At 40.2% G+C, this 72089-nt stretch overlaps 1 protein-coding gene across 1 annotated transcript; it reads right to left on the minus strand.

Moving 5' to 3' along the window:
• Positions 1 to 4857: 4857 nt before the first annotated feature.
• On the minus strand, positions 4858 to 56692 carry LOC126161569 (glutathione S-transferase-like). The gene is made up of 5 exons (XM_049917511.1): positions 56535 to 56692; positions 38904 to 39055; positions 17497 to 17664; positions 8367 to 8509; positions 4858 to 5264 (listed from the first exon to the last, which is right to left on the minus strand). Exons 2-5 carry the CDS (start codon positions 39037 to 39039, stop codon positions 5097 to 5099), a joined length of 615 nt encoding a protein of 204 aa, XP_049773468.1. The 5' UTR covers positions 39040 to 39055; positions 56535 to 56692; the 3' UTR covers positions 4858 to 5096.
• Positions 56693 to 72089: the final 15397 nt, after the last annotated feature.

Consider the following 72089-nt stretch of genomic DNA (forward strand, 5'->3'; position numbering starts at 1 on the left):
GCCTGTATTCCTTGGGAAACAGCTCTGAATCTATTAGCATTTTTAAATTACAGAAGCATGCAGTGAGAATACCATCTTTTAAAAAGAAGTATGAATACTGTAGGCCACTTTTCACACTATTTAAAATCTTGCACTTAGCATTCCTACAGACAATTAATCTGACTTGTTTCACATTGCAGCACTTAGAATTCCTAAACAAAAATCTCGATCATTACTTCAATTACATAACTTATGCATAAATATTACAGAACTGTGCTTGATCAAGATGAATCTATAGGTTTCATTTTTCAGTCATTGTAATTTCCCTGTGTTTGTTCATCTTGTAAATAGCAATATCACCTTGTAATTGATGTATGAGTTCACTTTTAGTGGAGTAAATTTAAGTGATATATTGTGTTGCATATGTAAAAGTGTGTGCATGTAGGAATCTACAAAATTGTGTATATTCATCACATACATATGTATCCAAAAATGTGCATTTGGTTGACTAAAACCAAATTATGTACATGATTACTTGTTGATTAATAAATAAATAAACCAATAAACATTGTGTGCTGCCAATTAAGCATATTTATTTTTGATAATAATATAGACAAGAAAGTACTTTTACATATTTTCAATAAAAATTATGATCATTTACATGTATTTGTACATGGGATCAATTTATACAATTCAGTTGAAGCTTATCCATTTTTGATAAATAATACAGACACAGAAATACTGTAAGTTACACCAGTATTGTCAATATGCTTAAGATTTTGAACGTGGTACAAATTTACACAATATTCAAGTGGTCCGACTGTTTTTAACATGGCTCCATTGTATGCAAAATTCAGATTTCTCGAACTGTCCACAGGTGTACTGCTGGTCCATAGTGTCCAACGGACACAATAGTTCGGCAATCAGACATGTTGCCATCGTTAGGTGTGCTGACAAACTGAACTACTGAGGGCAGGCGTCCGTCTTAAATCCCCTCCCTTCGCGAGGCGTTCCGTTCTTTCCGCACCTGCATGTCAGCGGTCGTTGAGATGCTGGCGTTGGCGTCTGTGGTAGTGTCGGTGTAATTGCCTCATCTGCCCTAGTTCCCTGTTCATTTCCTTTGCTGAGCGTCTTTTTAATTAGACTCAATGCTGGTTCTCATGACCTGTTGAGGTTGTAGCCGCAATCTCAGTTGATGAGTCCGTCCCTGGTGCGAATTTCGATAGCCTCTCTAATGACGCTGTCCCAGTATTTAGATGTCTGTGCCAACCCCCTGATATGTTGGTAGTCCATTTCATGAGTTTTGGACAAACAGTGCTCTGTGACCACTGACTTGTTGGGGTTGCCCAGTCGAATGTGCCTCTGATGTTCTTGGCAACAATCTTTGATGGGTGCACTGTCTATCCAATATAAGTCTTCCCACATTGACACAGAATCTGGCATATGCCAGCCTTCTGCAAACTGAGATTGTCTTTGACACTTCCTAATAATGCTTGTGTTTTATTTGGTGGGCAAAAGACAGTTCCTACTTGGTGTTTCCTCAATATTCGTCCTATTTACCCTGATAGTGCACCAGTATACAGTATATAGGCAGTGGCTATCTCTGGGACTCATTTTTGTGGGCAGCACTCATGTTTCTAATGATTATCTTCTGAAGAATTAGTAGCCTTGTACTGCTTCTAGAGTTTCCCCAGGCAATTATCCCATACCAAATAACAGATCCAAAATAACTGTGGTAGACTGTCTTTCTTGTGTCCATATGAGTGGCACCAGATAAAATAAAAATTGCAAAAGCTAGGGAATTTAATTTATTTGCCAGGAAGTCTTTATGTGTCCTCCAATTTAAACTTTTATCAAGGTTTAGGCCAAAAAATTTCATATGGGTCATTTCTGTCATCAGCTGATTATTGTGGCATTTGTACAGGACATATTGCTTGCAATTTAGAGAAAAATTGCTTTATCTGGGTCTTAGTGACATTGAGCTTTAGTCCATTTTTATGAAACCAGGATTCCAGTTTCCCCAGAACATTTTCTATACTATCTCAAATCTTTTCTATTCTATCATTTTCTGTCAGGACTGAGGTGTCATCTGTGAACAAGACTGAATAAGCATCAATATTTAATGATAAATCATTTATGTGCAACAAGAACAGGTAAGGTCCCAGTATTGAAGCCTGTAGAACTCCTGGGGAAATTGTTTTCCATTCAAAGTGGTAGTTGATGTTAAAATAACTCTTTGTTTCCTTTCTGTCAGATAAAAGTTGAACCACTGTAATGCAGTATCTTTGATCCCATAGCTCTTCAGTTTGTGAAGTAACAATGTGTGGTTCATTGAGTCAAAGGTTTTTGTAAGATCACAGAATATTCTTGAGGCTTTTGTACCCTGGCTTATTTTTTCTGTAAATTCTCTGATGGCATTTATGGTGCTTTTTCCTCTTTAAAAATCAAACTGATTTTTTACAAATAATGTCATTTACTGCAAGGAAATTTTCTAGTTGTTTTGCCACAAGTTTTTCAAATATTTTAGAAAAAACAGGAAGGAACAACCATTCTTAACACACTCCATTCACAAATGAAACTGAAACAGAATGTAGTGTATGATTCAATTAAAATATTCTCTCCCAAGTGGTTTACCGTGATTTTCAGAATAAAGATGGAGATGTAGGAGTATAAATTTATGTAGAAAATTAGAGAGTAAGAAATACTGATTTTTTGAAAACAGTTTGTAATTTTGTACATCCAAAAACGAGGAAAAAGTTATTTAATTAATTATTCTTTTATGGGCATCAGGTTTTAGTCCATGGCATGTGTTTGTGCCTAATGTTTCGTCTTTTAATGATGGATACATCATCTGAGGCTATAAAGACTTGAATGACAGTTTCAAACAAACAAGATTAGCAAACCAAGTTGTGCTCGAGCCATCAACAGAGTTGCACTGATTGATCACTCAAGTAAAACAAAAAGTTTGGGTCACTAAGCACAAACACTTCATTGGCAGTTTACTGTCTCACAAGGTTATTCAAACCAATGAACTTCTTCAAATTATCTGTTTGTTCCTGTTTTATCATACAGCACAGTTCATGGCATTATTTCACTTTTTGTGGCATTGTTGATTGTGTTAATTAATTTTTAACATTTTTTGTTCTGAATGTAATAAGATGTCTTATTAGTTAAAGACAGAAACTCATAAGAAACAGTATGTTTTTATGTTTAATGAAAATGTACCTTGAAATGGTGTGCAGTATGTTACATGGGCAGTGATGCAGGGAAGATCAGCTCTTTTATTTATGGAGAGAACAGGGAAAACTTCTTGACATTCTATTTCACTTCAACAAAGTATTTAAAATGAAGTAGACTATTTTTCTTATCTAACTTTATTTCACTTTTTGCCTCAAGTAGACAGGGAATGGTATAGTGCAGTGTGTGAGTATATGAGGGGAGATTGGAGGAGAGAGGGAGGGGGTGGTGGGGAGGAGCTGGTTGTGAGAGATGACATGTGGATGACATTATGTTGAGTTGTGAAGAGGGTGGGCAGGAGGGAGGGAGTGTCAGGCACCACATTATGTGTTTGCTATGGGATTCCCACAGCTGTAATTACACCCCTGCCTCAAACTACTATCTTTTTCTGCAACAGTCTGCTCAAAATCTTACACAGTTTCTATAAAGCATTGTGGAGATGTTTTGCAGTTAACCTGACTATGTGTGGGTAATATTAGCTATTCAGGCGCCATAAATGGTAAAATTCATGTAACAAAAAACAAAAGTAACCTCTGTCTCTGACTCATTATTTCAAAAATTAAAACACTCTTCTTAAAAAGAACACATAATTGAGGCAGCTAGGAAATACCAACAAAAGTTTGTGATGATTTGATCTCTATTGGCATTTATCTATCCAGAAATGGTAAATCCAATCACATGTGACATCATGTGAATGTCTTCTACCTTCTTCCAGTGACAATGTAAAACATGTCACATGAAATAAATACATTATTATTAAAAGGATAGTTTACTACTCACTATATAGAGGACACTTTGAGTCACAGACAGGCACAGCAAAAAGACTGCTACACATCTGAATTTTCAGCCTAAAAGCCTTCTTCTAAATTAATTAAGACACACACAGGGACAGGGGTCATGTGTGTGTGTGTGTGTGTGTGTGTGTGTGTGACAGAGAGAGAGAGAGAGAGAGAGAGAGAGAGAGAGAGAGTTGTGCTTAAGTGAATGTGTGTGTGTTCCCCACTTTAGAAGAAGGCCTTTTAGCTGAAAGCTCAAATGTATAGCAGTCGTTTTGCTGTGACTGTCTATGTCTCAGACTCAGTCACACTGTATGGTGAGTAGCAATCTATCATTTTCATAATGTCATCATCATTCCCTCCTGGTTTTCTGTTACGTGAAATAAATACTTTGACATTACACTTTCTGCAGAATAGGCCTACTTACAGGGCCTTCTTCTGTCTCTTGGTTGCTACAGTGTCACATTCCATTGCTTCTCATTTTATGACAATCTTTTCATGTCTGGCAATTCTCCATTTCACACATTATCTATTCACTTCATTATTAACATTTTTTGCATATTACTGCAAATGTAAAAATTTTGTGAAGCGTCTTTCAGTGCCAGTAGACTTTTTTATTTGAGAAGATATTTATGTAGGCAGTCAATGTGTCTGCCATTCACTGAACCCATAGGTTTCCAGTGCAGACTGGTTATGTGGACTGAGAGGTTAGTATAACACATGAACTGCATAGACCAAATGCACAATAACACTGTGAGGCTTAATCCATTGTGAAACAGTTAACTACTTGAGTCAGGTTGATTTATATCTCTATTCTTAAGACAGGGTCAACATCAAATCTATGAGAAAAAAATTTAGTTCACAGTTGAGACTTAGTGTGCAGTTTATTGAATTACTTTGACTACATGACATAATAACAAAATTTTATATGTCTCTTTCATTACAAAGCCATTACCATATGTTTTGTGGTATAAAACATAGGAATAGTAAAACTTCTTGTGGTTTAAGCCTCATAAAGTTATAATTAATATCTGTCAGTAAGTTTTCACACATAAGTACAAATATTCCTGTATCACATGAAAGTATACATCATCAAAATATGCCTCATCGATCTGTTTTTGGTCGTTTCTCAATCCATGATTTAATTGATGGTATGTTCACAACTTTGTTCCTTAGTGTTGCAAGGTGTGGATAGTCTCTGGTTATTTCAAATTCAAGATCATGATCGAAAAGTTCTTGCATAGTTGTGAAGTACAGATCACCCCAAGTCAACTGAAAATGTAAAATAGTTATTTGAAAACAAAATTTAACTGTTATTCTAATGAAGCACAAATTCTAGTTACTTATGTTATAATGTGTTATTTTCCTTTAATTAATGTGTGATAATAAGAACGGTAAGAAAAGAGTAATCACAAAGTGAAATCTTGATTCACATTGTGTATCTTTTACTTCCACTATTTTTGCATGTGTGCTGACATTGTACCACATGTTTTTACTTGCCATTGATTGCAAAATAAACTTAATGGCATGAATAAGACTGTAAGAAACTTACTTTAAAGAAGTAGTACTGATACTAACTTAAATGTGAGTAATGTGTTGTTAGGAAACCACCAATCTCAGGCTACTCAAATGAGGACACTTATGACTAATTGCACAATGTTTATTGAGAACTGTGATTCAATAGATAGTAAAAAATATAGAGTGCACATGCTCTTAAGTCATTGGCGAATAGGACAATCTTCTGCAGCCAAGAAAACTTGGTATTTTTAGTTTTTTTCACAATGAGTGGTTTCAGCAGAATTTTGCTGTCATCATCAGATCTTCAGAAAATTCTTCTTAATACATATACATGCCACAAATACAACAAGAACACTTTCCGCAGCCGTGCGGTTCTAGGCGCTGCAGTCTGGAACCGCTACGGTCGCAGGTTCGAATCCTGCCTCGGGCATGGATGTGTGTGATGTCCTTAGGTTAGTTAGGTTTAATTAGGTCTAAGCTCTAGGGGACTAATGACCTCAGAAGTTGAGTCCCATAGTGCTCAGAGCTGTTTGAACCAACACTTTCCGCTCATGGGAACTGACACCATGCTGGCTTGTCAAACACATAAAAAGAATATATAAAATATCCATTGCACCAACTGTGTGCTCAGGAGTGGGCGTGATCAAACAGAGAGTGCAGCCGTGGCCTGAGCATATCACAGTATTTCCTGTCTGTCAGAATTTTGTTTTATAAGTGAGGAACTTTCTCCTTCCAAAAATGTTCACACTTCTCTCTCTCTCTCTCTCTCTCTCTCTCTCTCTCTCTCTTTCTTACACACACACACACACACACACACACACACACACACACACACACAAACACATAGTTGTAAGGCGCACCATGGAAGTCAGCAGATGAAGCCATAAGTTCAATAACCATCAGAGACAGCCACTCATTGATAGGCACACAGCCTCTTGCCCACACCCTCTGCTGGCTGGCTGACAGCTTTTAGACATGGGTCCAGCAAGTTCTAACTCAATTACTTGTTTACATATGGATTATTGTCGAGTTATCGTGAGCCACTAAATGGCTAGTGTACCTTTTATAATAAGCTGCTTTCTAGGCTTAATGAAGTCTGTCATGTTAGCCATTTTGTGATATTCTTTTGTGGGATTCTCTCTCTCTCTCTCTCTCTCCCCCCCCCTTATCCCCCCTCTGTCCCCCCCCCCCTCTCTCTCTCTCTCTCTCTCTCTCTCTCTCTCTCTCCCCCTTATCCCCCCCCCCTCTCTCTCTCTCTCTCTCTCTCTCTCTTTCTTCTCAATTCCAGGAGAAAGTCCTCTGACTTGAAAACACCAGATATCTGAACCTCATGCCCAAGTCAATGAGTCATTGTAATTTTAAAGTATGCTAGAAGAATGAATTTACTAAACATTCTATTTCCTCCACTGTGTAATCCTACATCACAGAACAACATGTTGACAAGTCTTTGATTATAATAAACACTGATCAGCCAGAACATTATGACCACCTACACAGTAGCTGGTGTGTCCACCTTTGGCACAGATAAAAGCAACAGTGTGTTGTGGCATGGAAGCAATGATGCCTTGGTAGGTCGCTGGAGGGAGCTGGCACCACATCTGCATACACAAGTCACCTAATACACGTAAGTTCTGGGGAGGGGGGCAATGAACTCTGATGCCACATTCAATCATATCCCAGATGTGTTCAATCCGGTTCAGATCTGGCATGTTGGATGGCCAGTAAATCAATTGTAACTTGCCACTGTGTTCCTCAGACCACTTCATCACACTCTTGGTCCTGTTACATGGCACATTATCTTGTTGAAAAATGCCACTGCCATCAGGAAACATGATTGTCATGAAGGGGTGTACATGGTCTGCAACCAGTGTACAATGCTTCTTGGCCATCATAGTGCCTTGCACAAGCTCCAGTGGACCTGTAGATGCCCTTTTGAATGTCCCCCGGAGCATAATGGAGCCACCACCAGCTTGCCCGTCCCCCAGTACAGGTATCAAGGAGCTGTTCCCCTAGAAGACAATGGATTCACACCCTCCCATCAGCATGATGAAGAAGGTATCAGGATTCATCAGACCATGCAATGCTCAGCCACTGTGGCAACATCCAGTGCTGATGGTCATAAGCCCATTTCACTCATAGTTGCTGATGTTGTGTTAACACTGGCACATGCATGTTTTGTTGGCTGTGGAGGCCCACCATTAGGAGTGTTTGGTGCACTGTGTGTTCAGGCACACGTGTACTCTCCCCAGCATTAAAGTCTGATGTTAGTTCTGCAACTGTTCACTGCCTGTCCTGTTTTATCAGTCTGTCCAGCCTACAGCGTCTGACATCTGTAATTGGCCACCCAACTGCATGACGCCTGGATGTGGTTTCAACTTGGTTTTGGCGTGTGTTGAAGACGGTTATCATCGCACTCCTCAGACACCCTACAAGTCGTGCTGTTTCCAAAATGTTCATGCCAAGCCACCAGACCATCACAATCTGCCCTCAATCAAACAAAGATAGATTGCATACCTACCCCATTCTACACACTGACTGCATGGTCACTGATACCACCATGCTCTGTGCATGTGTCTGATTAGTAGTAATGCCTCACCAGGTGACCCTGCTATACCCTGAATGCATTTATTTTGAGAGTTGGTGTGTAGTCATAATGTTCTGGCTGTTCATTGTATATGGATTTCTTTCTAGATGCGTTAATCAAAGGGGAGAAATATCACGTCTGCTTGTGTGCCCACTTTTGTGAACCAAGTAAAGGTTTCAGTGAAATGAATCTGAGATATAACTACCTTAAAATAATGTCAAAGCTGGCTTTTGTAACATAATACTAACTGATAATCCATTACTTTCACATACCTTACCACCTGCAAGATAACCACCATTATTTTTCACCATTGCCTCTAATTTTGCATAGTGAAATGGTACTGTTTCCTTAATTAGTTTTTCTTTCAGATTCTTTTTTCTTGATTCATTTGTTTCAAAGAAGAAATCTTTTATAGCTGTGTAAGATAAAATGAAAGAGGGGTGAGATAAACATTCGATTTAATTTTTACAGCACATTGAACATTACTTCATTTAAATGTAACACATAATATATATATATATAATAAAGGGAAACATTCCACATGGGAAAAATATATCTAAAAAGAAAGATGATGTGACTTACCAAACAAAAGTGCTGGCAGGTCGATAGACACACAAACAAACACAAACATACACACAAAATTCAAGCTTTTGCAACAAACGGTTGCTTCGTCAGGAAAGAGGGAAGGAGAGGGAAAGACGAAAGGATGTGGGTTTTAAGGAGTCATTCCAATCCCGGGAACGGAAAGACTTACCTTAGGGGAAAAAAAGGACAGGTATACACTCGCACACACACACATATCCATCCACATATACACAGACACACACACACACACACACACACACACACACACACACTCATATATATATATATATATATATATATATATATATATATATATATATATATATATATATATATATATATATAAAAGGAAAAATATATCTAAAAACAAAGATGATGTGACTTACCAAATGAAAGTGCTGGCAGGTCGACAGACAGACAAACGAACACAAACATACACACAAAATTCAAGCTTTCGCAACAAACTGTTGCCTCATCAGGAAAGAGGGAAGGAGAGGGAAAGACGAAAGGATGTGGGTTTTAAGGGAGAGGGAAAGGAGTCATTCCAGTCCCGGGAGTGGAAAGACTTACCTTAGGGGGAAAAAGGGACGGGTATACACTCGCACACACACACATATCCATCCACACATATACAGACACAAGCAGACATTTGTAAAGGCAAAGAGTTTGGGCAGAGATGTCAGTCGGGGCGGAAGTACAGAGGCAAAGATGAAAGACAGGTGAGGTATGAGCAGCGGCAAATTGAAATTAGAAATTAGCGGAGATTGAGGCCTGGCGGTTAGCGAGAAGAGAGGATATGCTGAAGGGCAAGTTCCCATCTCCGGAGTTCTGACAGGTTGGTGTTAGTGGGAAGTATCCAGATAACCCGGACGGTGTAACACTGTGCCAAGATGTGCTGGCCGTGCACCAAGGCATGTTTAGCCACAGGGTGATCCTCATTACCAACAAACACTGTCTGCCTGTGACCATTCATGCGAATGGACAGTTTGACACATATGTCTGATATGTCTGCTTGTGTCTGTATATGTGTGGATGGATATGTGTGTGTGTGCGAGTGTATACCCGTCCTTTTTTCCCCCTAAGGTCTTTCTGCTCCCGGGACTGGAATGACTCCTTACCCTCTCCCTTAAAACCCACATCCTTTCGTCTTTCCCTCTCCTTCCCTCTTTCCTGATGAGGCAACAGTTTGTTGCGAAAGCTTGAATTTTGTGTGTATGTTTGTGTTCGTTTGTGTGTCTGTCGACCGCCAGCACTTTCATTTGGTAAGTCACATCATCTTTGTTTTTAGGTATATTTTTCCTTCGTGGAACGTTTCCTTCTGTTATAACTATATATATATATATATATATATATATATATATATATATATATATATATATATTTAAAAAGAAAGATGATGAGACTTACCCAACAAAAGCGCTGGCAGGTCGATAGACACACAAATAAACACAAACATACACACAAAACTCTAGCTTTCGCAACCAACGGTTGCCTCATCAGGAAAGAGGGAAGGAGAAGGAAAGACAAAAGTATTGGGTTTTAAGGGAGAGGGTAAGGAGTCATTCCAATCCCGGGAGCGGAAAGACTTACCTTAGGGGGAAAAAAGGACAGGTTTACACTCGCACACACACACATATCCATCCACACATACACAGACACAAGCAGACATTTGTAATACACAGACACAAGCAGACATTTGTAATTACAAATGTCTGCTTGTGTCTGTGTATGTGTGGATGGATATGTGTGTGTGTGCGAGTGTAAACCTGTCCTTTTTTCCCCCTAAGGTAAGTCTTTCCGCTCCCGGGATTGGAATGACTCCTTACCCTCTCCCTTAAAACCCAATCCTTTTGTCTTTCCTTCTCCTTCCCTCTTTCCTGATGAGGCAACCGTTGGTTGCGAAAGCTAGAGTTTTGTGTGTATGTTTGTGTTTATTTGTGTATCTATCGACCTGCCAGCGCTTTTGTTGGGTAAGTCTCATCATCTTTCTTTTTAAATATATTTTTCCCACGTGGAATGTTTCCCTCTATTATATATATATATATATATATATATATATATATATATATATATATATATATATATATATATATATATATATATATATATATATATATATATATATAGTCAGAGATTATTTAAAGAACACAGATTAGGTATTGAAAAACATGCAACAAAAATAAACATTAAAACAGCTCCATCATTCTGCAAAGTATAACTAATCTTCATAGGAGATGTCAGACTCTGTGACCCATTAAGTTTGATGAGGTGCAGCATACTAGTTAGAGGTCCATAGAAGTGATGCCTGTAAAAAGGCTAAGGCCACTCTGCTCCACCATTGAAAAAAAACTGACATCAAAGATACACATCAGGCATGCAGCTTAATATTTTCCAAGAGTAATAGCATTTGGTTGTTAATCTTCATTTTCAACATCTCTGCTACTAATGGGACATCCTCGTCAAGCATTACTTTTCCTCAACAGTAGTTGTCAATACCAGTATTATTTTTCAAATTTTGTACAGTTAAATATTATCTCACCTACTTTTCTGAAAACTTTTATATAATTTTGTGCACAATATATTATATTTGAAGCTAAAATTTATGGAAAGGAATTATTGCGTTTTGAATATTATAATCGATAAATACTAGTTCTGAATGTGCAGTTAAATTTGTTTTCTTCATTAACATTTGAAATTATGAATTATTTGGCACTGTTAACATTTCTATTCTTAATTAAGAAATCTAGCACTGTTTATTAGTTTTATTTTTGGATTCATTTATGAAATAATAATCAAAACTAATATAAAGTCATTTGTCGAGAAAAATGTTAAACTGTTTGGAATACTGTTATTACTGCAGAGTGAGGTAGTAGTAAGCATGCTTTTAATGTGATCAGACATATTTTTGTATTTTGAGTGAACAATGTAATTTCAGCTTTGTTAATGTGAAAATTCATAAGACTGTATGACATACTGAAATGTGACAAAATATAGCAACGAAATAACAAAAATTCTGCAACAACACTCTTCAAGTTTATTTAGGTCAATTCAACCATGAGGACCTAAAATGTTAGAATTTCAGCTTCAAGAATCAGACCTCTAAACAAGAAGAACTGGAGGCAACTCTACACAAAAAGCTATGTAAACTAGAAAATTTTTTGTAATCTTCACTTCTCTCAAATTTTTCGTAAAAGAGTTTGCTTATTGTGGACAATAACTGGAAATAGGTGGGAGGTTACATGCTGTAGCAACAGTTTTGTAATCACGATGTGTTATTCTCATTTCCTAATTTAACACTGTTTTCATAACTTATTTCACATCTCCTCGTCAGCAGATAAATCAAGACATGTAATATAAATGTAATTGAACTCTTTGGGCAAAGTTTGCAAAAATCAGGCACAGAGGTCGTCATCATCATCAGTTGGCTGTCTAACAATGAAAGCTGAGTTTGTACTTCATCAAATTTGGCTAAATGGCCTTGTATACCACCAAATTCTTCCCACATAATGTTATGAAATTTGTGTTGAAGCAGATCAATGTTTTTGGGTGAGTGAACATCATAAATTTTACTAGACTATCCCAAATCTCTTTAGCAGTTTTGCAGTCTCCAACACAATGTAAAGGTTTGGTGTCAAGTGATAGAATTCGTTGTTTCCTTGCCTTTGCCTTAGCCTTGGTCCGTTTTGCAAGGCTGGTTTTGTAATTTCATCTGTTTCCTTTTGGCTTAAGCAGTTCACCATTTATGACATCAAAGATTTCATGACATTCTAAGCTAGTTCACATTATGATTGTCTAAGTCCCCCAATTTCCTTCACCAGTGAGTTTTTAAATTTGCTATCTTTTGTCAGCCTTTGTCTATCTTTTAGACTGCTACAGTGTCAAGTTACTATGAAAATTGGCTGCTTTGTAAAAACTTTATCAACTGCACACATCAGCTACCATGTTGACAAAACGTTAAATGCCATTTTGAAATGAAACACAAATTCAAGAAACACCACAAATATATGACAAAACTACAATACCACCAGTAAATAAAAAAACCACCCTTTCCATCACCAAAGAATGAAACTATGATGATCTATGAAATACAACTTCCAAAGGTTATTAATACAGATAAGCAGGGTGTCACATCTAAACCTTTCACCACAAATATCTCTGGAACCACAATGGATATTGACAGATTGCTTTCATGGGTATGAATGTACAGCAGATGCTCATAAAAGCAAATACTATGAGACATTCTAAACCATGTGCAAATATCAGTTTCAGCACAAACTTATATATTTTTTTAGAATGGACACAGCATATTATACCATATGCAGTCAATAACATGAGAAATCACAATAAATAGTGTTGGTTGCATCACAATATGTCAGTTAGATCATGAGAAATTAGAACGCAAAGTTGATGCATGAAAAAGTCATACGTGCTTTACTGAACTTAAAGGTAACAAAATACTGATAACCACTGGCCAGAGTAAGCAAAATTAGTGGCTGTCAAAGGGTAGCACAGAAGGGTACATGCTATTTGTACATAGTTTTACATCAATTGCACAATGGTACATGCCATGTACAGGACAAGTCACTGAACATCTTTAATGGCTACGACATAATTTAAGCATTGCAGATTGTGCAATGCATATATTAATGTGCAGTAGTACCAACAAAACAAAGATACATCTTCTCTGTAATACACAAAATGTATGCCAGTGTGCAATCACATGTCTCACAGATGAAACACTACAAAGTATGTTCGAAGAGATCGCCATTTGCTTGGCAACACCAATGTGCGCACTCCACCATGGATCCATTCACAGCTGTCAGTGTTTGTGCTGTTATTGCAGCATATGCAGTGGCAATACAGGCTTCCATGTTGGCCATTGTTATTGGAATCTGCTGATGCATCACATCTTTCACATGTCCCCATAGAAAAAAGTTCATGGGGGTGAGGTCCAGTGTCTACACTAGAAATTGCTGAATGGGACTGTCCCATCCAGTTGATCGATGTGGGAATTGTTGGTTTAGTGCCTGTCGTGCCACCATGGCATTATGCCCAGGGCTTCCATCATGCTGATACCACAGTATTTGATGCAAATGAAGTGATAGGTCTTTCATCAGACCAGGTAAAGTACATCTCAGGAACCACTCATACTGTCACCCATTAAGGCTGCCATTGATGAATTATGGGCCAATAATGTGGTGCCTGTCGTGCCACCATGGCATTATGTGCAGGGCATCCATCATGCTGATACCACAGTATTTGATGCAAATGAAGTGATAGGTCTTTCATCAGACCAGGTAAAGTACATCTCAGGAGCCACTCATACTGTCACCCATTAAGGCTGCCATTGATGAATTATGGGCCAATAATGTGGTGTAATACAATACCACACCATACACTGACACTCCACTGATGTTGATGTTCAACCTGGCAAATTCATTGTGGGTTTGACCAGTAGTGCATGTGGTGTAAGTTGACATTCTGATGGTTTGTAAATGTAGCCTCATTGGTGAACATTACCCTATGCATAAAGTCATGGCCTTGCCACAGAACCCACTGACAGTATTCCAGATGATTGTGAATGTCATTGCCACAGAGAACTTTATGTAGTGCCACATGATATGGGTGGACACTTATTCAAGGGATTCCCACCTGTCTCCTCATTTCATGAATATTTGCATGAGGGTTTACTGCAATGGTGGCCAGAACAGCTATCTCTGTTGCTTCATGTGTTATGCCTCTGCGATGGATTCATAGTTGTGGAGACAGCTGTCCTGTCACTTGAAGCCTTCTAACAAATTCATGAAGGTAGGGCAGGTTGGATGACATCTACAAGGGCATAGACCTGTGCTGTATGTGTGCCATTTTGGTGAGTTTCTCTGTACAGTAATGTCACATCCAACATTTCATCATTTGTGAATACCATGTCAAATCCCTAGAGTGGATGAACAGTTAAATTAATATCATGATTATAACAGTGACACCAGTTACAGTGTACAGTACACCAGTGCTGTGTACGTGTACATTCTTCCACACAGAACAACCCACTTCGTAGTGAGCCATTCCCACACACAGCACTGATTGTGGTCCATTCCTGTACACAACTGCAGAGGTGAAGGGTTGGCCTGGGTGATGTAAGGAGCACTGGCTGGTACTTTCCCTGTAGTCTGTACATAAATAATTGTGGCATGAATCCCTATTATTACTTTCAGCACTTGTGATAACACTGAAAGTAAGAACACATATGTCAATCACATTACAGTTACATGCAATGTGCGGTTCACGATTGCATCACAGAACCTTCAATAGCAGTTTGTTTAATTCATTTCATGTATCATATCTGCATTCCAATTTCTTGGGATGTAACTGATGTATTGCGATGCAACCAATGCCATTATTATTGTGATTTCTCATGTTACTAGTTGCATATCTAATAATATGGGGTGTCCATTTAAAAATACATAAGTTTGTGATGAGACCAATATCTGCACATGATTTGGAATGTCTCATAGTACTTACTTTTGTAAGACTCTATGATACATTCATACCCATGAAAGCTGTTTTGTCAATATCTGTTGAGTTCCAGAGATATTGGTGGTGAAAAGTTAGATGGGACACCTTGTATATATAACAACATTGGAAACAATAATACTTTCACATTATTGTTATTATTATTATTATTATGGTAATATAATAGATAGGTGGAAAGAATACACTGAAAGCCTCTATGAGGGTGAAGATTTGTCGGATGTGATAGAAGAAGAAACAGGAGTCGATTTAGAAGAGATAGGGGACCCAGTATTAGAATCAGAATTTAAAAGAGCTTTGGAGGACTTATGGTCAAATAAGGCAGAAGGGATAGATAACATTCCATCAGAATTTCTAAAATCATCGGAGGAAGTGGCAACAAAACGACTATTCATGTTGGTGTGTAGAATATATGAGTCTGGCGATATACCGTCTGACTTTCGGAAAAGCATCATCCACACAATTCCGAAGACGGCAAGAGCTGACATGTGCGAGAATTATCGCACAATCAGCTTAACAGCTCATGCATCAAAGCTGCTTACAAGAATAATATACAGAAGAATGGAAAAGAAAATTGAGAATGGGCTAGGTGACGATCAGTTTGGCTTTAGGAAAAGTAAAGGGACAAGAGAGGCAATTCTGACGTTACGGCTAATAATGGAAGCAAGGCTAAAGAAAAATCAAGATACTTTCATAGGATTTGTCGACCTGGAAAAAGCGTTTGACAATATAAAATGGTGCAAGCTGTTCGAGATTCTGAAAAAAGTAGGGGTAAGCTATAGGGAGAGATGGGTCATATACAATATGTACAACAACCAAGAGGGAATAATAAGAGTGGATGATCAAGAATGAAGTGCTCGTATTAAGAAGGGTGTAAGACAAGGCTGTAGCCTTTCGCCCCTACTCTTCAATCTGTACATCGAGGAAGCTATGATGGAAATAAAAGAAAGGTTGAGTGGAATTAAAATACAAGGTGAAAGGATATCAGTGATATGATTCGCTGATGACATTTGCTATCCTGAGTGAAAGTGAAGAAGAATTAAATGATCTGCTGAACGGAATGAACAGTCTAATGAGTACACAGTATGGTTTGAGAGTAAATCGGAGAAAGACGAAGGTAATGAGAAGTAGCAGAAATGAGAACAGCGAGAAACTTAACATCAGGATTGATGGTCACGAAGTCAATGAAGTTAAGGAATTCTGCTACCTAGGCAGTAAAATAACCAATGATGGACAGAGCAAGGAGGACATCAAAAGCAGACTCGATATGGCAAAAAAGGCATTTCTGGCCAAGAGAAGTCTACTAATATCAAATACCGGCCTTAATTTAAGGAAGAAATTTCTGAGGATGTACGTCTGGAGTACAGCATTGTATGGTAGTGAAACATGGACTGTGGGAAAACCGGAACAGAAGAGAATCGAAGCATTTGAGATGTGGTGCTATAGACGAATGTTGAAAATTAGGTGGATTGATAAGGTAAGGAATGAGGAGGTTCTACGCAGAATCGGAGAAGAAAGGAATATGTGGAAAACACTGATAAGGAGAAGGGACAGGATGATAGGACATCTACTAAGACATGAGGGAATGACTTCCATGGTACTAGAGGGAGCTGTAGAGGGCAAAAACTGTAGAGGAAGACATAGATTGGAGTACGTCAAGCAAATAATTGAGGACGTACGTTGCAAGTGCTACTCTGAGATGAAGAGGTTAGCACAGGAAAGGAATTTGTGGCGGGCCGCATCAAACCAGTCAGTAGACTGATGACCAAAAAAAAAAAAAAAAATGATAGTCATGTAAACAATAAGAAAAAGTTAAGATTACTTAACTGGATGTTGACCATGGAACTAATATATACAACTGGTAGTTGAGATGGTTAGTTAGACTCTGGCTATCAATATTACACTCCATACTTAACAAGTCTTTTGACATTTTCATATCATGAAGTTTGAAAGTTTAAGGAAGGCTCTATACTTCCACTAAAATTTTAAGTCACTTCTTAACAACAACATAATCAAAAAAGATTATTATTTATTTATTTCATTATAGTCTCATAGCTACAATTTGCACCCTGGCTGTATTCATTCATACACAAATTATTACTATCAACAGCACGTTTTTCCTATAGATCAGCATATTATTAATTTATTGAAGTTCTTCAGTACACTGTAGATTTTTCTTTGGTGGTGTCAAATTTGTGATACAATGGGTATAAGAAGCTAAATACATCTGGCCAATGCTAGTATCAATTTTTTTGAAATTTAAAATTTGAAATAAAAATGTCAACTTACACCATCTCAAGTCATCGATAGCATCAACTGCTGCATCAATTTGTGCATTATCCCAGTCATTTTCAGCCAGTAATCCATATTGCTTTGCTAGGTAGCGACATATGGGAATGGACTGACCAAGTTTCTTTCCATCAACTTCAAGGACAGGTAATGTTCCATACGGTGTATCTACAGGAATATAGTTTCTATTTATTAGTATGGCAAATTAAACAATAGTAAATAACATGATTTCAAGGTGAATGAATAATATTTCATTTTAAGAACATATTTCATGTTATTTAATAAAAATTTTATAAATATATGTCTAATATATTTTTACTAGCTGTTGTCATGTTTTCATCAACAGCTTCTTATGAAAAAGAACTCCATATGGAATGGATACTGCATGTTATTACACTCTACTTGATTTAAAAACATAATCAAAATTAGATAAATAAGAAATTATTCTTCAGCAAATAGCTGAAATGTTTAATTTTGTAACATACGCAGACAACAACTAACCATAACAAAACAGTACCCAACAGCACATAAAATTTATTCCATAAAAGATTAAGTTGTAGCTTATTAAATCTGCTATTTCAATATAGATATTTTTAAGGGAATGATGGATAATAAAGGAAAATACTGGAAATAATGGACAAAATTGCATGAAAGAAAGGACACTGGTCATGTGACTGTGATGCTAAGTTCCAGTAGTTTTGAAATGTCAGGAACAAAAATTTCATTATGTACATAACTTGGTAGGTATAGTGTTTCAAGAGCCATCGCCACTAATTAATTTTATACTACAATCTCATTTAGTGACATGTAGTAACAAAAAATCTTGTGCACCTGCTTAACTGAGTAGTAACGTGCTTGCCTACCATGCAACAAGCCTGGGTTTGATTCTTGGCTGGGTTGGAGATTTTCTGGGTGTTGTATTGTCCTCATCATCTTCTCATCATCACCGAAGTGCAAGTCACCCAATGTGGCATCAACTGATATAAGACTTGCACCCGGCAGCCGAACTTCCCAAACGAGGCCTCCCGGCCTCAATGCCACTCGATAATTTCATTTCATTTACAAGAAACCTTGAGTATGTATGTGATTGCAGGTATACCAATCCACAATGGCAGAAGAATCTAGCTTTGGATTAACAATCTGATCTTATTTTCAAATTCATTTGCTAAGCTTCAAAGTGTATGATTTCAATTCCATAATGAAACGTCTAGTTTTGGCCACATGTTCTTTCTGTCACTAATGTGGAATGCATGCAAAGATGTAATGTTCAGAGTGGCTTGGATAGATGGTGGTGTCAAATGGCAACTAGGTCCTGGTAGGTTCCTGATAAACTCTGTGCACTGGAGTATCATCATGTCTTCTGTAGATCAACACATGGATGACACATCTGTTGTATGGCCACACAACATGGAAGGGCTACATAAATTTCATACTTTTCTGTCCAACATTCATCTGAAAATTAGCTTCACCATGAAGGTGGAGAGTGATGGCAGTCTTCCATTTTTAGATGTGTTGATCTACAGAAAGCTGACAATGCTTTATGTCACAGAGTTTATAGTATACCTGCCAACACAAATACTTACCTTGACACTGATTCTTACCACCATCCACTCCACAAGCAAGCCACTCTAAACATTCTATCTTCAGGTGCTTTCCACATCAGTGATAGAAGAAAGAGCTCGTGATCAGAGATAGAGTTCCTTAGGGAGCTACTGATGGATATGGCTATGATGACCTTCCCATAAACAGAGCTTTCAAATGAAGTATTAATAATGATAAGGCAAACAAGAAGCATGAAGAACCTCCTGGAGCTTCAGTGGGTTAGCATTTGTGATTAGGGTAACTGATCACATAGGCAGCATCCTTCTGAAGAGTACCAAAAGGACTACATTTTTCAGTCAAAACAAGACAAAAGAACCTATAATGGATGTGCCTGACTGCCTCCCCACTGTGGGAATGTGTAGCGTGATGTGTAGTTGTGACAAAGTAGAAATTGCCAAAACTGGAAGGACACAAAAGAATATATTAAAGGGCATGAACAACACACACATTTAAAACAAAATGTGAACTCGGTGGTATAAGAGCACCAAGAGGAATTTGACCAGGTTATAGGTCTTAAGGACAGATATGTGCTAGTCAGAGAAAGTGATTTTTATAGAAGGGAAGTCCATGAAGCAGTCAAAAAATTGGAGAATGAGTGAAGTTTCAATAGAGATTATAGCTACCAGCTTCCATCTTTAAGGGGGGGAAAAGTGAGAAAATAGCCTTTTAGAAGTGAGTGTGATATGTCTTTCTGTCTTACAACAGCATTCAGCCATCAAGTGATACAAGTGGAACCCTGAAGAAGATCACAGGAGAGTGATCAAAATGTTGAGCACTGAAGAAGTTTGAAGATGTCTATGTCAAGATGTAATGACTCAGAAGACTTTATCATCAAAAATGAAACTGTCATTTGCGGATGATTTTCACATACTGTCAGGAAACCTAAGAGATGCAATGATGCAAATAAATCTTCTAAAACAGATAGATAACACAGTAAAGTTAAGCAGTCCAGTAGGGAAAAAATATGAAGTATAAAAACAATGTTCTTTCTTCATAAAGAAAGTAAATGAATTTAAATTTTATGAGTAACATATTAATTTTGCCATTGAGAAAAGAATGAACAGATGGAAAGATTATATGCAATAACTAAGAACACATACAGTAAAAGATGGTTATCTAGATATCTTAAAACATTCTAGTATAGTAATGTACCATGGCTGCAAATGCATAGTATACACACCAGTTATGCTGTAACTTTTGCAAATCCTTTTTATGGCCATGATCACATATTTTGCATATTTTCATTCAATAATGTCATATGGAATAATGTTCTGGGTGACTCATCTTGAAGAAGGAAAGTTTTCATTGCACAAAAACATGCCGTAAGACTAATATGTGATGTTCACCCATGATCATTTGTAGACATCTGTCTAAGCAATTGGGCATTATGACTTCTGCTTCACAGTATATTTATTCCCTCATGAAGTTTATTGTAAATAATCCACTACAGTTCAAAAGGAACAATGAGGTACATAACTACAATACGAGAAGGAAAAATGACATTCATTACTCCACATTAAGGTTGTCTTAGCACAAAAAGCAGTGCACAATGATGCAACAAAATTTTTTGATCAGTTACCCAGTGATATAAAATGTCTCACAGACTGAAAAGTAAAATTTGATAACAAACTGAAAAAGCTGTCAAGGAGGAACTTTCCCAGTTTGTTATCAAATTTTACTTTGCAGTCTCTCAGACATTTTATATCACTGGGTAACTGATCAAAAATTCTCCTTGACAACTCCTTCTATTCTGTAGCAGAATTTCTATCATTGTAATGTGTAAAAGGTGATGAGTAGGAATTACTAAGTCATATCTGTTATCTCTCTCTTTTTTTTATTTTATTTTTTTTTAATCTTAGAAATGTTCTGAATTTAACCATATCTACAAATTAATTTGCAGCATGAATGTAAAATCGCATGTTCCACATTATATGATCTATTGTGCAAAATGATCCATGGAATGTGTAACTAACTAACTAACCAGCTATCCACCAAAATGAATGGTGAGCCCAAACCTAAACCAAGAACAGAGTTGAGACATATTGCTGAGCAGGACATTCTTGACCTCAATGATTATTTTACATCTTGGGCCATCTAAATCCTCACCCCAGTACCGGCTTCTCTCAATTTCTTACATCAGAATCCATCAGTCCTGAAATCCTCCTGGCCTCAGCCTCTACTATCCCCTGTGTCACACGCACCTCCATTCCTGTCCCCATGTCTCCACATCACCACATCAATCTCTACTCAATCTTTTCTCTTTGCAACTCTGCAGTCTCACTGCTGTTTTCTATCACCCCCTATCACCACTCCAATATTTTCCATCACTTCATTTTGTGGCAGGGCAAGCTCACCAGTGCCACATACTCACCCTGTCCCCTTACTGCCTCTCCCTCTCAGCCCTCAGCTAGCTCTCCCTCCTCCTCTTCACCTCCTTTCTCCTTTCATCCAACCTACCTGACAAACCTCTCATCCCAGTCAATATGCAGTGTCCAGACAATGTAGTCAGACATTACAACATGCCTGTGTGTGTGTGTGTGTGTGTGTGTGTGTGTGTGTGTGTCTCGCATGCACACGTTAGTTCAGAATGAGGATGTTATCCAATAGCTCAGCAATGTTTTCAGCTGTCAGCTCTGGAATACCTCAAATATCAGGTGTGTCATAACCTTTACTCTTTTTATTATTTCACTGAAAATAAATAATTTCTGAAAATATAAATATAATGTAACTGAATAGATAAAAAAATCTACTCATCAATTGGTGGCAGGAGACATTACATTACATTGATAAGATTAATACTTGTTCTGTACATTTAGCAATGATATGGAATGTCTCTGTTTCACATAAATTTTCATTGTACAATATATATACTACTTCATATCTAAAAATTCATTGAGGACCAGGAGTTGACTTTTAATGCTATTTGACAAATGACCAAAGATTTTAGTGGCAGCATATTTCACCACTTTCTGTGCCAAAGTCAGATATAACTCAGAATAGTGAGGATCATCCTTCCCTCTAGCGTTGTAGCTACGCACTTCACTATTACTTTTGAGTTGGGATGGGTTATTAATAACAAATTTCATAAGGAAAATATATATATATAAAGATGATATGACTTACCAAACGAAAGCACTGGCAGGTTGAGAGACACAAACATACACACAAAATTCAAGCTTTCGCAACCAACGGTTGCTTCATCAGGAAAGAGGGAAAGACGAAAGGATGTGGGTTTTAAGGGAGAGGGTAAGGAGTCATTCCAATCCTGGGAGTGGAAAGACTTACCTTAGGGGAAAAAAAGGACAGGTATACACTCGCACACACACACATATCCATCCGCACATACACAGACACAAGCAGACATTTGTAAAGGCAAAGAGTTTGGGCAACTCTTTGCCTTTACAAATGTCGACTCTTTGCCTTTCAAATGGCTGCTTGTGTCTGTATGTGTGGATGGATATGTGTGTGTGTGCGAGTGTATACCTGTCCTTTTTTCCCCCTAAGGTAAGTCTTTCCGCTCCCAGGATTGGAATGACTCCTGACCCTCTCCCTTAAAACCCACATCCTTTCGTCTTTCCCTCTCCTTCCCTCTTTCCTGATGAAGCAACGGTTTGTTGCGAAAGCTTGAATTTTGTGTGTATGTTTGTGTTTGTTTGTGTCTATCGACCTGCCAGCGCTTTTGTTTGGTAAGTCTCATCATCTTTGTTTTTAGATATATTTTTCCCATGTGGAATGTTTCCCTATATATATATATATATATATAGAGAGAGAGAGAGAGAGAGAGGGAAACATTCCACATGGGAAAAATATATCTAAAAACAAAGATGATGAGACTTACCAAACAAAAGCGCTGGCAGGTTGATAGACACAAACATACACACAAAATTCAAGCTTTCGCAACCAACAGTTGCTTCATCAGGAAAGAGGGAAGGAGAGGGAAAGACGAAAGGATGTGGGTTTTAAGGGAGAGGGTCAGGAGTCATTCCAGTCCCGGGAGCGGAAAGACTTACCTTAGGGGGAAAAAAGGACAGGTATACACTCGCACACACACACATATCCATCCACACATACAGACACAAGCAGCCATTTGAAAGGCAAAGAGTCGACATTTGTAAAGGCAAAGAGCTGCAAAGAGACTGCCTTTGAGAGATCACAAAAAATTTGGTTGTTCAAAGCATTTAATATTTGATCAGTGAAAGCATATATAGCATTTTCTGTTGAAAGTCTTTCTGAAAACCAAATTGACATTTTGTTAGTACTACATTTTTACGGATATGTGAAACTAGTCTTCTTTTGCAAGAATTTTGGATAAAGCTGTCAGAACTGAGATTGGGCAATAGCTGTTAGCATCAGACCTGTCACCTTTTTTATGCAATGGCTTAACAATAGCATATTTCAGTCTACCTGGAAAAATGGCATGTTTCAGTGACCTACTACATATGTGACCGAGAATCCTACTTATCTATTGGGATCAAGCTTTTAATACTCTGTTAAAAATACTATCAATTCCATGCAAGCTTTTACTTTTGAGTAGGGAATTTATTATTTTCCTAATTTCAGTAGGAGAGGTAGGCTGAGTTTCAATTTTATCAAATTGCATAGGTATTGCCTCTTCCATATACAGTATTTTGTAATGACTAGCTGGATCCTATTTTCTCTACAACCATAGAAAATGATTATTAAAAATATTTCCTACTTCTGACTTTTTGTTAATAAACTTTTCATTTTGTTTGATGGAAGTACAGTCTTCCTGTGCTCTCAGTTGCTGTGTTTCCTTTTTAACAATATTCCAAACTGGATTAATTTTGTCAGAGGTGCTAATCTCAGATATAATGCACATACTTCTGGACTTTTAATAACTTTTCTTAATACATTGCAGTAGTTTTTATAATATTTGTCTCTGGATCATTACTCCTTCTAGCTATAAGATACATTTCCCTTTTCTGTTTACAAGATATTTTTATCCCTTTAGAAAGCCATGGCTTTTTAGATGGTTTCTTACAATATGTCTCACTGTTTTCTTAGGGAAACAGTTTTCAAATACTCACAAAGGTATCATGAAATAGGTTAAATTTTAATTAAGCATCAGGTTTCCCATACAGCTCTACCCAGTCTAACTGTTGCAAGCTTTCCCTGAAATCTGCAATTGTTAAATCGTTATCTGAACACACTATTTTGGAGGACTGTTTTGCATTACTGAATGGAGCTACAGACCATACCTAACAGGAAAAGCTTTTATTTGATTAAATTTATCTTGGTCTATAAAAACATTATCTACCTGTCATGTATCACCTGAGTATGAAAATCAATAACTGATGTCAAACTGAACACATATATATGAAAGTTAAGGATATTTGCAAGCTTTTAGAGCCAGCAGCTCCTTCTTCTGGCAGAAGTGTTGAAGGGGAAGGAAGATGGATGAAAAAAAACTGGTGAGGTTTGGGAAATTGGGAGAGTTTGGAAACCCAGGTCAGAGGAGAATTACAAGATGGAATGACTAGGGAAGATTGGTAGCTTGGGAGTGCACCAGATGAGATTTTAAAACCTAAGAGCTTAGAGGTGGAAGATAGGGCAATAAGCAAGACGGAGGTCATTACAAAACTATCATACCTCAATGCTATAGTTAATAAGAATGGAAAGCTAAGTGCATTATATGTGTGAGAGGCAGGAGGGGCAGGGATAGACAGGTCAGAACCTGTGCCCGTCCCCAGTGCAAGGCTTGCCCTATGCACCCTATTACCACCACATGTACCAGTCCTCTAACTGGCAAAACATACACTATCAAAGGGGGAGATGCCTGTGAAATGATATGTCAGACACCAGCTGTTATGTAAACATTGTTCAGCCTTCTACAGTGGAATGACTACCACCAAATTATCAGTCAGGATGAATGAACATACACAGAGGGTGTACACTGGCAAAACACAATATCTTGTTGCATAGCATGCTCTACAACATGCGAGTTGTGGCTTCAGTGTGTGTTTCACTACACAAGGCATCTGGATACTTCCCCCAGACACTAGCTTCTCAGAACTCTGCAGTTGGGAACTGGCATTACAATGTGTCTTTGGTTTTTACTACCCACCTGGTCTTAATTTTTGTCAATTTCTTCAGTCTCAGCATTTCTTCTCAGTAACTATTCCTTTCTGCACTCATTTTTAGTTTTCTATGTCTTTTATTTTCTACCCTGTATATTTCCTCCCTCTGCTACCTCTGCCACATGCAGTGCCCTTAGATTCCTACTTGTGGCATGATCATTACCTTTACTAATATGTCTTTGGTAGCTGCACCTCCATCGAATCTGGCTGGAAAGTTGATGGTGGGAACAATTTTCCACTAACAATGTGGCCCATACCAGATTTGCAGGTCATGTATTTTAATTGCATGTAGATGTTGATTGAACTACTGCTTATGGTCAGTTTGAGTCTCACCCTAGATTTGCCACATACCACACTCATTTCATGTCCTATAACATGATGAGTGCAGTAACGTAACACTAAAATGACAAAAACTTTGCCTGTGACAAGCAAATAACCAACACAGTCACAAAATAATACTCTTAAAATTTTGTCTTTCAGATCTAACAGTCAAATAGATACAGAAATGATGCCTACATTAAGTAACTATTAGAAGTTCACAGTCTGTTATTGAAAACAGTCACTGAATCATTGACTAATCTCCCAGATATGGAATGTAGATAACACTCAGCACATTTTTTGACTTGTAACTTGTACTAATGTGTCTGTGGTACATTACCCCGTATTTTTGAACACAGACCTGGCTCATTTCATAACATTCCACAGTCTGACTGGAATAGCTTCTTTATAAATTTACAATTATTAGACTTGACTTTAGCTACTGGTGTTCACTGACTTTTATACATTACAATTAAAGATTTACATTTCTATATACCCAAACAGTAGAGAGATATTCATTTTAATGCGCACTTTTAGATACAGAAATCATTTCTATTGAATTATGCTAACTAGTTTGCCTAAATATTGGCTTTTATTGCAGTAACAATGTTTTAACTGCAGAAGCTAGCTACTCTGAAATTAAATGACTGCAAATGTTGCTAAAATATTTTCATCATCAGCTGTAGGAATTTTTATTTATATACCTTTTTGATCTACTTTATTGTGAAGTTAGAAATTGGGTGTATGTTTACATATGAACAATGATTTTAAATTACTGGTATTTTCTGATTATCACATCTATCAGGCAAACTAATCACACTAACAGATTCTAAATAACCAAAGGAATGTAACAGATAATAAAGCTAATTTGGAGAAGCCCTGATTCAGTATTCAAGATTTTTATGTGCCGTACACTTTCCGTGTAAATGATAATCCAGGGGGAAAAAAAAAGGAGAGAGAGAGAGAGAAATGAGATTACTTTGGGGGGAAGAAAAACATAACAGATGGAAGTCAACCACTTGCTTTGTTACATGATTTTATTAACTCTTGCTTAATGTTTTGTCAGTCATCTCTGCCTTGCCTATTACCCTATCTTCCACCTCTAAGCTCGTAGGTTAAATCTCATCTGATGCAGTCTCCAAGAATCAGTCTTTCCTTCTCATTGTGTCCAGTAAATCTTTCCTGACCTGGGGTTCTGGGTAACTCTTCCAAACTCTCCCCATTTCCTAAACTTTACAAGTCCTTTTCCCTTATCCTTCTTGCATCCCCTTAAACCCTTTTGCCAAGAAGAAGGAGCCACTGGCTCAAAAAGCTTGCAGATTTCCTTAACCTTTATATGTGTGTGTTCTCCTTCTGTGAGTAGATTTTTTAATCTATACAGTTACACTATTCTTCCTATTATTTGTATTACTCAAGCCCCTTCAGTGTCATATAAATTTATAAGGCAGATAGATTAGAATTACTGAGAAGGGGATTTGTAAAGAAGGTAATAGTAGGTTAAAATATAAAAAGTAAAGCTGAAATATTCCAGAATACTAAAAAAGGATGCAGAAAAATGGATAATTCTTTGGACATACATTCAGAATGACTGGAAAAAGTCTAGCCAGGCAGACTACAAAGCACATTTGCACAAAAAAGACAACTGCTTGAATGAAAGAGGCAAACCATAGAAAAATTTGGAAAAAAAACAATGTAGGAGAACAAGTAGTGACAGAATCAGCAACTCTTAGGAAGGAAGAATTATAAATGGAGGACTGAAATACAGCAAACAGAATAACAGTAGCATTAAGTAGTCTGAGGAAGAGAACAAAGTGATGCGCAGTTAGAGAATGGAGGAATGCTGGCGGAGGCCTTACAAGGCCCAGGCAAAAATGGATGAATTGTTATGGCCTTTTACTACTAATGAACAATGTCTTACTGAACAAATATCATAGTTTCTCAAATAGCATTGTATCATATTTTCTTTTCATAAATACTTCATAATTTTGTTTTATACAACTTATTTTGCATAGTGCTGAGTAAAAGGATTTCATCATAATGAGATCAGCACCAGTATAGTTTAAAACTGATGCCAGTTGTGGCCAATGGCGATGATTAAAAATTTAGGACATTATATCAAAGTTACTGCCATAAAAATGAATTATCTGTTAAGCTGTAATGCAATGAAAGAACAGTTTACATAGGTCACAACAGACAGTCAGAATTGTTTTTTGTCATCTCTTGCAGTCTACATTGACTGACATACATGAAATGTATTAACAGATGTGCATATGAACAACAGCCAGTTGTATAAGGGAATGATAACAATGAAACTTTGTGTTGGACTAGAACTCAAATCCAGATTTCCCACATTACGCTAGCAGTCACCTTAACTGCTCTGGCTATCCAAGCATGACCCACAGCCAGACACAAAATTCCATATGTCATCATTCCTACATCACAACCTATACTTGTACATACATTGCATAATTTCCATGTTGGGGAGAATGTTTTGACTGAAAGCTGCTGCTTGGTATTGGCAGATAAATACAATACAGCAATGCCTGTGCTGTAAAGAAGAATCATGGAATGTCCCGCTGTACAAGCATACTCAGCAAAAGAAACGAGTACTGGTGTGGCTACAGTCCTTGTGAAATACGTGAATTGCATTTATAGTTACATCTACATCATACTCCACAAGCCACCTAATGGTGTGTGGCTGAGGGTTCTTTCAGTACCACTATCTGATCCCTCCAACCCCTTTGTATTCAAAAATAGTGCGTGGGAAGAATGATTGTTGGTAAGCCTCTGTTTGGATCTAGTATCACGAATTTTCTCCTCGTGGTCAACACACGAGATGTATGTGGGAGGGAAGTAATAAGTTGTCTGACTTCTCCTGAAAAGTGCTGTCTGAAATTTCAATAGTAAATCTCTCTGTGATACAGAACGCCTCTCTTGTAACATCTGCAATAATACTCTCTTCCCAGCTAAACAATCCCGTGACAAAATGTGCCACTTTTCATTGTATCTTCTCTGTCTCCTCTATCAGTCATACCTGATAGTGATCCCAGATAGATGAACAATACTCAAGAATCGGGCAAATGATGCCTTATAAGCCACGTCTTTCATGGATGAGTTACATTTAAGATTCTTCTGATGAATCTGATCTGGTGTCTGCTTTTCCCATTATCTGTTTTATATGGTCATTCCACTTAAGGTCCACTGGATGGTTACACCTAGATATTTTATGGCAGATGCTGTCTCCAGCTGTTTGTCATCAATAGCATAGCTGAATAGTGGATTTCTTTTCCTGTGTATGTACAATATGTTACATTTGTTTACATTCAGGCTCAACTGATAGAGCCAACACTATTCATCAATTTTCTCTAGGTCATTCTGCAAATTCTGACTATCTTCTGGCATTGCTCCTTTGGTATAGACAACTGCATCATCTGTGAATAGCCTTAGAGAGCATCTGACACTTTCTACTACATCATTTATACAGGGCTATTACAAATGATTGAAGCGATTTCATAAATTCACTGTAGCTCCATTCATTGACATATGGTCACGACACACTACAGATACGTAGAAAAACTCATAAAGTTTTGTTCAGTTGAAGCCGCACTTCAGGTTTCTGCCGCCAGAGCGCTCGAGAGCGCAGTGAGACAAAATGGTGACAGGAGCCTAGAAAGCGTATGTTGTGCTTGAAATGCACTCACATCAGTCAGTCATAACAGTGCAACGACACTTCAGGACGAAGTTCAACAAAGATCCACCAACTGCTAACTCCATTCGGCAATGGTATGCGCAGTTTAAAGCTTCTGGATGCCTCTGTAAGGGGAAATCAACGGGTCGGCCTGCAGTGAGCGAAGAAACAGTTGAACGCGTGCGGGCAACTTTCACGTGTAGCCCGCGGAAGTCGACGAATAAAGCAAGGAGGGAGCTAAACGTACCACAGCCGACGGTTTGGAAAATCTTACGGAAAAGGCTAAAGCAGAAGCCATACCGTTTACAATTGCTACAAGCCCTGACACCCGATGACAAAGTCAAACGCTTTGAATTTTTGGTGCGGTTCCAACAGCTCATGGAAGAGGATGCGTTCAGTGCGAAACTTGTTCTCAGTGATGAAGCAACATTTTTTCTTAATGGTGAAGTGAACAGACACAATGTGCGAATCTGGGCAGTAGAGAATCCTGCATTCATGCAGCAAATTCACAATTCACCAAAAGTTAACGTGTTTTGTGCAATCTCACGGTTTAAAGTTTACGGCCCCTTTTTCTTCTGCGAAAAAAACATTACAGGACAGGTGTATCTGGACATGCTGGAAAATTGGCTCATGCCTCAACTGGAGACCGACAGCGCCAACTTCATCTTTCAACAGGATGGTGCTCCACCGCACTTCCATCATGATGTTCGGCATTTCTTAAACAGGAGATTGGAAAACCGATGGATCGGTCGTGGTGGAGATCATGATCAGCATTTCATGTCATGGCCTCCACGTTCTCCCGACTTAACCCCATGCGATTTCTTTCTGTGGGGTTATGTGAAAGATTCAGTGTTTAAACCTCCTCTACCAAGAAACGTGCCAGAACTGCGAGCTCGCATCAACGATGCTTTCGAACTCATTGATGGGGACATGCTGCGCCGAGTGTGGGAGGAACTTGATTATCGGCTTGATGTCTGCCAAATCACTAAAGGGGCACATATTGAACATTTGTGAATGCCTAAAAAAACTTTTTGAGTTTTTGTATGTGTGTGCAAAGTGTTGTGAAAATATCTCAAATAATAAAGTTATTGTAGAACTGTGAAATTGCTTCAGTCATTTGTAATAACCCTGTATGTATTGTAAACAGCAAAGGTCCTATCACACTTCCCTGTGGTACCCCAGATATTACCTTTACACCATTCAATTTAGTTCCGTTAAGAGTGGCGTGTTGATTTCAATCGCAGGTCTGTTCCACTACTCCATTATCTCACACGGCAAATTCCTTAATCAAGGAACATGGCATCAACCTGAGCGTTGTTGTCCACTGCACTGTGGATCTCGTGGAGGAACAGAGTGACCTGAGTTTTGCAGGATCTCTGTTTGCGGAATCCATGTTAATTTTTATAGAGGAGATGTTCATTTTCCAAGAACTGACATCAATGTTATAGGTCTATGATTGGGTGGATTTGTCTTATGGCCTTTCTTAAAAACGGGAATGACTTGTGCTTTTTTCCAGTCATTAGGTACCTTTCGTTGCTCAAATGATCTACGATAAATTACTGATAGAAGGAGAGCAATTTCTTTGCCGTAATCTTTATAGAATCTTATAGGTATCTCATCTGGTCCTGAAGCCTCTCCACTACCAAGCGATTGTAGCTGCTTTTCAATTCCGTGATCAGTTATCTCAATATATACCATTTCGATGTTCATATGATGATTGAAAGGAGGGACAGTGTTACGATCTTCCATGGTGAAACAACTTCGGAAGACCAAATTCAGTATTTCAGCCTTCCCTCTATTATCTTCCATGATGGTGCCGGTGTGGTCGCTAAGAGAATGAATAGATGATTTTGACCCACTTACTGATTTTACATATGACCAAAATCTCTTAGGGTTTTTACTCAGGTCAGTTGATAACATCTTACTTTCAAAATCATTGAATGCTTCTCTCATTGCTCTCCTTATGCTCATTTACACTTCATTCAGCTTTTGTTTGTCAGCTAGGTTTTTACTTCTCATGAATCTGCGATGAAGTGCTCTTTGGTTACATAACACTTTTCCAGATATGGCTATTACACTATGGTGGGTCTTTCCCATCCCTTAAAACATATTTGTCTAGGGCATATTGAATGATGCCTTTGAATTTTTTCCACTTGTTCTCCACATCTTCATCCTCATTGGCGAGTAATTGATGCTGACTGCTGAGATATTCTGAAATTTGTATCTTGTCACCCTTGTTGAGCAAAGATATCTTCCCACCTTTTTTAACATTCCTTGTAGGACCCGACGTCATAGATGCTGTCACAGCCTTATGATCACTGATACCTTCCTCTGTGTTAACTGATTTGGTAAGTTCAGGTCTATTCATTCCCATGAGGTTTAAGACGTTACGCTCATGAGCTGGTTCTTTATCTATCTGCTCAAGGTAATTCTCAGACAAGACATCCAGAACAATGCCACATGATTCCCTATCTCTGACATCAGTTTTGATGGTATAACACTCCCAATCTATACCTGGCATGTTGAAGTCACCCGCTATTACAACAGCATGATCAGGAAAATTACTAATGATGTTCTGCAAGTTCTGTCTGAAGCACTCTACAACTACAGAGCCTGACCCAGGTGGTCTATAAAAGCATCTGATCACCATTTGCAACCATTCTTTGATACTCAGTTTCATCCAGATTAATTCACATTCAGAATCCATGATAACCTCACTAGATTTTATTGAATTTTTTACTGTGATAAACAAACCACCCCAATGAACCATGGACCTTGCCGTTGGTGGGGAGGCTTGCGTGCCTCAACGATACAGATAGCCGTACCGTAGGTGCAACCACAACGGAGGGGTATCTGTTGAGAGGCCAGACAAATGTGTGGTTCCCGAAGAGGGGCAGCAGCCTTTTCAGTAGTTGCAGGGGCAACAGTCTAGATGAATGACTGATCTGGCCCTGCAACACTATGCAAAACGGCCTTGCTGTTGTGGTACTGCGAATGGCTGAAAGCAAGGGGAAACTACAGCCGTAATTTTTCCTGAGGGCATGCAGATTTACTGTATGATTAAATGACGATGGCGTCCTCTTGGGTAAAATATTCTGGAGGTAAAATAGTCCCCCATTCGGATCTCCGGGCGGGGACTACTCAAGAGGACCTCGTTATCAAGAGAAAGAAAACTGGCGTTCTATGGATTGGAGCGTGGAACATCAGATCCCTTAATCGGGCAGGTAGGTTAGAAAATTTAAAAAGGGAAATGGATAGGTTAAAGTTAGATATAGTGGGAATTAGTGAAGTTCGGTGGCAGGAGGAACAAGACTTTTGGTCAGGTGAATACAGGGTTATAAATACAAAATCAAGTAGGGGTAATGCAGGAGTAGGTTTAATAATGAATAGGAAAATAGGAGTGCGGGTAAGCTACTACAAACAGCATAGAGAATGCATTATTGTGGCCGAGATAGACACAAAGCCCATGCCTACTACAGTAGTACAAGTTTATATGCCAATCTGCTCTGCAGATGATGAAATGTATGATGAGATAAAAGAAATTATTCAGGTAGTGAAGGGAGACGAAAATTTAATAGTCATGGGTGACTGGAATTCGAGAGTAGGAAAAGGAAGAGAAGGAAATGTAGTAGGTGAATATGGATTGGGGCTAAGAAATGAAAGAGGAAGTTACCTGGTAGAATTTTGCACAGAGCATAACTTAATCATAGCTAACACTTGGTTCAAGAATCATGAAAGAAGGTTGTATACATGGAAGAACCCTGGAGATACTAAAAGGTTTCAGATAGATTATATATATAATGGTAAGACAGAGATTTAGGAACCAGATTTTAAATTGTAAGACATTTTCATGGCCCGATGTGGACTCTGACCACAATCTATTGGTTATGAACTGTAGATTAAAACTGAAGAAACTGCAAAGAGGTGGGAATTTAAGGAGATGGGACCGGGAGAAACTGAAAGAACCAGAGGTTGTAGAGAGTTTCAGGGAGAGCATAAGGGAACAATTGACAGGAATGGGGGAAAGAAATACAGTAGAAGAAGAATGGGTAGCTTTGAGGAATGAAATAGTGAAGGCAGCAGAGGATCAAGTAGGTAGAAAGACGAGGGCTAGTAGAAATCCTTGGGTAACAGAAGAGATACTGAATTTAATTGATGAAAGGTGAAAATACAAAAATGCAGTAAGTGAAGCAGGCAAAAAGGAATACAAACGCCTCAAAAATTAGATCGGCAGGAAATGCAAAATGGCCTAGCAGGGATGGCTAGGGGACAAATGTAAGGATGTAGAGGCTTATCTCACGAGGGGTAAGATAGATACTGCGTACAGGAAAATTAAAGAGACCTTTGGAGAAAAGAGAACCACTTGCATGAATATCAAGAGCTCAGATAGAAACCCAGTTCTAAGGAAAGAAGGAAATCAGGAAGGTGGAAGGAGTATGTAGAGGGTCTATACAGGGGCGATGTTCTTGAGAACAATATTATGGAAATGGAAGAGGAAGTAGATGAAGATGAAATGGGAGATATGATACTGCGTGAAGAGTTTGACAGAGCACTGAAAGACCTAAGTCGAAACAAGGCCCCGGGAGTAGACAACATTCCATTAGAACTACTGACAGCCTTGGGAGAGCCAGACCTAACAAAACTCTACCACCTGGTGAGCAAGATGTATGAGACAGGTGAAATACCCTCAGACATCAAGAAGAATATAGTAATTCCAATCCCAAAGAAAGCAGGTGTTGACAGATGTGAAAATTGCCGTACTATCAGTTTAATAAGTCACAGCTGCAAAATACTAACGCGAATTCTTTACAGACGAATGAAAAAACTGGTAGAAGCTGACCTCGGGGACGATCAGTTTGGATTCCGTAGAAATGTTGGAACACGTGAGGCAATACTGACCGTACAACTTATCTTACAAGAAAGATTAAGGAAAGGCAAACCTACATTTCTAGCATTTGTAGACTTAGAGAAAGGTTTTGACAATGTTGACTGGAATACTCTCTTTCACATTCTGAAGGTGGCAGGGGTAAAATACAGGGAGCAAAAGGCTATTTACAATTTGTACAGAAACCATATGGCAGTTATAAGAGTTGAGGGACATGAAAGGGAAGCAGTGGTTGGGAAGGGAGTGAGACAGGGTTGTAGCCTCTCCGTGATGCTATCAATCTGTATATTGAGCAAGCAGTAAAGGAAGCAAAAGAAAAGTTTGGAGTAGGTACTAAAATCCATGGAGAAGAAATAAAAACTTTGAGGTTTGCCGATGACATTGTAATTCTGTCAGAGACAGCAAAGGACTTGGAAGAGCAGTTGAACAGAATGGGCAGTGTCTTGAAAGGAGGGTATAAGATGTGCATCAACAAAAGCAAAATGAGGATAATGGAATGTAGTCGAATTAAATTGGGTGATGCTGAGGGAATTAGATTAGGAAATGAGACACTTAAAGTAGTAAAGGAGTTTTGCTATTTGGGGAGCAAAATAACTGATGATGGTCGAAGTAGACAGGATATAAAATGTAGACTGGCAATGGCAAGGAAAGCGTCTTTGAAGAAGAGAAATTTGTTAGCATCGAGTATTGATTTAAGTGACAGGTAGTCGTTTTTGAAAGTATTTGTATGGAGTGTAGCCGTGTATGAAACATGGATGATAAATAGTTTAGACAAGAAGTGGATAGAAGCTTTCGAAATGTGGTGCTACAGAAGAATGGTGAAGATTAGATGGGTAGATCACATAACTAATGAGGAGGTATTGAATAGAATTGGGGAGAAGAGGAGTTTGTGGCACAACTTGACTAGAAGAAGGGATCGGTTGGTAGGACATGTTCTGAGGCATCAAGGGATCACCAATTTGGTACTGGAGGGCAGTGTGGAGGGTAAAAATTGTAGAGGGAGACCAAGAGATGAATACACTAAGCAGATTCAGAAGGATGTAGGCTGCAGTAGGTACTGGGAGATGAAGAAGCTTGCACAGGATAGAGTAGCATGGAGAGCTGCATCAAACCAGTCTCAGGACTGAAGACCACAATAACAACAACAACAACAACAACAACAACAACCACTGGCGACTGACCTATAATTATGATCAACATTCCACTCTGAACTTAGGATTTCGTTGTCATTTACATCTGGTTTCAACAAGCTTTTTGTTCCCAATAGTATCTGTGCATTATAACCTTCAGTAAACCATACTAATTCTGGGACCTTTCCTTGGATACTCCTGCAGTTTACTAAAATCATATTAATCTTTTCTATCTCTGATCTGTGAGGACCATGTTTCTCTGAGGTCACTGTGGCTGATTTGACAGACAAATAGTCTTTACTCCCAAGGGAGGTGTTCTCTAACCTAAAAAATCCCCATGTGCACACCACATGTACTTCACTACCTAGCAGCTGCTTCCTGTGTGTAGTGCATGCCTGACCTACAAAGGGGAACCCTACAATTTTGCACCTGATAGTAGAGGTTGAGAAATTCGCATCCGGTACCATCACAGAGCCATCTGAGCCTCTGGTTTAGACCTTCCACTCTGCTCCAAACCTGAGTACCACAATCAACCTTGGGTATGATGCTACAAATAGACAGCTTAGCCTGCATGCCGCATGCATTGCTAGTTGCCTTCACCAAATCAGCCAGCCACAAAAGGAGTCAAGGGTGGCCTCAGAACCCAAGTGGCAGGCATCATTCACGCTGACTTGTGACACTACATGCAGCCGGTTGCAGCCAGGGTCTTTGATAGACTCCAGCAGGGCCTCCTCCACATCATGGATGAGACCTCCCAGTAAACATACCAAATGTACATTGGAATTCTTTCCTGCCTTGCCTGCTGTCTCTCTGAGGGGCTCCATCAGCTGCCTAACATTGGAGCTCCCAATGACTAGCATACCCATCCTTTGTACTTGTCCAGACTGGGCAGGAAAATCGACCGCTGGCCCAACAGAAGAGACATCCAGTGCTGGCTCAGAGTTATCACTGGGTAGCACCTCGTAGCTGTTGCTAAGACGTAGGGAGCCAGCTGCATGGCCTGCTCCCTCTTTCGCCTTCCGCCCAGTGACACGCAAACCCACCGTTGTCCACCACCCACTCTGGAGTGAGGACGGACCGGTCAGTTGTTGCGTGTTGGAAATCGCAGTGACGTCCCAGCCACCAAGGGATCCCAGTGGCACCAAATGTGTCGCAGGTCTCGTCACTGCTGACTTCACCACAACTTTGAGCATTAGCTAGAAGCTTGTCGATGGTAGCCAATGCAGCTTCCAGCTGTTTATGGACAGCAGCCAACTCTCCTTGTGTTCACTCACTACATGCACAGCCCTAACCATATTATACTGTGTATAAAATAGATACCAGTTTTCAAATGGCGCCACTGAGTTTGAAAATATACTGAAGGAGAATAAAGTAACACTAAAAGTTGCTGTGCAGATTTCTCACTGTACTCTGAGACCACATGCCATTAAACAGAAATAAATTTCTCTACTGAAGTTGATGTATTTACAGATACCTGTTATTACAAATCCTGTTTGCCGTAAAGTTACTGCGTGAGATAAATAGTCAAACTAGAATGCACTGATCTAAGCTGCCTACTAGCACAAGATTAAAACTCAGTGGCATGACAGAGTTTCTGGCAATGGGAAAATTTACACTAGAAAGCCAACTAGGATGGATATTCGCAAGACTTATGCAATAACAAAAACTATGATTAATTTTCTAACCACTAATCTACACAGTAAAATACACATGTACAGTTCATTTCTTTGCAGAAGCATGTGAACAAAAAACAAAGACTAAATTAATTTGCAGTTTATCAGACAAGTGCTGCTGCTGCTCTGCTGCGCATCCTCTCAGCTCGGCAGCTGCTGCTACATGTGCACAGTTACAAATACAAATAACCATTAGCTGTATAAGGAACTGAATCTGCACTTCCCACTTCACGCAAGTGGTTGCCTTAACTGGTTTGGTTACCCATGCATGGATAACCAGGCAGAAACTTCCATACATCATCATTTCTGTGTCACAACCTGTACTTGTACATACACTATTTAATTCCCATGCAGAAGAGGATATTTTAATTGAAAGTTGCTGCCCAGTATTGGCAGATGAACACACTATTGGAGTGCCTCTGTTGTTAAGAAAAACGAGGCAATGTTCCTTTGGATATGCATGGATATCCAAAGTGGTTTAAAATGACCACTGGCATAAAACTGGAAACCCAGTTTCAAATTCCGGTCTGGCAAAAATTTTCACTGCCATCATTCTCTTATATAGGTGATGGTTGTTCATATTCACAACTGTGAATACGTTTTATGCATTTCATAGTGACTGTAGTCACCACAATTCCTGTTTCTTTGGACATGCATACATGTCTGAAGGGACATTGCACCAGTCTTCTATGTCTGAAGGGACATTGCACCATTCTTCTTAACACTTCAGTCACTGGAATGCATTTATCCACTGATATTGGGCAGCAATTTTCAATTGAGATGTCCTCCCCTGTATGGGAACTACACAAAGTGTGTACAAGTACAGATTGTGATGCAGAAATCATGACATATGGAAGTTGGGGTCTGGCTGTAGGTGTTGGAAGGACAGCCAAAGTAGTTAGGGCAACCGCTCATGTAAGGGGGAAATCTGGGTTCAATCCTGGTATGGCACAAATTTTAATTGCTGTCATTCCCCAATACAGCTGATGGTTGTTTATATTTGCAACTGTGAATACATTTCAAGTTTTTCATAATGGCTGTAGCAACTGCAGTGCCTGTTCCTTTGACATGCATGCATGTCTAAATGGACATTGCACATTTCTTCTTAACAACACAGGCACTGCAATATCATAGTTTGACTGAAGGAAACAATACCTTGGAATGTAGTGCTTAATGTAGTGCTTGGGAAAAGTGCTGTGACAGTTACCATAACCATTTAGTCAAGAAAATTTCTGATTGAAAGTTCATAATGTCTAAAGAAGGATGTCTTTGGTATCTGCAACTTCCTAAAACTGACCCAGCTGAAGCTGTTCCTAATTCATATCAGTCCAGATATTTGATAATAATTCATTTACCCCATTAATTTATGACTGCATTTTGATCTATATAATAATTGGTAAAACATTTCTAAAATAATCTTATCTGCCAATTCCTCAAGCAATAATGAACACTAGTAACAGTTCATTGATAGGTAATTTGAAAAGTTCCTGATATAATTTTGCTTATTTTCATTTAATTATAGCCGTTTTGTATCAGCACATATTTTGGGACTTCGTGGAGTGAAATTGTCATTGTGCTTAACAACAAATAGTGGACATTAACAAACAATGGTTTGATATCTGGGGTACTTTTCACTCCTGGATCCACATCTCAACAATATATTAACTGCAACTTAGAAACTTTCTTGGCATTATATCGCTTCCCACATTTTACACACTGATCTGATGAGTAAGTTGAAGTTTTGTCCTGGAGCAGTGTGGTAGTTCATGCTGCAGAAACACACCAAGAAACTGTCCGATTTGATATCTTGATACAACAAAGATTTGATTATAAATGGAGATACAGTAACTTCCTAGGAAATGTGTATTTTTATTTCAATGAAACTTTAATTATTTGTTTACATCAACATGTATGGCTTTTGTAATAATTTACACATTATGTTACAACTGCATAGTACACTGGTATAAAGGTTAAAACTCAATGCTATTTGCAGGATATATGTCATAGGTTTACCTGGTTTAAGACTTGGCCAGTCAGCCGATTCAACTCTAATATCTTCATATTCAGCACCAACATATGCCAAAATGAATCGAATTGGCTCAGCAATAACTCTGATTGGAAAGTAAAATAATTTGTATTTTGGTGCCATGTCTTTCACTGTCTCTCTGAAATTACATAAAAAACAAATGTCATATACTGTCAACTGGGTTTCAAACAATCGCAACTAGGTGGGCATAATAAAACTGGGCCAGAATATATTTATAAGAGTGACATGGAACTGACCCTTGTTAATGAACTGTAGAACTGCTCATCACAGAAAATGTTGAAATAGTGATTTCAATGGACCAATCAGTTCCCATCACTTGTTTGTGCATGCACATTTCCTGCACACTATGGCCCAAGTATTTCACTGTCTCATTACATTTGAGTGAGAGACAGAGGAGCAGATATGTCCAGTGACCAGCTGAATGCAGTACAAAATGGTGCTCGTGCATAATTACACAGCACATCTTCATTACTGAGTATTTAAAAAAACTAACTTTGAACACTGAAAAACATATTTTCTGAACAATTTATTTTGCCCACTCTGTACATTAAAAATGCTATATCACTACTGAACAGAATTACAGCATAACATATTTATCATGTACATAAATTGCTTATGCTCTCGCTTTTTGTAATTTTAACTTGAACTTTGTATGGATCTTACAAGAATGTTTTAATAAATAGTCATACAAATCAACAATTATGTTGCATTTATCCTCTTGAGAAGTTCATTGTGATGAAATGTGAGGTTTGACAAAAACTGACATTTATTAGAGGTCTATTACACTTGTAAAGAACATTTTTTTTTCTAATCTCAAAAGTTTCATTTAAGAAATATCACTGGTCAGATTATTCTTATTTGAAATGGTACACATTTCAAAAAACCAACATTACCATATTGAAATCTTTAATTTTTCTGAAGCTAAAATGTATACTATTGCTATTACTAAGTAAACCTGTTACTGAAGGAAATATCTGAAAAAACAACATTCTGGTTTCTACAAAAAAAAAAAAAAAAAAAAAAAACTTGTCTAGTTTCATTAGCAAAAAGGTGGAAATTGTGTTTCTCAAAAATCTGCTCATCAAACCAGAAGCCAGCATTAGAGCTATTTGAACACTGTTCATATAATTACACAAAATAACGTCATTACCAGATGTGTAAGGGGCTGAAGCACTTGTAAAATTCCTATCTATTATATTATTATTGAATGAGTGTTCTTTTTTTTAACATTTTGTAGAAACTTTTCTAAATGATTCTGTAAATATGCACTGTTGTCAGTGCCACAGAGCAGTCACTGGTAGGCAACCACCAAAGTTAGACACAGACAAGCAATATTCATTTAGTGCCCAACAATTACAGTCAGTTGCTACCAAACCATAGCTGTGTTCATTCAGATGTCACCAAATTACCAGTAATTATTTATTCTTACCATCACTGTGCATGTTAAGGCAAAAAAAAAGATGCATCACAAAGAAGTTATCCAAATGGGATGGAAACTGGTGGATGTTACATATACATACAAACAGACAAATGATCACAATTTCAGAATAACTTGATTTATTCATGAGAAAGAGCTTTACAAATTGAGCAAGTCAATAACATTTGGTCTATCTCTGGCCACTATGCAAGCAGTTATTCAGCTTGGCATTGACTGACAGAATTGTTGGATGCCCTCCTGAGGGATATCATCCCAAACTCTGTCCAGTTGGCACATTAGATAATCAAAATCTTGAGCTAGTTGGAGGGTCCTGCCCATAATGCTACAAATGTTCTCAATTGTTGATATGTTCAGTGACATTGCTAGACAAGGTAGAATTTGGCAAGCACAGAGACAAGTAGTAGAAACTCATAATGTGTGTGGGTGAATACTATCTTGCTGAAATGTAAACCCAGGGTGGCTTACCTGAAGGTCAACTAAATTAGGCATAGAATATCATCAACATACAGCTCAAAAACAGTGCAGTATACTGAATGGATAACTACTAAAGGGTTCCTGCTATGAATAGAAATGGCACCCCAGACCATCACTCCTGGTTGCTATGCCATATGGCAGGCAACAGTCAGGTTGGTGGTACACCACTGTCCAGGGCATCTCCAGACATATTATCACTGGTCATCAGGGCTCAGTTTGAATTGGGACTTATCACTGAACTCCATTCATTGAGATTCTAGACTGATGAAGTGTCCTGATATGCCGTGGACAGCAGTGGGATACTAACTGACTGCTGCCTGTCATGTAGCCCAACAGCTAGGAGCATAGTATTTTCATAGCAGGACCCCCATGGTTGTCATACACAGCAACCTTACAGCACAGTGGTATGTCAACAGCATTCTATGCCCTATTTTGTAGTCCTTCATGGCAAGCCATCCTGGGCTTAAATATCAACAAGATACTACCAATCCAGACACAGTGAGAGTTTCTACTGCTTGTCTTTGTGTTTACAAAACCCTACCTGGACCAGCAAGGCCTCTGGAGCTCTCCCCAATAGAGAACATTTGGAGCATTATGGGCAGGGCCCTCCAGTCATCTTGCAAATTTTATGATCTAATGACCCAATTGGACAGACTCTGGCACAGTATCTGTCATGAGGACATCCAACAACTCTATCAACTGCTTGGACAAGGGCCAGAGGTGGGTCAGCCCCTTATTGATGGGTTTAACTTGTGACCCTCTTTCTCTTGAATAAATTGACTAATTACAATCATTTGTTTGTGTGTACATATATATAGCATCTACTGATTTCTGTCCCATTCAGATAATTCCTTGGTGGTGTATCATTTTTTTTCTTAGAGTGTATATTGCCATCCACATAAACAGATTGGACAATGTTGAGCTTGGTTAAGTTCCTGACCTAATTTTGTAAAACTATGGAAAAATGAAGATGGCATACCAAATTCATCAGAACTTGCAATAATGTAGTATTTGTAACAAAATAGAAGACTGTATTTTCATGGCATAGATGTCACAGATGATTTCATCATTCTGCATTTTTGTAATTGTGATTTTAATTTTTTGCTCCCATAAATTACTGCTCTGTACTTGGAATGCAGGACACATCATCTAATATATATAAGACTGATGCAGGGTACGTTGTGCTGAGAAATAATTTTTAAGGAAAAATTTCAGTGTACTGCACTGTTTTTGAATTAATTAGCAATGAAGTTAGTCAAAAATTAAAGTGGCCTACCAGATACAATTAATGTAGTTGTTCTCATATCATAGATGGTAGCACATGAGACTGCTCAGCCTTTGGCCTGAGTTCAATCCTTACTACCATCCAATGTCTAATTTTTGTATTCAGTCATTTGGTTTTAGGAAACCAAACAAAGAACACATTTGGCGACACCGTCTCTGGCAAGCAGCTTGAATTTCTGTGTGCAAAGCCCTAATTGGCTAACTGAAGTGCTTAATTAACCCAGAAACAGTGCAATGTGTCAAATTTTTTTCTTGACAATTATTTCCCAGTACAACCCACCCAGCAATGCCAATACTAACTATTCAGACTACTTCTGACCACCCTGTATAATGCAGTATTTCACAACATGTAATGTTAACCAGTGCATAATGATGTAATGGTTTAAAAAATATAATTTTCTGTTATATTATCATCTTTGATTGTACCTGACTGGTTCAATAGAACAGTTAGGTCCAACACTACTTCACTTCCCATTACTAAAATTCATTATTCACTGGCCAAAGAAGCAACTTTATCTCAGCTCATGTACTCTGTCACCCTAATGCTACTTCACTTCTCAGTACTAAAATTCATTATTCATTGGCCAAATAAGCAATTTTATCTCAGCTTGTGTACTCTGCTACACTATAGAATTTTTTTAGGGTTGCACAGAAAGTCTTCTCACTGTTGATGTTTTATAATTCTCTTGGCAATGCTTGTATTAATATGATTCTGGAGTACCAAGATTCTTTTTAAAAAATCTAGTCTGTGCGAAAGGCCAGTGCAACTGTTTTCAGTTTCTTGTCTTATGGAAATAAATGGCATCATTGGTATCCAATTTTGTGGAATCTTGTTATTCAGTCACAGTGCTCTTGAATGTTTTACAGTGATGCAAATGTTAAAATATTAAGATCCTCTAAACAATTTCTACAAGATTATTTTTGTTTTTTTTTTCAGTATAATCTAAATGCTTTTTTCTGTGGTTTGAATATTCTTTTCATTCCTGTGATGGTAGTTTTCCTGTATACTGTGATTCCATATTGCATATATGGTCAAAAAATCTGTGACTGACAGTGCACATGAGGTCTTGACATATGTACTGAGTCAGCTGTTTTCTTGCATATAGTACTGGGCTTAACTTGTTCTTTACCTGCTGTTTCCACTTTAGCTCATTATGTCTTATTATTCCTAAACACGTAACTGAAGCATCAGTCCTTCCATCCAATAATACATCCAATTGTTCCTTATTTTGTTTATTGTCGAAAACTACGCATGAAGTTTTTTTCAGATTAATAAGTAGCTCATTCCCCATGAGCTGCTGTGTTGTATTAGTGACAGATATAAAGTGTTTATCTCAAATCTCTCAACTGTTAGCCACATTTAGCGCAATAATATCAGCAAGAACATCCAATTTTTATTTCATATGTCTGTACTTTGTTGACAAATACATTGTTGCCTCATGTTACTTAGATTAATGTATCCAGTCTGCTGCGAGCACATAGATACAAGTATTTTGTTATTTCTTTAGTAGAATTGCATGATTAATTGTGTCAAATGGCTTTGATAAGTCACGGGAAACTCTAGGAATTACCACCCTTTTATCTAAGACATAAACAATGAATTAATGAATTCTGTTAAGGATTCATTTGCTGTTTAAGTTACTCTTCCTTTCTGGTATCCATATTGTGCTGGGGTTATTACATTATACTTTATCGGGACAGCTATTCCTTCATTAGGTAGTCTGACATTTCATCATGTCCAGCAGACTTCTTTGCCTTTAGCTTTTTCATAACCTTGCCACTTCCTCTTTAGTTCCTAGTTTCAAGAACAGCGAGTGACTTTGGTTTTCTGTAACTGTCATCTGATGACTTCCTTGGCCATTATGTCCATATTTTAGGTTTTCTAATGTATGTATGTAGTTATTATTCAGGATGTTGTCACTTTCTGTTTTATCTATGATGTTTTCATTTTTTCTGTGTATATTTTTTTTACCCCTCTTGGTGCTAATTACATACCATTCTGTTTTCACTTTATTTGTTGATTTTGAAGTTATCACATTTATTGATTTAGCTTTTGCCTTTTTTTATCAATTGTCTGTACTTTTTCTGGTACATTTTGAAAATTTCAGTACTCTCCCATCATTTTATTATTCTTAATGTAGCACTCAGTTCTGTCATTTACTTCATTACCCACTGATAATTTTACAGAATTTTTCTTTTTGTCTTTGTTTTTGGAAATGCTACAGTGAAGAAATGTGTTATAATTCCTTGAAAATCACTGTATTTTTCCTTTGTTCCTTGTGCTTGAAGAGTGTTTGCCCACTGTTCTGTCCCCAACATTTTGTGGTTGAAATTCTGGGATCTCTCTCTCCTGTCTTCCCTTTGTGAGTTCCTGCTTCCATATACTTCACATAGTTGCCCAAAATGATTGGAAAATTCTGTTTGTAGAGTATATAAATTAGTATCAGAATTCACAACTGTTTTGACAAATATTATTACTTCCCCACCCTTACACTCTGATCTGCAGAAATAGTTTGCAAGAACATACTTTATGGTGAAACTTCATACTTCATTCTTTTTTAATCCATATTCAATTACAATCATTTTGTCTCAATATGTTTCATTTGTAAATGTTTATAATTTTTTATAGCTAAGGTACTGCAAATGATACTGCAGAATTTTGAAATTAATTTCTTTTTCCATAATTATAAAATTTTCAGCCTCTATTTCATTATCATGTCCATATTTTTTATCGCTAATGTTTAACTTCCAGCTTTTTTCCTTCCTTTGTCCATACCATAAAGAAAATCACTGGCCAAATGTAGAAGTGCCAACTTTCTGTTTACTGAAATTATCATAGCAACTATTCCACTTGGCTTTTCCTGCTCCTATATGTAACTGTTGCTATGTATCACCCTCATTGGTTTTATATTTGGGTTAAATTCTAGTGATTTTGACTCTTCTTCCGCAACAGTTTTTGGATTATTATTTATTTCATGTCTACTGTGGAGATGTCAATTTGCAGCCGTTCATCATTGGTTTTGCATTTGGATTTATTTGCAGTGATATGGGTTCTTCTTCTGCAGCAGATTTTGGGTTTTCATTTAGTTCTTTTATTCTTACTATGTAGACCTCACAGTTCAGCTCATTATTCTCAGATCTCAGATCATTTTGGTTTCCATAGTTATTCTCATTGTTCTTAATGCTGAATTTTTCCCTCTCACTGATCAGCTCTTTACTCAATTTATTACACACTACTGTTTCTGCTTTCAACAACAGACAAGGAGAAACTTTTCAAAGTGTGCAATGTCCACTGGTGGACAAATTTGAGTTTGATATTTAATCATATTTTCTGACCCACTGTACACACTTCTACAATCAGATCCCATCAAAAGGTGTTTTAAAATCTTCAATAAGAACTTTCAAAAGTAGCAGATGCAACAATAACATTTTCTCCTCTAGTATGAATGAATCAAACCACATTAAGTCCATTGGTTTATTTTATTTGTGTTATTAAGCAATGCTGAGTGCAATTTAAGGCTGGTGGACTGAAGTGAAGCCAGTTAACTGTCCAAACACTATTCCTTTTCAATATTAAAGTATTGTTTTTTTGTTTTATATATATATATATATATATTTTTTATTCTGACTGTTACATATACTGAAATCAGATGTAGAAACTTTATTCTGTCTAGATGGAGAGTATAATAAAGAATGGATGCATATTTTTTAAACTGCTTTTCACTTTTTTTATGGTTAGAAGAGAATCCTCAATGCCTGTCACTGATGTATTTCTCTGCTTTCCATTTCGAGGACACTCCCTTTTCCCTGTGCACTGAGATTTTGGCCAAGTATAAAGAAACACTGTAAAATTTCAGAAACATTGAATCCAAACTCATGCCAGGAAGTTTATGCAGAAATGAATAAAACAACAATTTCAGGGAAAGATTGGGAAATACTTTATTACAAGAACCTTTATAAGAATTTGAAGCCTATATACAGGATCAGTGATCAGAAAATGATTCATCTGAAGAACTACAGTACGGTAAAAGGGTAACTGATGTGAACATCAAACTCACATTATTGACTTTTCTAATGATCCTTCTAAGAGTCTTTTACCGCTTGGCAAAGTGACTACAATTATAAAAAGTTGATAATAGATCTGAAGTGTCAACTCTGAACAGGATTAAACAAGAAATGAAAAGCAATAAAAACAAGTAATCCTCAGATTTGGAAAAATTTGGAGATACAACAAGACACAAGTTTTCCAATAATATTAGCAGAATTTCTTGTACAAAACTCATTGCCCAAGATATTATTTGTGATTGTTTAGAGGAGGAGCCTGTTCTTGGAAAAACCATTGGAAATGAAGCACCTTTATGTTTTTGTTTCTACTTCCGATATTGAAGTGCTGTATTGAACAATAAAAAGGGAAATTTCAAAAAAGTAAAAGTATTTTCCATTGTATGTTATTGAAAACTAATCAAAATGCACTGTGTCTACAGTAGCTTACACCAAAAGGCATGTTGTCCAATAGTAAACAACGAACCACAATTCGGCTAAAAGTCATCACATCTTGGAAGTAAAAGAAAAGATTTACCCTGTAACAAACACATTTTTATCAACAACCCTACATAAGTATTTTGTGTAAAATTCGAAAAAATTGATAAATTATTTTTTGCAGTATAAGTTTTTTGCTTCTCCTGTAAATTTTATTTTCTGTGACATTACATGTTTCAAAAATTTGCTCCTTAGTTGCACTCCAAGAATTATATGATCATTTCTACTGAGAATGGGTTTCACATCAATTGTAACATTATTATGTTCGGTTGCTGCTTCCATTAAGTGATTGTTTATGACTCATAGCTGCTACACTTTGCTAACGATGACCTGTGCCAATAAATAAAGGAATAGCCTCTCACACTACTATACACGCAAGCGACTCTGATGTCTATCACATGCTGTGTCTACCATGGACAATCGAACCATGCCCCCAACATCTGGGTACATCCGCTTGCCATGGCCTGATGAAGCAGCCTTGCAGGACCCACTGCGACAGCAACTGCCCGCAGTGCATTCTGGGTCATCCCATTCCTCCCAGTTCAGCTAACACATTCCAATCTCCCACACAACACACTGTGGGTTAGGCTCTATCGGTGTCATGTCAGGAATTGTATGAAGCATTGCATCAATATGACCCATTCATCACAGTGTGTGGCAGCTTGTGCTTGCTATCCTTTTTGCAGCTAAGATAGCGGTGTATGAACTGTTGCACTTCAGTATCATTCATTCTTCAGATAGTGCTTCAGCCTCTCTCATGAAATTGGTCCCTAAGAAAGATGGTTCTGTCCAGCTCTGTGGTGCCATCTGCACGATTCATGACAGCTACCTTGTGCCAAACATCTAAGACTTCATGCACTCACTCACGGAGTGTAATCGATAGCCGAAAGACCTGTTATCAAATCCTCATGCTCCCAGATGATGAAGATGGCTATTATTACACTCTTTGGCCTGTTAGAGCTTCTTGTCATGCCCTGTAGACTCAAAAATGCAGCTCAAGCATGGCAACGAATTATTTATGGGGTGCTTGATTGCTGTTATGCTCGCTTAGGTAATATCTTAATTCTCAGAGCCACAAATGACGTCTCAGACTCATTCTCACTGCCCTCTCTAACACAAGGATGACTATCAATGAGGAAAAATAGCAGTTATGGAAGCCAGAGGTAACATTTCTTGGATACACCCTCAGAGCTAATGGGATCAAACCAACATTATACACCATGCCGAACCTGTTTGCCAGCTGCCACCACCTCGAACCTACCATGACCTTCACCAGATCCTGGGCATCGACAATGTTTTACCTCTGATACTGCATGCCATGGAGGTTCAAGCAACCCTCAGTGACGTCATTGTGGGCCCACAGACAAAGGGGAAACGGAAATTTGTCTGGATTACAGAGACACAAACGGCGTTTGATTGTTCTACAGAATGTCTCACGATGCCTGTTTCCCTGGAATACCCTACACCAGCTACCCAGCTTACCATCACGACAGACACGAGTAATTTGGCCATCAGGGTAGCCCTGGAGCAAGAGCTGACAGGTGATATGCAATCCTTCCATTTCTTCACCACCCAAGAAACTCACAGCCTCTGAAATGAAATGGTCTGCATTCATTAATGACTGTCAACCCACAACAATTTCTGTCTTATTTAATGACAATCCCTTCAAGCTCAAAGCTGAACGCTGATCAATTCCTACTTCAGATGCCAGTGTCCTCTGAGACTTGTCCCAGCAAAGGCTTCAGTTGCTCCTCTCCATATTGATGCAATGTCCAGTCTCTGTCTCCACAACTTCATTCATTTGGGAGATCGACAAACAATCTGGCTTGCCACTGCGCACTATGTTTGCCCAGCCGTTAGGCATTATGCCGAGCACGGACATCAGCATGCCTCAATAAGGTGGGCCACCACACACAACCACCCCTTGGCAACTTCGACATACCGCATGAACATTTCCTTCACATGCACTTGAACCTTGCTGGACCTCTATATCTATTCTCCATGACTGATCGCAGTTTATGCAGAGTGGAAGCTGTGCCAGTCACAAACATCACAGCAGGATTCATGGCCTGAGCCTCTGTTATGGCTTGCTTCTCACGTTTTGGTTGCCTGGGTACCATCTACAACATTCAGGGCAGTAAGTTCGAATCTTAGCTCTTCAGAGCCCTCAGTAAGTTCTGCAGCATATCCCGCCATCGTACCAAGATGTACCATCGCCAGAGCAATGGTCTTGTGCAACGATGTCACGACAAAACGAAGGTGGCATGGACTGAGGCCGTTCTGTGGGTGCTCCTCCCCGTCTGTATGGAATTCAAAGATGACTTACATGCCTCGCTCACAGAAATACTCTACAATGGGACTCTCACACGACCAAAAGAATTCGTTCTACCTACTCCCAGGCCCAATTTGATGGAACACCCCATGTTGGTGCAGCATATGAAGAATCTGTAATTCTCTAATGACTCCCCTATCTGCACATTTGGCCCAAAAACCACTCATCCACATGAACCTTGCAGTCTGTGTGTATGTCATGCTCCGCAACGACACCATTCTGGATGTTAAAATGGGGTAGTCACTCTTTCAACACTGATGTAAATGGTATTTTTATGACAGTCTCCATCAACAGGCTGAAACCTGAGTGGATCCTCTCCACTTTGGATGACCCAATTGTTCTTCAGAAAGATGACACTTGTGATGACTCTCACCTAACAGTCTCACGACTTACTGAACCAGTGTCTATTACAGTCAACATCCACAAAGTTCGACCAGACGAGGTTGTGGCAAGACTCCCTGTCTCTGCTAGTCACTATCAAACTGATGTGTACCTTCCACTTGCTGCCAACTGTAAAGTCTACTGCTGTGTCCTCCCAGCTTTTTCCAGTGGGCGAACTCACTATCACCCTGCCAGCTAACTCTTCACACCTCTCACCAGCCACGGCTATGCCATCACCACCTCCACTGCCCCTACATGGCCCACCACCATCGACAGCAGGAGCAGACCGCCTCCAGCCCCCAGTACCTCATGCCACGGCTGGCGCCATCACCTCGCACCATGGCTCATGCCATAATCTGTGTTCCATATCTAGGAGACAGCCACTACAAGTACTGGCAGCACTCACTGCTCGATGATGTCGACCTTACAGCACACCCTCCGATGCTCTGCACTCTGGAGGGAGGGGGGGGGGGGCAGGTGGTGGCCTCTGTTTTGACACCGCCACAAATTGGATCGCTGCTAAATTTGTTACTGGAAGAGTCGAATACCCATGACTGTCAGAGGCATTTTGCACTGGAATATATTATGAGGTGTACACATTGTATTGTGCAGTGTGTGAATAAAAGCTTTGTATCCATGCTTGCTGAGAAATGCAGCATTTCCAAAATTACTTTTTGTCAATTTTCTGTTTAAAACGAAAATAAGAAATGAACTATGGTTGTAGTGTAATACCAGTATCTAAAAAAATTCATTTCCTTGCACTCGTGAAAACACCTTTGAAATTATGAAACAGTTGTACAAAGTTCCTGGATAGTTCCTGTATACCGGGTGCAGCTGCTTTGTATGTCTAATGCACGATTTTGTAAATGTCTCTATGGCAATACCTCCTCAATGCTCTGTAGACGGCTATTGTTTTCACCTACATTTATAAGCACTTCACAGTTGAAAGCTGTCAAAAGCACTGCCAGCTTTCAGGGATTTCCTTAAGTTGACTCGACTGTAGCAGTGTCGTGGCAGTAAATAATAATGTATTTAAATTTCGTGCATGATGTGGCATTTCTTCACGCATTTCAGTGTTTATGACGTCACATTTGAAACTATGTATCGTACAGTGACATGTTTGTGTATGTACACACCTTCGTTGGAAACTTTAAAAGGTCTGTGAATAGAAACATGCATCTACCCTCCAGCCAGAGGGACAACGCTTTCGACACACCTCTGATTTCGTATGCGGCCAGCAGGCGCAGTGCGGAGTGGAGTGTTTGTCTCGCTTGCAGATAGTGATCAGTGAATGAGTATCTCTGTACGGGGACATTTTTAAAGTGCACAAGGCTAAGGTGCTCGAGTGGCACCAAGTGTGTTCCTGAACTCAGAACTGGGAGGTATTAGATGGACCCAAGGTTACTAAATAATAAGGTTGGGCAGTAAGCGCTCTGCTCTGCCATTGGCTGGCCTAGTGACGTCAGCGTGGAAGCAAGCGCTCACAAGCAGACGACACGGCATGCGCGTTTACGTCAAGTTTTTGGCGGAAGATTTTGTTTATACCAGAAATGAGATGTCTAAACTGCTTTTCTGCTGCTAAAATATTACAGTTAAAACTGAAGAGTTATATTCTTTCGCAGCTTATGCCTCACACATCGGTAAAATGTCAGATCACAACCACACTGACACACACTTGAAATTCGAAACCTCGGCTCAAATAAATCCGAAACTATTCATTTAATCGCATTGAAATGAATTTACTTAACAGCTCGAAGTTGTATGTAAGAACAGCATTCCTTCTTTCTAAAGCCGCTATAGTATTCATCAAAGTAACTTTATGTGTGTCTGAAAAAAAACTGTCATCTGTACATGTGCTCTTATTATGATGTTTCTTATTTGGTGACAGCTTTTCCAGAGTTTCCAGAGATTTCTTATGTAGTTCTCGTTTCTTATACCGTTTGGTTCTGTCTTCTGTTGCGGGTGACACATTGACAGTCGCACTACTGCACGGCAAATTGCACGAAGGAACTGCATCTGGCTTGAGCATTCTTTTTCGGGGCAAATTAAGCAATTCAGACTGTAAACCCCTTAAGTAATCTGTTTCTGCGAAATGGCGAGAACATATTCTTGCATGCGCAACATTTACACTGTCTTTCCTACAACATTTCGACAACCATAGTTTTTGTAATTTTTCATTACGCGGGAAACTGTGATACATTACGTCAGTTCCCTCTGTGCTCCAGTTGTAGGAAAAACAGCCCGTTACAGCACAGCCTGGCACTGTAAAAATTAATTTTCTCACTCACTTGTAGATTCTCCAATAAGAATTTCACAGGACGAACCATAAACTATAGAGCTGGCGAACATAATGTTGATTCCGCTGTCCACTATCGCTGACTATTTCAGTTCCGAATCAAATATCAATTACAGCAAAAACCATTAACACTCCCGAATTCCGAATGTTTCCGCTGTTGACTGAGTACCTCAGAAGCAAGAACTCAATCAAAATACTCCTTCAAACACAAAACAACACAAGAAAAACAATCACACACAATTCGAACTGTGTAGTTTGGCACAGCTGCTTCCACCGTGACGTCATGCGCACAACTGAGAAAACACGTTACTTTCTGCGCATAGCTTTCTGCGCCCCCCTGGATGGACCCTTTGGCATTTCATTCATATGCATGCCAACGGCGCAACCCTCCGTGCACACGCCAAAGGAGAGCGCGAAAAAGGAGGGATGAAAAACTATTAACACCTTTTTCTACATCAGATCACGTTCAAATTGCGCCGAATGGTTTTGAACGGTTCCTAGTGGCTCCACCCTGTATACGAAAGCAAAACTTGTGCTCGCACTACACTCCAGAGGAGTGAGATCACCTTTAATGGGATTGCAGCCTCACGATGTGCTTAAACTAGGGTTGAGTTGCCCAGGAGGTATTAGCACTGGCAAAACTTGTCAAGAAAGCTGTCCTGTTCTACATCGCACGGCAAAGTATCGTTTTCGAGCACGAAAGGTAAGAAAATGGACGCCCCTATGGAAGGGGTGTGAGCCGTGGTGGGGCTATCTTTGGTTAGGCACTATCGATTCCCTCTGGCAGAAGTTTGTCTTTGGAGCCTGGGCCGGCTCACGATATAGCGGGCAGTACGGAGGGAAAAGGAACAACAACGTTGGGCACGGCACGCGGAAGGGCGCGTATTAGCGAGACGTTGGAGAGACGACAGCGAGCACGGTGTGCCTGAGTGCGGGCGGCAGTTAAGCGCTTGATCGTACTGGGGTCAGTAACAGCGGGCCGCCGCTGTGGCTTCTTGGCAACCTCGTGTAGCTATGCATGTGCTCGCTTCCGTGAAGGAACACGCTGTTACTATCGGACTAAGCAACGTCTGGTGTCTTCGCCACATCGATCCAGCAGCTGGCATCATGTAATTCAAGTCCTACCAACGATTAGTGAAATATAATGATGATTGCTCTTGAGGCAGCAAAGCGTTGCAAGGACTGTGATGTGAATTTCATGCCTCTTATTAAGTGTGTGCTTCGCTCCTTAATAGTACTGTTCTTACTTCAGCTGGCATGTGTCTAAAACATTGATACGTGTGCGCAGCCTTACCGAACGATCCTTATTCCGTGTCTAAAGATTGCCGTGTGGTACCTTACAGGCCCACATAAGGTGCTCCATGTGATGCTTGGGTTCTAATGAGCCAGTTCCGTTTGCATCATTCGTGTACGTGGTTCTGCTTAAAGAAATGAAATCAGTTTTATTACTGTCAATTTTATCGAAGTAGTTTTCTGTATAAGTTTGAGTATTAAGGTGAAGGAAGGGTTGTTTGGTTCAGTGTTGTCGCTTCTGATTTATGTTTCAGAGATCGGAAGCAGTGGGCCACCGAAGTGCAGAGCCTCCCCTTTTAAATTACTAGCGGGCGTACGGGCAGTGGACTTCGCCTGATTTCGCGTGTGCTGTTTAATTACGATTTCGGTGTTCTGGACGGGTTGGAAGTACAAACGGAGTCCACATCTTAATTCGAAGATAAGTACTAAGTCGCCTCCACCGTTCGTGGCCAAGTCGCGGCCTCACAATCTCGGGCCTCAGTTATTGTACAAGCTGCAGTTGTCTAAAACTTGTAGTGGCTCTGCAAGGTTGCCCGCATTAAATGTTTTAAATATTTGTCTTAAGAATTTTGAGGGATTCCTAGAAGAATGTATCTTAATTGAAACCGTTTTCTAAAATTGCGGTGCAATTCAGCCTTAGTGGCTTATGTCAATTCTGATGGGGAAATAACTGGGTTCTTATTGATCAAACTGTCTATAAGCTTGTAAAGTTGTTTGGTAATATCTCGCCCTGGAGGGGCGGTTTTTAATCTATGTGGAAATAACAGTTGATTTCCTGGATATTTGATGTAAAGTTTATTTTAAATGATTTACTTGGCCCGAGTGGCGGTTTTTTAAATGTTTGCAAAGAGATTTATTCGCTTGTGGTTTCATATAACAAGCAGTTTGTAAAATTTCCCCGAGTGTCGGGTTTTTAAATGTTTTTAAAGAGATTAATTCATTTGTGGTTTTATATAACAAGCAGTTTGTAAACTTTGCCTGAATGGCATTTCTTAAAGAAATTATTATCTGATTTATGATTGTAATTCTCTTAACGATTTATCTATGATGCAAATAAATATGTTGAAATGAAATGGCCACTGTATGGGTCAAGTCCTTCCACTCCATTTATGTTAAAGGTTAAGGAAATTGCAGTTCAAAATAGAAATAACGTATCAGGGTGGTTTCATTGATACGCTTTATGCCAACTCCTGAGGTCTTTCGTATTGATTCTGTTTCTACGTTTCCCTGGGTCACCCATAAGAAACCCTCGGTTCTGACGTCCACCACAGAGGCTTAACGAAGGGATGAAATGTTGGTAAGAGGGCGTGTAACAACCTTCCCATCCTGTGACACGCCCGCAATGGCATTGGGCAGAATTGTTGTGAAGTTTGTATCCAGTGTGAAATCGTTAATGCACCTTACATCTCACACGATCTTCTGAGCTCTGGCGTTTTATTTGGATATGTAGACACCTCGCTCTTTGAAGCGTCGCCCAGCCCAAGAAGGGCCACACTTTTGCACCCTTACAGAGGAAGATCGGAGGCACCTTTGAACCAAATTCCAAACTTCTGCATAACAATGGGAGACAATTACAGGGTTCAAAGAAGTGATCGTTTAATTATGCTGCGCACTGTAGTTATAATAGTGATTCCAGTTACTGGTATTCTGTCAGGGACATCATTTAAAATTACAATCTACTTATATTTGATAAAGTTACGTAAAATGGCGTTTGACTATAAATGATGACATAATCATTGCATTTTACGAGTGTAACTGCTTCAGCCAGGCAGGGGAACGGGTGGGAGATTTGATGCTGACCGCTTTTACAGACCAGACGTGTGCCTGTTACTGGCGTCTGTTACGAAAAATGATTGTACTAATTACTCAATATCGGCAAGTCATTTTCAAATAGTGAATCTGTGCGCTATGAAATCCAGCGCAGAAATGGGCTTTTCTGCATGTGCGACGTTTACCAGATACTACAACCATGCATATGTTCCTAAAGAAGTGTTACAACTGATCAAGAATGTCGCAGCATCAATGCAATTTCTATTCCAGCCGAGAAATTTTCGTGTTCCCCTAACTTTCTTAACAGGTGCAAATACGAGGTGTCACGTCACTCGTTTGTCCTCCCGGCTATCGAAACGAGGACGTCTCGTAAGTTTGCGAGACGGAAATGTTGAAAAACTTGGATTGGCAGACTCATGAACATAAACGCCAATTATACCGCGAAAACTTACTTGAAAAATTTTGGAGTACCTTTGTTAAGTGAAGAATCTAGAGATTCTTCGTCCCCCTACGTATCGCTCCCATACGGACCACAAAGATAAGATTAAACTAATTACGGCACGCGCAGAGGCACGAAAGCCGTCATCTTAGCGCGTTCCATGCGCTATTGGGACGAGAACAAACCATAATTTGTGGTATCGTGTTAATTACCCTCTGCCATGCACTTCCTAGTTGTTTAAAATATGCAGAATTGTGCACCCAGAGAGGGGCAGTGGAAGGCACTCAGCCCCTTCGAAAAAGAGGAAAAATGTCTGACGAAGCCAGGGTGTATTATTGTATTGACTATACAGTAGCACGTGTAAACATAATCATGTGTCATGAAATCTTAAAAATATTTTGGCGTCGCTACTGTTGTCCTAACAACTGAAAATGTCAGACGTCTTTTCGGATTGTAAAAGCTTCCATTGGCGCTGTAAGTCTGTTCGCTATGTTTTTTCTCGTGTTACTATTCAACGAAATAGGCCCCTAATGAAATGTACAAGATCTATTAAAAATGAGATTATTTGATTCTCAGCGCTAGTAACCAAACTGGCGTGTATCCCGAAGATAAAATCACGTATTGTGCACGAATATTTGCTAGATCAGAACAAACTGAAATTTGTGGTACGGACTATGGGACCAAACTGCTGAGGTCATCGGTCCCTAGGCTTACGCACTACTTAATCTAATTTACGCTAAGGACAACACACACACACCCATGCCCGAAGGAGGACACTAACCTCTGACAGGGGGAGCCGCGCGAACCGTGACAAGACGCCTTGACCGCACGGCTATCCCGGGCGGCAAACCAGAACAAGGAGGAGAAAATGTCCTCCATACATTACGAATGATTAATACGAAAAATGGTTCAAATAGCTCTGAGCACTATGGGAATTAACTTCTAAAGGTCATCAGTCTCCTAGAACTTAGAACTACTTAAACCTAACTAACCTAAGGACATCACACACATCCATGCCCGCGGCAGGATTCGAACCTGCGACGTAGCGGTTGCACGGTTCCGGACTGTAGCGCCTAGAACCGCTCGGCCACCCCGGCCGGCTTAATACGAAAAGCCACATCGAGATAAAAACAAACTTCGATATACGCTGGTTGCTGCTTCTGCGGTTCATTCACCTGTTTCAGGTCTTTACATGTTTTCAAAAGCGTGCACGGTGTATACAGGATAGAAACTTCGATTGAGTGTCTAGTTAATTTTGAATGTACAGTATGCATCTGTTACAAAACAGTCTCAACACTTGTCATTCACCTTGATGTTACGTCTAGCATCAGACTTAATTCTTATTACTTACTCTATTCGAGTTCAGACGCTGTCCCCTAGTTTAATGCGAGAGCTTCTTTCACTGGGTAACGGCAGACAACTGTGTAAGATAACTCTATTGCGAAAGATGCATGGAGCGAGTGGTTACGATCGGCTCGTGGCACGTTGGCTGCTGGGACAAGCCCCGCCTCCTCCTTCTCACAGTGCAGCCAACTTACAACCTACAAAATAATCGAACATGTAACAGGTTAATGCGTCACAGAAGTGTAACGAAAGTTGATAGCGAGCCTCTAGAGTCTAGAAGGACCAGGTGCAACCTCTTGGCTCACTTTTCTGAGTGACGATAATAACCACGACACACAGCACCGCATTCGAACCAACATTGTTTTCACAATGACTGCTTATTGCTACGGCAACATTATGCAACTAAGGTTGGTAGTGTGCGTTTAGCCAGTTTCAAGGCCAATACGATTCAAGCGAACTTTGACGCCACTGACAGGAAATGAAACACGTTAGATTTTCCTCCCGTTTCCGTTACGAAAAGTGCCTATCTGCATACAAGAACAAACACGATAACCCGTAACACAGAATCGATGCGAAAAAGTATCCCTGTATACCACAAGACAGTCTGCTCTGTTTCCTAACTTAGATGATTTCGAAATTCTGGGCATTTAACGTAGCCTAGTCATCACAAACCGATGATGTTTACCAGACACGAGAGACAGTACAATGCGCGCGATATCCGTGGTAAATGAGAGCCGGGAAAGAACTCTATGCCGCAGGGTATTCTATGTAAATGCGAGATCCGTGGTAAATGAGAGCTGAGAAAGAACTCTATGCCGCAGGGTATTCTATGTAAAATGCATTAGGATTTCTCTTGAGCCCTGCATCTTTGTCGCTTGGAGTTCTTTTTCCTGTCTTTTCAGTATCGGAAAGAGGTGGGAGAGGTTAGAACTTTAAAGCACGAACTCAGATACAATTTATTTATTTTTTATTTATTTACTCGTCTACTTCCGTAGGACCAAATTGAGGAGCAAATCTCTAAGGTCATGGAACGTGTCAGTACATGAAATTACAACATAAACGTAATAACAGATAAAAAATAAATGTTCATGAACCTTAACAAAGTCAGTCCATAAGTTTAAGTAAACGCTATCAGCAATACAAGAAAAATTAGCTTAATTTTTCAAGGAACTCCTCAACAGAATAGAAGGAGTGACCCATGAGAAAACTCTTTAGTTTCGATTTGAAAGTGCGTGGATTACTGCTAAGATTTTTGAATTCTTGTGGTAGCTTATTGAAAATGGATGCAGCAGTATACCGCACGCCTTTCTGCACAAGAGTTAAGGAAGTGCGATCCAAATGCAGATTGGATTTCTACCGAGTATTAACTGAGTGAAAGCTGCTAATTCTTGGGAATAAGCTGATATTGTTAACAAGCAACGACAGTGAAGAACATACATATTGAGAGGGCAATGTCAAAATACCCAGGCAAGAGTTCGCGAACTTACACCATTTACTGCCCGAACTGCCCGTTTCTTAGCCAAAAATATCCTTCTAGAATGAGAAGAGTTACCCCAAAATATTATACCATACGACATAAGCGAATGAAAATAAGCAAAGTAGACTGATTTTCGTGTCGAACGGTCACTTACTTCAGATGCCGTTCGAATAGTAAAAATGGCAGCATTAAGTCTCTGAACAAGATCCTGAACGTGGGCTTCCCACGACAGTTTACTATATATCTGAACACCTAGAAATTTGAACTGTACAGTTTCACTAATTATATGCCCATTCTGTGAAATTAAAACAACGGATTATGTTGAATTCTGTGTTAGAAACTGTGAAAACTGAGTCTTACTGTGATTTAGCTTTAGTTCATTTTCTACAAGCCGTGAACTTACGTTATGAACTGCACTATTTGAAACAGAGCCAATGTTGCACACAACATCCTTTACTACCAAGACAGTGTCATCAGCAAACAGAAATATTTTAGGATTACCCATAATATTAGAGGGCACATCATTTATATAAATAAGGAATAGGAATGGCACCAACACTGATCCATGGGACACCACCCCCCCCCCCCCCCTCCCATTTCACCTTACCCCACATCACAGCCATTCTCAACATTGTGAATAATGACCTTTCCTTGTCTGTTGCTAAAGTAAGAGTTGAACCAATTGTGAGCTACTCCCCGTATTCCGTAATGGTCCAATGTCTGGAGCAATATTTTGTGATAAAAACAAACACCTTAGTTAAATCAAAAAATATGCCTACCGTTCGAAATATTTTGTTTAATCCATCCAGTACCTCACAGAGACTAGGGAATATAGCATTTCCAATTGCTAAATGACTTCTAAAGCTGAACTGTACATTTGATAGCAAATTATGTGATATAAAATGATCAACTGTCCTTACATACACAGCCATTTCAGTAACTTTAACAAACACTGATGGCATAGAAATAGGTCTAAAATTGTCTACATCATCCCTTTCTCCCTTTTTTACTACTGAGTACTTTAGTAGTTCAGGAAACTACTTAGTAGGCAGTTGCATTAACCACTGTGCCACCAGGACACAGTTTTTATCGCAAATGCGTGGACTATCCCGGCACCCTCCACGGCCAACTCACACCCCCACCCAGGGCCACCTGTCTGCAGTCCCGTACATGTCCTTCACGCACGGTGATTTTATATTGCTGTTGAAGGTCGATCGTACACGTGCATCCACACTGAAAGCTGTGGATTCATTGCCGATCGAGGTGAATCAGTTATATGAATGTTTGGTGTCGGTTCTTTCAAACATGTCCAAAAGAACAGACACCATTCATTCAGTCCACAGCTCGTGGTCTAGTGGCTTGCATTGCTGCTTTTGGATTATGGAGTCCTAGTATCGATTCCCGGGTGGGTTGGGGATTTTCTTCGCCCGGGAACTGGGTGTTAGTGTTGTCCCAATTCGTGCAAATGGCGAGATGGACTGTGTAAAGATTGGGAATAACTATGGGTGCTGATAACCGCGCAGTTGTGCGGCCCACAAACTAAACATCATCACCATGCTTTCATATAAAAGACAGTCTGGTCCCTTTCATCCCCCAAACCAACCAACCAACCATATAAAAGAAAGTTGTTGTTGTTCAAGAGACCTTACAGATACGGAATAGCCAACATGGAACTGGTCAAGAAAATGTTTACAAGTTTGACATGAAACAGGTTTACTGTTTAATGAGCAGGAAAAGGACTGCTCTTTAAAGACGATGCTGGGAACGGCCACCATTAACGTCGATGCACCACACTGCATGATCTAGCAAACTGGAAGAACCACATAGCAACTCAGCCAGAGAGATGGCAGCGTTATTAACGCTATCAACGTTGTGCTGTAGTTCTTCCAGTGTGTGGAGATTATACAGGGCGGTCCATTGATAGTGACCGGGCCAAATACCTCACGAAATAAGTATCAAACGAAAAAACTACAAAGAACGAAACTTGTCTAGCTTGAAGGAGGAAACCAGATGGCCAATGGTTGGCCTGCTAGATGGCGTTGCCATAGGTCGAACGGATATCAACTGCGTTTTTTTAAATAGGAACCCCAATTTTTTATTACATATTCGTGTAGTACGTAAAGAAATATGAATGTTTTACTTGGACCACTTTTTTCGCTTTGTGATAGATGGCGCTGTAATAGCCACAAACGTGGTATCACGTAACATTCCGCCAGTACGGACGGTATTTGCTTCGTGATACATTACCCGTGTTAAAATGGACCGTTTACCAATTGCGGAAAAGGTCGATTTCGTGTTGATGTATGGCTACTGTGATCAAAATGCCCAACGGGCATGTGCTATGTATGCTGCTCGGTATCCTGGACGACATCATCCACATGTCCGGACCGTTCGCCGGATAGTTACGTTATTTAAGGAAACAGGAAGTGTTCAGCCACAAGTGAAACGTCACCCACGACCTGCAACAAATGATGATGCCCAAGTAGGTGTTTTAGCTGCTGTTACGACTAATCCGCACATCAGTAGCAGACAAATTGCACGAGAATCGGGAATCTCAAAAAAGTCGGTGTTGAGAATATTACATCAACATCGATTGCACCCGTACCATATTTCTATGCACCAGGAATTGCATGGCGACGACTTTGAACGTCGTGTACAGTTCTGCCACTGGGCACAAGAGAAATTACGGGAGGATGAGAGATTTTTTGCGCGCATTCTATTTAGCGACGAAGCGTCATTCACCAACAGCGGTAACGCAAACCGGCATAATATGCATTAATGGGCAACGGAAAATCCACTATGGCTGCGACAAGTGGAACATCAGCGACCTTGGCGGGTTAATGTATGGTGCAGCATTATGGGAGGAAGAATAATTGGTCCCCAATTGATCGATGGCGATCTATATGGTGCAATTATGCTGATTTCCTACGTAATGTTATACCGATGTTACTACAAGATGTTCCACTGCATGACAGAATGGCGATGATGAATGTCCGGCACATAGCTCGCGTGCGGTTGAAGCGGTATTGAATAGCATATTTCATGACAGGTGGATTGGTCGTCGAAGCACCATACCATGGCCCACACGTTCACCGGATCTGACGTCCCCGGGTCTCTTTCTGTGGGGAAAGTTGAAGGATGTTTGCTATCGTGATCCACCAACAACGCCTGAAAACATGCGCCAGAGCATTTTCAATGCATGTGCGAACATTACGGAAGGCGAACTACTCGCTGTTGAGAGGAATGTCATTACACGTATTGCAAAATGCATTGAGTTTGACGGACATCATTTTGAACATTTATTACATCAATGTGGTATTTACAGGTAATCACACTGTAACAGCATGCGTTCTCAGAAATGATAAGTTCACAAAGGTACATGTATCACATTGGAACAACCGAAATAAAATGTTCAAACGTACCTACGTTCTGTATTTTATTTTAAAAAACCTAACTGTTACCAACCGTTCGTATAAAATTGTGATCCATATGTTTGTGCCTATTACAGCGCCATCTATCACAAAGCGAAAAAAGTGGTCCAAGTAAAACATTCACATTTCTTTACGTTCTACAAGAATATTTATTAAAAAATGGGGGTTCCTATTTTAAAAAACACAGTTGATATCCGTTTGACCTATGGCAGTGCCATCTAGCGGGCCAACCATAGCGCCATCTGGTTTTCCCCTTCAAGCTAGACAAGTTTCGTTCTTTGTAGTTTTTTCGTTTGACGCTTATTTGGTGAGATATTTGGCCTGGTCACGATCAATGGACCACCATGTATACGTACACTTTACCCCTGGATTTACCCATAGAGAAAATTACATTGAGGGGGATCAGGCCATCTTGGATGTGAGAAAGTTTCACTGCCCTTGTTGACTGCCCTGTCCTCATCGAACTCATCACAAATTCAATCAAAGTTTGTGTATGCAGAGTGCATGATTTTCCTCGCTAACAATATCCATACAACCGGTCCATTTTCGAAGGTCTAACGTTCTCTTTGTGTTTGCAATTGCATTGCTAGCCATTAAAATTGAGGCGGTTACAAGCAAAGGGACATAAGTGACAAAACCAAGCATTTGAAAATATGTGCACCATACTGCAATGGTAGAACCATCAGAATTTGGTGGCAAGGCACGGGGTGATTTAAATTACTTCCTGGAGGTTATTTGAAGAAGTACTTAACAAGAAATGTTTTCTCTTCATATGCAAAGTCACGCAGGTGCACACATATCTCATTGATTTCAAACGTTTTGTACTCTGTTCTGATCCAGTTACGGTGCATCAGATTTTGGCAGAGGCATGGGATAGCGATATGCATAGATTGCGGTAGTATCGCGTGCACAAGGTATAAAAGGGTAGTGCATTGATGGAGGTGTAATTTGTACTCACGTGATTCATGCGAAAAGGTTTTCGACTTGATTATGGTAGCACGATGGGAATTAACGGAATTTGCACGCGAAATGGCACTTGGAGCTAGGTGAATGGGACATTCCATTTCGAATATCGTTAGGGAGTTCAGTATTCCGCGATGCATAGTGTCAAGAGTGTATCGAGAATACCAAATTTCAGGCATTACCTCTCACCCACAGACAATGCAGTGGCCGCCGGCCTTCACTTAACGACCGAGAGCAGCGGCATTTGTGTCGAATTGTTAGTGCTAACAGACAAGCAACACTGCGTGAAGTAACCGCAGAAATCCATGACGGACGTACGGCGAACGTATCCGTTAGCACAGTGTGCCAAAATTTGGCGTAATGAGCTATGGCAGCAGACGACCGACGCGAGTGCCTTTGCTAACAGCACGAAATCGCCTGCAGCGCCTCATCTAGGCTCGTGACAGTATCGGTTGGATCCTGGACGACTGTAAAACCATTGCTTGGTCAGATGAGTCGTCAGTAAGAGCTGAGGGTTCGAGTATGGCGTAGTCCCACGAAGCCATGGATCCAAGTCGTCAGCAAGTCACTGTTCGAGCTGGTGTTTGCTCCACAAACAGGTGGACTGTCTTTACACGGAACAGAGTCGGTCCTCTGGATGTTCGGCTACTTGTAAACTATTTGCAGCCATTCGTGGACGTCAAGAACCCGAGCAACGATGAAACTTTTATGGATGCCAATGCGCCATGTCACCGAGGCACAGTTATTCCGCAATTACTTTGAAGAACATTCTGGACCATTCGAGTGAATGGTTTGGCTGAACAGATCGCCAGACATGAATCCTATCGAACATTTATGGGACATAATGCAGAGGTCTGTTTACGCACAGAATCCTGTAACGGCAACACTTTTGCAGTTATGGACGGCCATGCATGCACCATGGCTCAATATTTTGGCTCAATATTTCTGCAGGAGACTTCCAAAGACTTGTTGAACCCATGCCACATCGAGTTTCTGCACTATGCCAGGTAAAAGGTGGTCCGACACAATATTAGGAGGTATGCCATGAGTTTTGTTTCCTCAGTCTATAGTTTCTGAGATATATGAGTCAATACACATTGAAGAATGTAAATTATGATGCACCAATTTGTAGGTGTTTCATTCACCTTCAGTTAGATGAGTATCAAAGGAGTGCGAGAGAAAAATGGTCAGTAAAGGCTCATGGTGAATGACAGGCAATGTCTGACTTAGAGACTGCATTTCCCTTGGGGAAAATAAACAGGGGAACCGAGGCAAGTGTGCACAACATGCGAGTACATTACCACACAAAACGGTGTTATGAAAATTACATCCCTTCATGCCAATAATGGGCGTTCGAGCCCTGTAATTCCTCAGAACTTTGTAACCTTGGCTTTGAGGCTAGGTGATAGAACGATAGAGAACAGTATCCAAAAAACAATGAATAAGTTCACTTTCGTAGTAAGCGCCACTCCTAACCGTTAATGCACAAATCACATTTTTCACAACTTTCAATTTTAACTGAAGTATTTGCGCTTTTTTCCATTTATACTTCATAAACCTTCACATTTTCGGTAAGCCAGATCCTAAGACGCAGACAGCCGCGACGTTCACTATTAACGCGCTGGACTGATGACCTCAGATGTTAAGTCCCATAGTGCTCAGAGCCTTTTGTTAACGCGCGTTTCGTTTACAGGGACTGGATAAATTGTTATGGAGGGAAAGAAACGTGCATATTATACGCTGCGTTTCTCCGTGCGAGAGGCCTTGTCACCACACCCCACACCTCTCCCGTGCCCCCGCCTTATCTCCGTTAGCTAACATGATTGCCAGACGATTTATCATCTGGGGCTCCCCTGTCGTGCTTCCGTCGCATCTATATTACTTAACATTCTTATTCAGGTGCTCCAAGCAACCACATCTTTTTTAGACGTGTAGGATAAGCCAGCCATTCTCTACCAGCGATAAGCGCGGGAAAAACACTTGACACAGGTTTCGCATCTTCCATGCAGAGATAACAGTTTCACGACTTGTAACACAGCAGCAGCAAAAATTCAGAGTGATGCAGGAAGGTAGTTATACATTTATTCCAGTTACAGGCCACAAAATATTTTACCAGGTTATTAATTTTGGTCCATAATCACCATCATTAGACCTGAGAACACACAATTTTCTTTTCACACCGAGTCAGCGTAATTGTGTAAAGATGGCATAACACAAACAAGCTTTCCCCCCAGGGGGTCCACAACACTTTTGTGGATACGTGCGTAGCGAGCACGGGACCCCGAGCTAATGTGGCCTTCCTTCCTTTCCGGGCTGCATACCTTCCCTTTCCGCATCCTTCCCCATCCCCCATCTTCGCCCCTCCTCCCCTCACCTCTGGCTCTTTCCTTCCCTTTCTCCCCATCTGGGAGTATGGTTTGTGCCTACGTCCGGAGACGGACGCTCGTAAATGTAACGCATTCTTCGCCTTCTTTGCTTGTATGTCTTCTTCCTTTGTCCTTCTCTTTTCCTTACCTCTTTTCTTTACCCTTTTCTCCGCTGCGGCTTTTGAGACCTCTCTTCTTTCCTTTCCCTTTCTCTTTCTTCCTCCCTGTGCGTGTCTGAAGGCCGACCCACGCATTTTTGTGCGTAGCTGGTGACGGGGTAACGCGTAATTCCCCGCCCCGGGTAGACAGGTAGGACACGTACGTACCCCCTGATAACGGCAAGGCCCAGGGAGGGGTGATTACCCGAGCTGATACCTTCCGAAAGTGCCGATTGGTCCCTCCGTCCGTTTGTCGGGTGATATGACCTGAGGTGTGAACAATCACCTAAGGCGGGAGTGCCCTCAGAGAGGGCCCCCACAAGGGAGGAGCGCGCCATCGGAGACGCCGGTAATCATGGGGGATTCTTCCGCAATGGTTTCCTCACCTTCCACTATGTCTGCTCACAAGCGTAAGTTCACTGAGTCTCAGCCACAGACAGTTCTTCCATCATTGCCACAGTTCCTTGTTGTTTCTCGGTCTGACGAAGGTCACGACTTCTCCACGGTCAACCCTTTCATTATTCAGAAAGGTGTCGACGCAATTGCAGGTCCTGTAAAGTCTTGTTCCAGATTACGGAATGGCACCTTCTACATCTACATCTACATCCATACTCCGCAAGCCACCTGACGGTGTGTGGCGGAGGGTACCTTCAGTACCTCTATCGGTTCTCCCTTCTATTCCAGTCTCGTATTGTTCGTGGAAAGAAGGATTGTCGGTATGCCTCTGTGTGGGCTCTAATCTCTCTGATTTTATCCTCATGGTCTCTTCGCGAGATATACGTAGGAGGGAGCAATATACTGCTTGACTCCTCGGTGAAGGTATGTTCTCGAAACTTTGACAAAAGCCCGTACCGAGCTACTGAGCGTCTCTCCTGCAGAGTCTTCCACTGGAGTTTATCTATCATCTCCGTAACGCTTTCGCGATTACTAAATGATCCTGTAATGAAGCGCACTGCTCTCCGTTGGATCTTCTCTATGTCTTGTATCAACCCTATCTGGTACGGATCCCACACTGCTGAGCAGTATTCAAGCAGTGGGCGAACAAGCGTAATGTAACCTACTTCCTTTGTTTTCGGATTGCATTTCCTTAGGATTCTTCCAATGAATCTCAGTCTGGCATCTGCTTTACCGACAATCAACATTATATGATCATTCCATTTTAAATCACTCCTAATGCGTACTCCCAGATAATTTATGGTATTAACTGCTTCCAGTTGCTGACCTGCTATTTTGTAGCTAAATGATAAAGGATCTATCTTTCTGTGTATTCGTAGCACATTACACTTGTCTACATTGAGATTCAGTTGCCATTCCCTGTACCATGCGTCAATTCGCTGCAGATCCTCCTGCATTTCAGTACAATTTTCCATTGTTACAACCTCTCGATACACCACAGCATCATCTGCAAAAAGCCTCAGTGAACTTCCGATGTCATCCACCAGGTCATTTATGTATATTGTGAATAGCAACGGTCCTATGACACTCCCCTGCGGCACACCTGAAATTACTCTTACTTCGGAAGACTTCTCTCCATTGAGAATAACATGCTGCGTTCTGTTATCTAGGAACTCCTCAATCCAATCACACAATTGGTCTGATAGTCCATATGCTCTTACTTTGTTCATTAAACGACTGTGGGGAACTGTATCGAACGCCTTGCGGAAGTCAAGAAACACGGCATCTACCTGTGAACCCGTGTCCATGGCCCTCTGAATCTCGTGGACGAATAGCGCGAGCTGGGTTTCACATGACCGTCTTTTTCGAAACCCATGCTGATTCCTACAGAGTAGATTTCTAGTCTCCAGAAAAGTCATTATACTCGAACACAATACGTGTTCCAAAATTCTACAACTGATCGACGTTAGAGATATAGGTCTATAGTTCTGCACATCTGTTCGACGTCCCTTCTTGAAAACGGGGATGACCTGTGCCCTTTTCCAATCCTTTGGAACGCTACGCTCTTCTAGAGACCTACAGTACACCGCTGCAAGAAGGGGGGCAAGTTCCTTCGCGTACTCTGTGTAAAATTGAACTGGTATCCCATCAGGTCCAGAGGCCTTTCCTCTTTTGAGCGATTTTAATTGTTTCTCTATCCCTCTGTCGTCTATTTCGATATCTACCATTTTGTCATCTGTGCGACAATCTAGAGAAGGAACTACAGTGCAATCTTCCTCTGTGAAACAACTTTGGAAAAAGACATTTAGTATCTCGGCCTTTAGTCTGTCATCCTCTGTTTCAGTACCATTTTGGTCACAGAGTGTCTGGACATTTTGTTTTGATCCACCTACCGCTTTGACATAAGACCAAAATTTCTTAGGATTTTCTGCCAAGTCAGTACATAGAATTTTACTTTCGAATTCATTGAACGCCTCTCGCATAGCTCTCTTCACACTACATTTCGCTTCGCGTAATTTTTGTTTGTCTGCAAGGCTTTGGCTATGTTTATGTTTGCTGTGAAGTTCCCTTTGCTTCCGCAGCAGTTTTCTAACTCGGTTGTTGAACCACGGTGGCTCTTTTCCATCTCTTACGATCTTGCTTGGCACATACTCATCTAACGCATATTGTACGATGGTTTTGAACTTTGTCCACTGATCCTCAACACTATCAGTACTTGAGACAAAACTTTTGTGTTGAGCCAACAGGTACTCTGAAATCTGCTTTTTGTCACTTTTTCTAAACAGAAAAATCTTCCTACCCTTTTTAATATTCCTATTTACGGCTGAAATCATCGATGCCGTAACCGCTTTATGATCACTGATTCCCTGTTCTGCGTTAACTTTTTCAAATAGTTCGGGTCTGTTTGTCACCAGAAGGTCTAATATGTTATCGCCACGAGTCGGTTCACTGTTGTTGTTAGAAACAGTCAGTGCCCTCCAGGCACAAAAATTGCTGCGTATTTCACTGCTCCACACCTTCCCTGTCCGGGTTGAAGCGCACCGCACTTTAAATTCCTCGCGTGGAGTCTTATATACACGCTCCCTCGATGGATTGTCTGATAAAGAAATTCAGCACTACCTGTCTGACCAGGGCGTAACGGCTGTTCATAGAGTTATGAAACGGGTTGACACGAACATCATTCCAACCCGCACTGTCTTCTTGACATTTGACAAAGTTCAACTCCCATCGAAAATCAAAGCAGGCTATGAGATAATTTCCGTTCGCCCTTACGTCCCAAACCCTACGCGTTGCTATCGGTGTCAGCGGTTCAATCACACCAACCAGTCCTGTTCCAATCCGGCCAAATGTGTTACGTGTGGCAAGAATGCCCATGAGGGTGCTTGTCCACCTCCATCCCCTCGCTGCATCAACTGTCTGGGTGACCACGCTGCTTCCTCTCGAGATTGCCCGTTTTTAAGGACGAAAAGCTCATCCAGGAAATCAGAGTGAAGGAAAAGGTGTCGACCTTTGCTGCTCGAAAATTATTCGCCAGTCGACAACCCACCGTGCCTCAGACAGGAAAATACAGCACTGTCCTTGCTTCTCCTCGGCCAACAAAGGAGGCGGCCACGCAGACTTGCGACCTCACCTTTAGTGCCACGATCGTCATATCGGCCAGCGCAAAGATCGCCCGTTCAACTTCACCACTTTCGCCTGCCCACTCTATGGCTCACCCTTCATCGGGTTCTGCTAAATCTCGAGCCCAAAAGTCAGACACCAAGACTCCGAAAAAAGAGCATACTCGTGAAGATTTTTTATATACCCCAACTTCACAACCACCGGTTCCTCCTTCATCTAAACATCATATTTCCAAGAAGGCTACAAAGAAACCCAGTTCATCTCCTTCTCCCGTGTCTTCTCTGCGTGTCCCATCTACAGCACCACCTAGCGGAAATCGCCCTCGGCCGTCTTCTGTGTCGCCGAGGCGCAATGCTGGCGGCCGATCAACCGGCCAATCGCTGGTGGCAGGAGCTGCTCCTGAACAACTATGGATCAGGATCTTCTGCCTTCGGCTGAATGCCATTCCATGCTGTCGGTCGCAAGCTCTGAGCAGTCGTTGAGTTGATGGCACCCTTGGTCACATTCCTCCATTTTCTGTTCACCCTGTGTCTATTGTCCACTGGAATATCCGCGGCATTCGAGCCAACCGGGATGAATTGTCTTATTTCTCTTTCAGCTACAGGCAAAGCGTGATACACTTACAAACATCAACATAAAAATTTAAATTAACATTAACAATGATTTACAATAAAATTTTCAGGGTTTCCAGCCACAAAAGTGCTTGGTCACTTATCACATGTATGTCCATCAGATTTCCTCCCTTAAGTCCGTGTACGTCGCACTCAACTATATGCTGCATGGTTTGACTCTCTCCGCACTCACAATTGGGGTCCTGGGAGAAACCCCACTTTTTCAACAAATATCCGCACCGACCAACACCTGTCCGCAGACGATTTAGAGTTACCCACGCTCTACGTTGGAGTTGGAAGCCTGGAACTCGTTGAGATGGGTCCTCAATAAGGAAACTGTTGTTCACTTTGCTTTCCTGCCATTGCTGTTTCCACAGGTTATCGATATCAATCTGTTGTTTGAGTTCTTTCCAGAAGGGATTTCTTGACATCAATCTGTCAGCGGGAGGAGGTAGGTCCCTGAACTTTTCTTTGTACCTCTGGATTGCTCTTTCACGTCTAATCGAGGGTGGTTCGGTATTGGCAAGGACGGGCAGCCAAGGTTTCGGGGTGGGTCTTACTGTTCCTGTTATGAGCCTCATTGTCTCGTTAAGTTGCACATCGATATATCTGACATGCCTACTGCGGGCCCAGACGGGTGCGCAATATTCCGCTACACTATACAGAACTGCCAGTGCAGATGTGCGTAGAGTTTCAGTGGAACATCCCCAGGTTGTTCCTGCCAGTTTCATTATGATGTTGTTTCTTGTTTTCATTTTTTGGGCGACTTCGTACAGGTGGCTCTTATATGTGAGAGTGCGATCTAGCTTAACACCCAGATATTTTGGCGTTCTATCGTTTTTCAACAATTTACCTTTTATTTGCACTTTTAGCTCACGATTTGCATCTTTGTTACACAAGTGCATTATTGATGCCACGGATTTAGTCGGATTTACTTTGAGGTGCCAGTTGTCATAATATTGTTGTAGTCGTTCCAGATCCCTGTTTAAAATTTCTTCCAGTTCTTCGAAAGTGTTGGCGTGAGCCGCGATAGCGATGTCATCTGCATACATAAAAGAACGAGATTCCAGGTTTGGGATGTCCGCTATGTATAAATTGAAAAGGCATGGAGCCAGCACAGACCCTTGGGAGAGACCATTTTGTAGTGTCCTGTAGCTGCTTGTTTTCCCATTCAGAGATACCTTGAATCTCCTGTTTATCAACATATTTCTGACTAGATCTATGATCTTCTTGCATTTCACGACTTTTGACAATTTATACAGTATCCCTTTTGTCCATACGGTGTCGTATGCTGAGGTGAGATCTAATAATACCATGTCCGTTTTCTTTTTGTTTTGGTAACCTCTTTCAATGAAAGTGGTTAGGGCGAGAACTTGGTCGCAGCAGTCTCTTCCTTTTCGAAAACCGCCTTGCTCTGGGGGAAGAGCAGCTTCTATTTTACTTTCTATTCTGCCTAGGATGACTCGTTCAAACAGCTTGTAAGTGGTGCACAATAAAGATATCGGTCTATAATCTTTAGCATTCTCTCCTGTTTTCCCTGGTTTCTGGATGGCTATGACTTGTGCGTTTTTCCATTGCTTTGGTAACCGGCTGGTATCTATGATATTAGAGAAAAGAGAAGACAGCCATACTCTTCCCTTTGGCCCGAGGTTCTTCAAGAATTCTGGAAGAAGGCCGTCACAGCCAGCTGCTTTACCAGGTGACATTTTCTTTAGTGCTATATTTATCTCTTCTTGTGTTACCCAGTTCGCTAAACCTGCTTCCTCCTCGCTTGCATCTAGCTCTTCGTTCATCAGTTGGTGCAGTTCTTTTTTCTTCGAGGCGGAGGCATGGATTCTAGATGTTTGTAGTATAGAAGAGCATATCTTGTTAGGGGTCATTTTATTATTGATGTTCCGTCCCTTGAATTGTCTATCCTCTTACGATCCTACTCGCCAGTCATCTTTTGTCTTCAGGAAACAAAGCTGCGTCGCCATGACCGCTTTGTTCTCCCTCATTTTCAATCTGTCCGATACGATCTCCCCTCTTGAAGGCACTCCAGCCCATGGAGGACTCATGATTCTTCTCCATGATACTCTCCATTATCACCCAATCCACTTAAACACTTCCTTCCAAGCTGTCGCTGTCCGTCTTTCCCTCTCTGGATATACCTTTTCTCTTTGTACTGTATACATTCCATCGTCCACACCAATGGCACGAGCTGATCTCCTTCATCTTCTTGGTCAGCTTCCACCCCCCTATTTGCTGGTTGGGGACTTCAATGCCCATCACCCGCTTTGGGGATCTCCACATCCTTGTCCACGTGGCTCACTATTGCTAGACGTCTTCCGCCAAGCGGATCTAGTTTGGCTGGCTTCAAATGGCTCTGAGCACTATGGGACTTAACTTCTAAGGTCATCAGTCCCCTAGAACTTAGAACTACTTAAACCTAACTAACCTAAGGACATCACACACATCCATGCCCGACGCAGGATTCGAACCTGCGACCGTAGCGGTCACGCGGTTCCAGACTGAAGCGCCTAGAACCGCACGGCCACATCGGCCGGCGGATCTAGTTTGCCTCAACACTGGGGTCCCTACATTTTTGTCTGCCTTCACGACAAATTTATCTCATTTGGACCTTGCGGTCGGTACTGTTCCGCTAGCTCGGCGCTTCGAATGGTTCGCCCTTGATGATACACACTCGAATGACCGCTTTCCATGTGTCCTTAGACTGCAGCCTCAACTGCCATATATGCGCCCGCGACGCTGGAAGTTTGCCCAAGCCGATTGGACACTTTTTTCGTCTCTAGCGACATTCGATGACCGTCACTTTCCTAGCGTCGACGATGAGGTCGCTCATACTACAGACGTTATTCTTACAGCTGCGGAACGTTCAATACCACGCACCTCCGAATTGCCCCGGCGCCCCCCAGTTCCTTGGTGGAACGAGGAATGCCGTGACGCAATACGTGAGCGGCGACGTGCTCTTCGCGTTTTCCGCCACCATCCTACTTTGGCCAACTGTATCCGCTATAAGCAGTTCCGCGCGCGATGCGGT

Source organism: Schistocerca cancellata, chromosome 2 (genome assembly GCF_023864275.1).
Source record: "Schistocerca cancellata isolate TAMUIC-IGC-003103 chromosome 2, iqSchCanc2.1, whole genome shotgun sequence".
NCBI classification, from domain to species: Eukaryota; Metazoa; Arthropoda; class Insecta; order Orthoptera; family Acrididae; genus Schistocerca; species Schistocerca cancellata.

What these genes read in the sequence shown, in the direction of transcription:
- LOC126161569 (XM_049917511.1), bottom strand. Translation starts at nt 39,039, where the DNA reads ATGGCACCAAAATACAAATTATTTTACTTTCCAATCAGAGTTATTGCT. An exon ending in CTGGCCAAGTCTTAAACCAG is followed by an intron (nt 17,665 to 38,903) that starts GTAAACCTATGA and finishes ATATTCCTGTAG; the next exon opens with ATACACCGTATGGAACATTA. An exon ending in TATCGATGACTTGAGATGGT is followed by an intron (nt 8,510 to 17,496) that starts GTAAGTTGACAT and finishes TATCTTACACAG; the next exon opens with CTATAAAAGATTTCTTCTTT.